This window comes from Myiozetetes cayanensis, unplaced genomic scaffold (genome assembly GCF_022539395.1).
Source record: "Myiozetetes cayanensis isolate MyiCay16 unplaced genomic scaffold, myiCay2020 scf36, whole genome shotgun sequence".
NCBI lineage: Eukaryota > Metazoa > Chordata > Aves > Passeriformes > Tyrannidae > Myiozetetes > Myiozetetes cayanensis.
In genome coordinates, this window is record NW_026087588.1 from 1,438,427 (window position 1) to 1,500,425 (window position 61,999).

The 61,999-nt window shown below is 54.7% G+C and overlaps 6 protein-coding genes across 11 annotated transcripts; 2 read left to right on the forward strand and 4 right to left on the reverse strand.

Moving 5' to 3' along the window:
• Positions 1–3,208: 3,208 nt before the first annotated feature.
• CRYGS (crystallin gamma S) lies at positions 3,209–11,514 on the reverse strand. 2 transcript variants are annotated; one of them, XM_050328057.1, is made up of 4 exons: positions 11,217–11,514; positions 9,958–10,089; positions 5,410–5,652; positions 3,209–3,536 (listed from the first exon to the last, which is right to left on the reverse strand). In XM_050328057.1, exons 2-4 carry the CDS (start codon positions 9,976–9,978, stop codon positions 3,264–3,266), a joined length of 537 nt encoding a protein of 178 aa, XP_050184014.1. In that variant the 5' UTR covers positions 9,979–10,089; positions 11,217–11,514; the 3' UTR covers positions 3,209–3,263. The 2 variants fall into 2 exon arrangements, with proteins under 2 accessions (XP_050184014.1, XP_050184013.1); XM_050328056.1 differs by lacking the exon at positions 9,958–10,089.
• Positions 11,515–11,665: 151 nt separating this feature from the next.
• Positions 11,666–21,800, reverse strand: TBCCD1 (TBCC domain containing 1). Of its 3 annotated transcripts, XM_050328053.1 has the most exons (8): positions 21,454–21,800; positions 21,213–21,362; positions 19,636–20,002; positions 18,585–18,771; positions 17,348–17,845; positions 13,161–13,178; positions 12,721–12,883; positions 11,666–12,185 (listed from the first exon to the last, which is right to left on the reverse strand). In XM_050328053.1, exons 1-7 carry the CDS (start codon positions 21,787–21,789, stop codon positions 12,754–12,756), a joined length of 1,686 nt encoding a protein of 561 aa, XP_050184010.1. In that variant the 5' UTR covers positions 21,790–21,800; the 3' UTR covers positions 11,666–12,185; positions 12,721–12,753. The 3 variants fall into 3 exon arrangements, with proteins under 3 accessions (XP_050184010.1, XP_050184012.1, XP_050184011.1); XM_050328055.1 differs by lacking the exon at positions 17,348–17,845; XM_050328054.1 differs by lacking the exon at positions 13,161–13,178.
• A 309-nt stretch (positions 21,801–22,109) lies between these two features.
• DNAJB11 (DnaJ heat shock protein family (Hsp40) member B11) lies at positions 22,110–33,414 on the forward strand. The gene is made up of 10 exons (XM_050328105.1): positions 22,110–22,222; positions 22,824–22,980; positions 24,196–24,293; positions 25,134–25,266; positions 26,129–26,271; positions 27,463–27,545; positions 28,132–28,189; positions 28,718–28,829; positions 29,319–29,478; positions 32,550–33,414. The coding sequence occupies exons 1-10, from the start codon at positions 22,155–22,157 to the stop codon at positions 32,612–32,614; spliced, it is 1,077 nt and encodes a 358-aa protein (XP_050184062.1). The 5' UTR covers positions 22,110–22,154; the 3' UTR covers positions 32,615–33,414.
• A 4,708-nt stretch (positions 33,415–38,122) lies between these two features.
• Positions 38,123–43,193, reverse strand: PROCR (protein C receptor). 3 transcript variants are annotated; one of them, XM_050328095.1, is made up of 4 exons: positions 43,007–43,193; positions 40,467–40,703; positions 39,335–39,540; positions 38,123–39,258 (listed from the first exon to the last, which is right to left on the reverse strand). In XM_050328095.1, the coding sequence occupies exons 1-4, from the start codon at positions 43,051–43,053 to the stop codon at positions 39,146–39,148; spliced, it is 603 nt and encodes a 200-aa protein (XP_050184052.1). In that variant the 5' UTR covers positions 43,054–43,193; the 3' UTR covers positions 38,123–39,145. The 3 variants fall into 3 exon arrangements, with proteins under 3 accessions (XP_050184052.1, XP_050184053.1, XP_050184051.1); XM_050328096.1 differs by having other exon boundaries at positions 39,335–39,601; XM_050328094.1 differs by lacking the exon at positions 43,007–43,193 and adding an exon at positions 40,830–40,984 and having other exon boundaries at positions 39,335–39,601.
• A 228-nt stretch (positions 43,194–43,421) lies between these two features.
• PFKL (phosphofructokinase, liver type) lies at positions 43,422–49,731 on the forward strand. The gene is made up of 22 exons (XM_050328092.1): positions 43,422–43,572; positions 44,132–44,205; positions 44,299–44,376; positions 44,462–44,651; positions 44,838–45,003; positions 45,089–45,133; positions 45,213–45,321; positions 45,636–45,731; positions 45,812–45,904; positions 46,205–46,330; positions 46,420–46,484; positions 46,636–46,699; positions 46,786–46,932; positions 47,012–47,082; positions 47,173–47,260; positions 47,383–47,535; positions 47,627–47,791; positions 47,957–48,018; positions 48,340–48,451; positions 48,532–48,631; positions 48,740–48,845; positions 48,931–49,731. Exons 1-22 carry the CDS (start codon positions 43,488–43,490, stop codon positions 49,076–49,078), a joined length of 2,343 nt encoding a protein of 780 aa, XP_050184049.1. The 5' UTR covers positions 43,422–43,487; the 3' UTR covers positions 49,079–49,731.
• Positions 49,732–53,166: 3,435 nt separating this feature from the next.
• On the reverse strand, positions 53,167–59,480 carry CFAP410 (cilia and flagella associated protein 410). The gene is made up of 7 exons (XM_050328093.1): positions 59,354–59,480; positions 58,459–58,477; positions 57,781–57,827; positions 56,852–57,081; positions 55,681–55,852; positions 55,209–55,302; positions 53,167–54,128 (listed from the first exon to the last, which is right to left on the reverse strand). Exons 1-7 carry the CDS (start codon positions 59,428–59,430, stop codon positions 54,003–54,005), a joined length of 765 nt encoding a protein of 254 aa, XP_050184050.1. The 5' UTR covers positions 59,431–59,480; the 3' UTR covers positions 53,167–54,002.
• Positions 59,481–61,999: the final 2,519 nt, after the last annotated feature.

Consider the following 61,999-nt stretch of genomic DNA (forward strand, 5'->3'; position numbering starts at 1 on the left):
CCAGAGATAACCGTGTCCCACGCTGGGCCACAGCCAGCCAGCTCAGAAAAAAAGGAACAAACTGGCAGCATTCAGAGGAATATTCCTCATTTCCAAGCATATCATTTCTGCCCTCCAGCACAAAGCCCCCACCTCAGCTTTTTAGCAGCTTTTGCATTTTATCAGGCTCAGTCCAAGGTGGAAAAGGGGAGGGAGGAAATGGAGACCACTTTCCTTTGAGAACTGGTGGGATTTCAGCAGCAGAGATGCTGTGGGAGCAGATTGAGACTCTCCCATCTCTCCCCAGAGCTGGAGGGAAGGGATGGGCCAGAAAAGATGGATCAGAGAGCAGGAGAAAGGGATCCCCTGGGAATTACCAGCTTTGACAGGGCCATTCTTTCCTCCTTCAGCATGAAGCCACCTCCCACCATTCCCCCATCCCACGTGGACCTGCTTCTCCCCAGCACCTGGAGAGAAAGCTTGGAGCAGGGCAGCACAAGAAGGAAAAGAGGAAAAAAATAACAGCAGATCTTTGGGCACCAAGGGGATGGAAATGAAGGTGTCTCCAAGATTTCCAAGCCTGTGTCCCTTGGTCACAGCTGGCACCGGCTGGGCTGAGGAGGGGGGACAGACAGCAGCCCGCCAGTTTCTGCTTTCAGAGGTCCTCACACCCCCACTGGATTACAGACGATGGAGGAGAGGAAAGCCTTATACCAATTAACTCCCAAAGTGTAATTAACATCTGGGGCAGCTCTATGTGATCACCAGCTGCTAATGAAGCACAGCACCGCTTTAATTCCTGCACCATCTCCTTACTAAATCCAGGAGCAGGTTCCGTCACATTCCCCTTAGAGAGAAAAAAGGAAAGAGAGGGAAATGGAGCAGGATTTGTCTCAATGCAATACGATTAGAGTTTGCTGGATAAAGAAAGTAGGGATGGGGGGGAGGGCATGGAATGGGGAATTTTGTAGGAGTGTGCGCGCATGGGCATCTGGATATTCTCCCCCGTCATGACCTCCCTCCGTCCATCAGCCTGGGATTGGCTTATTCCAATGAGCAGTGTCTTTGCTCATGTGTAAGAGGCCCATGGACACAATCTGCATGCCAATTACTGGAGCAGACCCCCTGATACTGGGAAATGGAAATTAGCTGTCAAGGAAAAACCGGTGTCAGCGAGGCTGGGTTTGGATTGCCTGCGCTCCCTGCTCATCTCCACGGGCGCCCTGCTCCGTGTGCTGCCGTGGCAAGGGAGCCCCCGGTGGAAAAAGTCATCTCGAAGAATAATAAAATAAAAAACAATAATCAAAACCCCCTGCCAAGTAGAATATTTTATTGTTATTCGTGTTGGTTGCCAACGTTGTGGGCACAATGCAACGTTCACCCAAGGGCAAGAGCCAGGAGGATGAGGAGGAGCAGGGAAGAGTTGGGATAATTTGGATTTTGAGGTGAGTAGATCAGCAGTGAAAGGGAAGGACATGGGAAAATGTTACCTTAAGGGTAAAGCAGATCCAGGTCTGGCTCCTTCAATGCTCTGGGATGGATGTGCCCCAGACCCACCCACTGCATCTACAGCGCCCACAAACCCCATTGCAGGGGATGTGGGGTGGGGAACACGCTTCCCAACTGAGCATTCCCCAAAATCCGGGGGGAACGTGGCTGGAAATGCACTGGGCGGAGCATACCTGCCTGAAGGAGATTCTCCATCCAAAATGGGGATGGCAACAGGCTCCCTGAAAAAGAAACAGGAGCCAGGCTGTGCTCAAACTGCTGCCCTTGGAGACACTTGGAGAGCTTTGCTGGGAGAAGGGGGGCTGGAGATGGAAGCTGGTTAGTCCTGGAGGAATATTTTGGGGGAAAATACACTGAGAACTGTAATGCCAGATCATCTGCCTCCTGCTGATCCGGGGTGGAGATGGAAGATGAATGGAAGTTAGCGAGGAAGATGCACCACCCTCTGCAGGGAAGGGCTGGAATGGGGCAGGGGGCTGAGGGAGGGGGGTGACAGGAGGGGAGTGACAGGAGGAGGAGGAGGAGAAGGAGGAGGAGGAGGAAGAAAAAGGTTACTCTTCAACCCAGCTTTGTGCTGGGGGAAGTCCAGGGGGCGGGAGCTGCTCCTCTTGGCAGCCCTTTCCTGTTTCCTGCTGGCATTCCTGGGGGGTGGCAGCGCCGAGGTTTGACGAGCATCACTTAACCTGCCTCTTGCTCCGTAATGACCTCATACATCACTCGGAGAGAGACTGCGGAGCGTGGCTGGAAGGGCTCTGCTTCCACGTCCAGCGTCATTATCCCGAGGCCCCTGGGCTCCGTGTGCAAACAGGCTGCAGATCTCCAGGGAGCAGTGCCCAGGCATCCATTATTCCTGCTCGGGAGGCTGTGCGTGGGACCAGCCTGACACCCAGCAGCATTGGGGAAAACGGGATATTCCTGCTGGCAAACTAGGAGCTCAACACTCCCGTCTGCTTCCTGCACATCTCAAATGCCCGAGGAGCTCTTCCTGCCCTTCAAGATCTTCCAGCAGCCACCTCCCATCCCAGGTAGCCCTCAGAGGCACTCCCTGCCTCTATACCACATCCAGCCCCTCCCCTACTTCCAGCTGCCCAGCTTCATGCAGTGCTCAGCCCCAGTTTAAGCAGGGGGACACCTCGGCTCCTGCCCACAAGGGACATCCTGTGCCTGACAGGGCTACCAGGTCCCCAGCATTCCCCATGGGGATTATGGCTGTCCCTCTCCTACTCCACCTGGGATTCTTGTCTCCCATCTCCATCTTTTCCCAGTCCCACAGCCCTCTGCATCAAAAGAGGCACACACTCCCCCAGGACATCTGCTGCTCAGGGTCTCCAGGGGGGCACGTGGCATGGATGAAAACCTCGTCCCTTCTCCCAGGATACTGTGGAGCAGCAGCAGAGCAGGCAGGGACTCCACAGGGACATGACAGACTGAGCCACCCACGGCCAGCACTGAAAACTGGGGATGTGTGAGCCAATCCAGTGGAACAGTGGGACAAATGCTGGGGCATAAGCTTCAGCTTTGGGATGGCTTTTTCCTAGAGAGGAGCAGTGGGATGGAGAGGATTAGGGGCATGGAGGAAGGGGATGGCAGCAGGGACAGCGGCTGGTGGGGGATGCTTGGCTTGGAGCAGGCTCAGCTCCATCACCACCCCCCCACACCCCCCCCCCGAGGCAGGAAAACCCGCACGCAGATCCCGGGAATGAGCAGGACAAGGAGGAGCTGAGCGACTCTGTTGCTTTATTGGGGGTTGTGGCAGCCCAGCCCATGGGCTCAGCTCACTCGGAGATGCTGCGGAAGGACTGGACGGCGGGACTGGCCGCTCCCCACTCCACGGGCTTGCGGTATTCCCCCTTGGGAAGCAGGTACTGCCGGCCTCGGTAGTTGGGGTGCTCGTAGAAAACCCAGACGCCCTCCAGCACCCTGCAGGCATGCACCTCACGCATGTGCCACTCCTCCATGACAGAGGGGCAGTCTTCGGTGGCTTCGAACATCTGCCCACCAAAATCGCCCTTCTCGAACACCTGGATGTGACCCCGGCCTCCACTTGGCTGGAAAAAAGGGAGAGAGTCATGGAATCATGGAATGATTCAGGTGGGAAGGGACAAAAAGATCATAGAGTTCAACTCCCTGCTGTGGGCAGGGACACCTTCCACTAGCCCAGGTTGCTCCAAGCCCCATCCAACCTGGCCTTGGACACTTCCAGGGATGGGGCAGCCACAGCTTCTCTGGGCAACCTGATGGCAAAGTGTTGAGGGGAGGTACTCACAAGTCCTGGCTCTAACAGTCACCAGCACATGGGAGCAGAGCTGGGGCACAGTCAGATTCAAATCAGGTCCAAGCCACACCCCAGCACACCAGGCCAGGGCCGAACAGCTCATGTCAGACCCCGAAAGCGCCGGGGAGAGGCAACTGGGGTAAATTTTGATGTGCACAGAGGATACAGAAGCACCGAGCCAGAGCAGAGCAGCTCCAGCTCAAACCCCATCCCAGCCCTGGCTCTGCAGAGAGAAGGCTGCAGGCAGGGATAGGGATAAGGCCAAGTCAGCAGTGCCAGGATCGCTATCCCGGGGCAGGCTTGAGCCCTTTAGCCACTCCCTGTGAGCATCTGGAGAGACGGACCCCCCCTCCATCCCCAGCTCCTCCAGCAACGAGGAGTTTAATGAGCCGCTGACCCCAGCTGGGCTGTACTGCAGCAGGGCGGGTGTTTCCCACCGGGATTTGAAGCACTGCTCTGCCCGAAGGCACCGCGGCAGCTTTTAATCTGCAGCTGCCTGGATACCCCTGCCCCGCCTCCCTGGCTCTCCCAACCCGCTCCCTCCTCGTCGCGCTCTGCGGGGTCTCAGGGTCTCCTCCAGGGCAGGAGGGAAAGCCAGGTACCAGGTGGATGTGCAGGATAAGGCTCCCGCATTTTATCCTGCTGAGGGAAGCTGTGTTACATCCCCCACGTGTGTTGGTTCCATCTCTTAGGCCAAATCAGTGCTCTGAAGGGGCTGGAAACACTCCCTGCCCTCTGCAAAGGGATTCAGACCCAGCTCAAACCCAGAACAGACTCAGAGGGGTGTTAGACCCCCAGACAGAAAAAGAAAACCCCTTCTCGGCTGTGAGACCTCCTCCATGCGGTGGGAATTCATGGCTGTGCTCCAAGCCAGCTGCGCACGGACCACCAGTGTCTGTCCCACTGTGGGCAAAACCTCAGCAGCAGCACCAATCCACACTCCATCCACACTGCCAGGTCTAAAGGGTGCTCCTCCCCACAGGTTTTCCAGTAGGATCATTCCCTCTGCTCCTTCCTCCCAATCATCATTTTGGAGGGGATGAGCACAGTTCCTGTGCTGCAGCTGGGAGATATACTCCTAACACCAGGAGATAACCAGGCTGCTCCAAGCATGCCCAAGAGGGCTCCAGACATTCCTCCTATTGTTGGGCACTCCAGGGCTGCTCCTGAGGCTGGTCTCTCCATGCCTAGAGGGGTTTGATGACACTGAGAGACAGCTCCCTGAATCAGAAAGGAGCCTTGGTTTGCCAGAGAAGAACAAACTGGTCCTGCAAAATCTGCCTCCCACTGTTACGGGCCTTGTGCCCACCATCAGTTGGATCAGTTGGCAGCACACCAGGGAAAAGGCAAACCTTGGAGCGACCTGCCTGGACACCCAAGTCCCTAAAGAACCATGCAGATGAAACCAGGCTGATGTTCTCATGGAAACCCACCCCCCACTCAAAGGGTTCTGCACTCCAGAGTGGGAAAGATTTACTTTCTCGCCTCTCCAAACACTTTGCCATTCCCAGAGCAGGACTGTGGGAACAAATCCCCCACAGCCCCCCTCTCCACGGGTCCCCAGAAAGATAGGGGCCAGGCCACCCACATGAAACCCTTCCCTGATAAATAAATTGAAACATCCCTTGGGAGGAGGTGACACTCACAATCTGGATGTACTTGCAGGAGCCCAGGCGGTCGTTGAGGCCCATCCAGTGGTGGTAGTCAGGGTACTCGCCGTGCGTCAGCACGTACATGTTCCCGGCATAGTTCGGCCTCTCGTAGGCCACCCAGGTGCCTCCATCCACACGGATCGAGTTGCAGCGGCTCAGGTAGGTGTGGAAGTCAGGGCAGTCGCTGTCACACTCGTAGTAACGGCCGAGAAAGTTCTTGTCTTCATAGAAGGTGACCTGAAACAAGCAGAGGAAGGGAAGTGGGGAGATTCCTTGTCCCAGCACATCTGAATTCCAGCCTCATCACGGTATGAAACATCTGAAAACGGAGCCTTCGAGATGTCAAAAATCATCAAGCCCAACCCCTGAGCAGGACCAACTGCAGCCAGTTCACCAGTCTGGCCCAAACACCTCCAGTCTTGCCTTTCCCAGCCCCTCATTCTGTCCCAGTCACAGAATCACAGAATCAGCCGGGCTGGGAAAGACCTCCGATTTCATCAAGTCCAACCCTGCCGTGGTTCCCAGACCATGGCACTGATGCCACATCCAGTCTCACCTCAAACACCTCTAGGGACGGTGAATCCACCTCCTCCCTGGGCAGCCCATTCCAATGGGTGATCACTCTCTCTGTGAAGAATCCAACCCAATTCTCCTTTGGTGAAGTTTCTGTCCTGTTTCCAGCAAAACTCTATTAAAATAATTCCCTCCCACCTTCTCTAGAGCAGGAGTTACTAAATTATGGCCGTGAGAAGTCAATGGACTGTACAAAGCAGCATTTCTGGGGACACGGGTTAGTGGTGGCTCTGGCAGTGCTGGGTTAACAGCTGGACTTGACCTCTGAGGGCTTTTCCAGCCTTCATGATTCCATGATTTCCTTTATACTGGCTCACCAACTGTTTGCAGTGAGACCTGCACCGACAAGATGAGGTCTCTTTGCTCCCAGGCCATGCCTTCCAGCCCATTCTCTTTGTTCCTGCTCCAACAACCCACAACTTCCCTTCTCAAAACTCACTGCCAAAAACTGGACTTTGCCTGTGCCAAGCGAAACTAAAGGAGCATTCCATGGACATTGAGTACCAGAGATCTTTGGACATCCAAGGATTGCATTGTTCTGCTGCAAGCTCATAATACAGCTGACAAATTCCCAATTCAGCACCACATTTCTTTCCCAGGAACAGCTCTACAGCCAGGCTGACCCCAAAGCACTTTGTCTGGGGACATTTTATCCTGACTTGATCACAGCCTGCTTGGAAATAATCTCGAGAGCTGGTGAGCAAGTTCCATTCCTCTGTCCCAGGGCATCACCCAGCCGGCCCTGGAGAGGCGACCCATTTTTCCTTAAAAACCCCTTCATGGAATATTGCCAAGCCCTCAACCAGAGCAGTCCTTTCTCCAGCCCCATTTTCATATCAGCTCAGCTGACAATTATTCATCAAGAGCTGCTCTTTTCAATAAGGATTCCTGAGCTATCACGTCTCTCCTGACACATCCCTTGCTTGCTCAGGACACCAGGTGCTCTAAAGATCTAAACACCCAACATTCAGTATCCCGCAATCCATTTTCCCCATGGTTTTTCCACAGCTTGGATATTAAGATTCCTCTAGCTCCTGCCTGGCTGTACCTCACCCATGGTCCTTTGGCTCCTGGTAGCATCCCCGCTGTTAAAAACATCATTCATTGTCATGGTTTCAAACCAAACCTGAGACAACTCACTCGCTTTTTATTTTCAATTATTTATTTTGTGTTAAAAATGAAGTCAGCCACAGTTTTCCTGGAGCTGGTTGGTCAGTGCGTCGCACCAGCCTGACCAGGTATCTGGGGACTTGGACTGATCCTGCCAGAGGATTCATGTCAGTGGACATTTCTTGGGATAATGTTATTTCACTCACATTTCCCTCTTAATTTCAAGGACTGATCTCCCATTGCGAAGCAGTCAGTGAGTACAAAACAATCTGTCCCCACATCTCTCCCTCCCAAGAGAGCTCTTCCCACCTTCCTGCAGTGGAGAGCTGGGAATCGCTACCACCTTTCCTGCAGGGAATAAAGGCTGTGAAAGGTGTGCACTGAAATGCCCAGTTCCTGTTTTCCCACACTGCCACTCCTGGGCAGTTGACCACGGCCAGGCCTTCCCGACCACAACCCGCTGCCATTGTCCAGATCCTGCTTCTGGATCTTTGTCCCCAGAGGCACCACCTGGAAAATCTGCCAGCATGACCTGGAGGCAACACCAAAAGCCCTGTTCACGGAGGTTTGGCGTCAGCCTCTTCCTGAGGCCAGGGGTCAAGGAAGCCACCATATCCCTTAACACCCTCCACAGGGATCCCTCTCTTCCCAGCTCAGCCATTATGTGCTGTTGGGATGGCTGAGGAGTTCTCCCCCTCTCCAGACTCATTCCCCATGCTCTGATCCACAGTCCCACCCTTGTCCATGCAGAGTGTCCAGCACTGTTGGTGAGCTCTGCCCAACATCTGTAAGACCATGGGTCTGGTCTCTGGGCAGAAGGATTCCTGGAAGTGTCTTTCTCCAGGCTGGATGAGCCTCAGAGCAACTTGGGATAATGGAAGGTGTCCCTGCCCATGGCAGGGGGTGGAACTGAATGGGACCCAAACCATTCCAGGATTTAATGATGTTCCTTCCCCACCCAGCCCAACATAGCCAAACTGGACCTTGGCAAAGCTCCCTGGTGTTCCCAGGAGGGCATTTTCCAAGAACACTCCAGGTTATGGCTTTTCCCACAGAACTATGACCAACCAAAGTGCTGCTCCTTGGTTTATTCTGGGAAGACTTAAGGAGAGGAGGAATTCTGCCCACCCATTCTCTACCATAGTCCTTTGCACACACTCTCAACTCATTTCAGACCTTCTCTTCCCAGTTTTCCTCAGGAATTCAGGTACAAACAGAGCAGGTTGATATTTTCACCCGTAGAATAATGACAGAACTAGAGACTTCAATTCCAGACTCTCACCCTCAGGCAAATCACCTTCCTTCAGTAAAACCCTCAAGGTGCTCTGCTTATATTTAACCTCTCCCTACCCCAAATCTTCCCTTTTTGGGGCTTACCTGGCAAGTGCCACATTTACCAAAGCAGATGTTCCTTATGGGAGTAAAACTCTTACTCCTTTGGTCACCTCACCTCAGTTATCACACATTTCTTCCCAACAGAAGCTCAGCTGGAAGGAAACTCTTAAAAACAAATCTAGCAGTGCCCATTGCCTTCTGTGTCAGCAGTGACCCCTTTCCAGGGGAGATCATCTGCTGAGGTTGTGAGAAATGGTGTTTAATTGTCTCCTTTGTGATTTTCTTCTCCCTGGAATGTGCTAAACAAGAGCACAGGATAGAGAAAAGATGAGATAACTCCTCCTGGGCATCTTGCACCTCAGCAGCACATAATCCATGGATTCCCTGTGGCACACTCGGAGGGGACACAGCTTTGGACAGGCTGTGCTTAAGGCTCTCCAAGGGACAGAAGACTCGAGGATGGATCAGTTACAATCCCCTGGCACTCATTTTAGGTGCAGGCACGGAAAAACTGTACCCCTGAGACCCCAGAGCCACCAGCACACCCTTCTCGGATCTCCAGACTAACAGCCAAGCCTTGTGCCAAGATCAGAACCGAGAGGAGCGCGGAGAAGCCGAGATCGAATCTGGATCATCCACAGCATCGCCTGGTGCCTGCAAACCCGCTGTGCTTCCCATATCCCCTTGGTTCTTACAGCCTCCACAGCTTAGAAGGAATCCAACTCAAAAGCAAAGCTGAGAACCTCTGCCCACAGCTACTTAGCAGGTGTTTGACATTCCATGGGGGAAACTGGCCACCACTTCGAGGCTCTCACCCTCCTTCCCTGTCCCAGCTGCTTCTCCGTGCCCGGTCCCAACCCTGCCACAAGGCCACCAACCAGCTCTGCTCAACTCAAGGCTGAGGAACACAGCACCAGAGCTGGATTCCCACCTGACACAGCACTCCAGCTGAAGCTGAGCTCCCTGGTCTACCTCCTTGTCCAGTTTAAATTCACCCCTGCCGATTCCACTGAATCCCAAGGCTGGTTCACATCCCGCAGGGAATACTATTCCCTTCAGTGCTACGGCTGATGTTCAGGAGTCTTTCTGTTGCTCCACCATGGAAAAGGGATGTGGCAGCTGCCACTGGTGTTGGGAGTCAGGTTCTCCCAAGGAAACCTTCCAGGAGACTCCGCTCTGCAAACCCAGCTCGTCACATTCCCTGCTGGCACAGCACCCTCTGCCCCCAATTTACAAGGCATCAGCTCCTGCTGATTTAAAATCATTTAAGATGTCCCCTCGCCAGTCACTACACTCAACTCCATCCTCTGGCAGAGCCACACCCAGAGTAACCAGCCAAAACCTGGGAAAAGACTTGGGAGGGGCTCCCCTTACATGAGGAGGGATTTGAGGCTTCTCCTCTTGCCCACCCGCTGGCAGAGGGGGAAGCTGTCAGCAGAGCAAAAACAAAGTTTCTCCACAACTTATCCCTGATAAATTCTGAGCTTTTGTCCAAAATCATGAATATACTGCAAATCAACTTACCTTGGTTCCAGCTCTGGACATTTTCCGTTCCAGCCAAACTCCCCTGTGCCGGAGGAATGTCAGGAGCTGTTACGAACAGCCAGGAGCCGAGGCGCCCTTTTTATAACGGGTTTGTTTTAAACCAGACAGTCGCTTTGTCATGAGAATAGGATCCAAAAATTGAGTCAGTGATTCTGAGGCTATAGCCGATTTCCAGAAAAGCAAACAGGATTATGGAATAAAGGAAGGTTTCGCCATCCTCCCTTTGTTCCCATTTGCTGAGTCAGAACACCAAAACTCTGCCAAACGCACTCAAAACACGCAGCCCCCTGCCAAGCCCGGGAGCACAAGGGGCAGTTTGGCTGCTCCCCCCCTTCCCAGCTTGTTAAAGCAGAAGGAATCCTCACTGGACCGCAGGGACCACCCCCCTTCGTAAGGAGGGGACCCAGCATTTATCAGGCAATGTTCCACGTAGCAAAGGATGCAGTTAAGGAATAGCAAACATGTGCTCGGGGCACACGCCACAGGCTTGCAAAGCACAGCCCTGCACTGAAAGCTCTCAGTGGCAACATCTGTGCAGCTTTTCCCAGGACACCCTCAGCTTGATCCACAGTGCTCCAAACAGCACCTGACACAGGAGGAATGAAGGATGCGTGGCGAGTGGTTCCACACATCCCATAGTAAAGAATGCTGTCCAAACTCCTGATTGTCTCTGCAGGTGCCACAAATCCAACTCCAAACTCTCCCCCCACCACCTGAGGTTGGAGCAAAGGCGTTTTCCCCTCCAGCCACACTTTGGGTGCAGGGCAGGGAGGCCGAGGCTGGCTGGCTGACACACACCCACCCCCCCCACCACGGCATTATGAAAAACCAGCTCTGCAGCTATTCAGTGCCCCAGCCCAAAGGCTTAGGGAGACAAAGGGACACGAATTTGGCACAGCAGCACCCGAAACACGCAGCCCCTCTTTCAAATCTGTCAGGCCAAGCACTCTCGCAACAGCAGCTCCGCTCAATGCAGGCAGATCCGAGAGCCTGGGGCACACATGCCCAGCAGCAGCTCCTCTTCCCATTTTAGGTGCCTCTAATCACCCACTGCTGTTGCTCTCGGTTGAATTTATTCATTTTTGAACCCAAATGCTGTTTTATGGAGATCACAGTTCAAGCATGAGCCAGGTACTATCAGTAGGTGTGGTCTCTTCACACATTCCTCCTTTAAAAGTTGGCTAAATCTTATAAGTTAATCTCACATGAATAAAATAAATATAATAAACTCACCCCACCTGCCAGCCCAGGAGCCAAGGGAGACCCTCAGAAGGATTCTGAAGCTGTGCACACAGAGCACTGTGCCTTCCTCTGGCTCTCAGCTTGGAGAGGTCTTCCAAAGGCATTGCATGGATGAGTGGAAGCAGCAGCTGGTGGTGCCTTTCTCTGTTTTCTGAGTTTATTTAGGTGCTCAGGCACAAGTACATCTCCTCTAACAGCTCCCACCAGCACAGGAGAATGGTGCTTAGTCAAGCTGATATTCTTCATGAGAAATATGGAGCGCAGCAACAGTGTTTGTATCAAAACCCTGTGCCAGGACAGCCTTCAAACCCTTCAGCTCCATGGCTGGCAAGAAATGAGGATTTTTCTCTCACTGACTTGTTCCCATTTCATTAAGATTAAAGGTGTTGTGTCCCTCTAACACCCTCTGTACAGGTAACAGCCCTTCTCTAGGACAGGTGCCACGTTTATCCAAGAACTCTGGTTTATTGACAGTTGTCAACCATGTACAAAAGTTCATTCCATAAAATCCTAGCGCTTACAAAAGTTCGTCCCATAAAAACCCCATCATTTAAGTGCCATTTTCATATTAAAAAAACCTACTGGATTGAATTCATAAAATAGTCAAACACTTCTTTTTCACATTTATAAAACCACTGCAGCTGGTTTGTACCATGAAATGCAGGTGATGCCCAGGGCCCTGCATCCAGCTTTGTCCCAGGATCCTGGTGTGCTGGATACCTGCACACATGGACACCCACCATGACGTCACCTCTGCAACAAGGTACAATTTCATCATCCTCCAGTGCCATCTCAGTCACCAACAGGATAAGTACAGCACATTCCTGGGAAGGCAGCAGTGATCAAGAATCCTAGAGCAGCCAGACAGTCCAAGGCTGGGTGTTGGATCCAGTGAGTCCAGGCAGGATGGCCACAAAGTCTTAATGGGAACTGAGTTGGGGGTATTGCTACCTGTTCCCTGAGCTCTGGAACAAAATAAAAGGAGCAGATTTTACTCCCAACACTAGCAAAGAAAAAGGCATTCCATGACCAAACCAAAAATAATCCAGCTTTCTGATGGTCTGAAACATGCCATGGCAGAGAAAAAGGATAAGGGTAGATCTCCAGCTCCTAAACCACTTCTGCTTGGGAAGAGACACTACGAAGGAAGAATCACCCACAGTCTCACCCAGTTCTCTTCAGCAAAGGTGAGATGGGTAAATAGACATCAATCCACACAGTTCCTCTAAAGGAACATCTCTTCCAACCAGTTGGACACCCCATTATGTGCAACATGTCCATGTTGTGCCTTTACAGATGTCTCCAACAAACCAAACTTGACAACAAGGTAGGTGCTGAGGACACAGATTTCCACTGAAAATAAGAACTAAAACAAAATGCAAGGCTTTGGGGAGAACATTCACTGAACAGCTTGTTCTACCTCTGCCTTGGCTCTGCACGCAAACATGGCACAATTCTTGTAGGTAGAGAAGAACCAGGAGGAACAGGCCTTTCACTTACCCTTCCTTTCCTTCTGTGCTGAGGAAGGGGATGTTATCCTGCTGCCTGCTTGGATCCCATGGCAAGGGGGACCAGGCTGTCCAGCTGCTGCCGGTTCCCCGTCTGGACTAGCCACTCATAGAACTTGTTTTCTACCAACATCTGGAGCCGTTTCCTCTGATCCCTGAAACCAAAAGATCAATGGGAAGTATGGAAAAATCACATTTGTTTACAATGTTATGCCTCTACCTTACCTGTACTACCCAAACAAGCCTCCAGATATACCAGGAAGAGCCAGCCCTGGCTCCTGAACGCTCTGGACCAGGAAGAGAAGGCTTTTACCAAGGGAATATGATGACAATGAACCCCAAAGGCAGAACTTGGTGGAGTCAGAGAAGCCATACAAACTTCCCAATCCCACAAGCACAACCACCCTGTTCCACAGGGCTGCTTCCACTTACCTCCTGATTAAAAACTGTCTGAAAAGGGAGAAAAATCAGTATTAGTAACCAATGTTTAAGCACTAAGGACTCAAAATTCTGTTCTGACAGTACCTGGAAGAGAAAGGATGGAGATGAGGGAAAAAAAATGCACCTATGAACACTCCTTAAATAATTCTTGCTGTTGGTAATTAACTTTTGGGGTGGTTTTGATAAGACCAGCAGTCACAGGGTGTCCCACAGCTCAGGCTCCCTGGCACTGCTCAGATGCCCAAGAGCAGCTCCAGAACAGCATCCCAGCCCTCTGGGATCAGCTCACCTCCGGAATTTGTTAAGCCAAAAGTGGCACAGGTGTTGAGCAGTCCCTGCCGGACTTTTTCCATAAGTTTACACAATTAATTTCTGAACACCAATAAAACATGAACATTTGTCAGTATTCTGCAGATTTGACGTGGGTTTGCTTTGAAGCCATTCCTAATTTGATGTGCTGATCCCATTCTGTACTGGGAAAAGCAGGAAACCAGCTCCAGAGGAGGTCACTAAGATAATCAAAAGGATGGAGCAGCTCTGCTGAGAGGAAAGGCTGAGAGAATTGGGATTGTTGAGCCTGGAGAAGAGAAGCTTTGAGGTGACCTAATTGTGGCCTTTCTATACTTGAAGGAGCCAACAAGAAAGACAGAGAGAGACTATTTCCAAGGGCCTGGAGTGACAGAACGAGAGGGAATGGTTTTAAACTGACAGTAAGTTTAAATTGGATTTGGGGAAGAATTTCTTCCCTGTGAGAGTGGGGAGGCCCTGGCACAGATTGCCTAGAGAAGCTGTGGCTGCCCCAGCCCTGGAAGTGTCCAAGGCCAGGTTGGATGGGGCTTGGAGCAACCTGGACCAGTGGAAGGTGTCCCTGTCCATGGCAGGGGGTGGAACCTGGCTGGATTTTTAAGGTCCCTTCCAACCCAGGCCATTCATAGAATCATAGAATTAACTGGGTTGGAAGAGACCTCCGAGATCATCAACCCCACTGTGATTACCAGATCATGGCACTCAGTGCCACATCCAGCCTCATCTTAAAAACCTCCAGGGACAGTGAATCCACGACCTCTCTGGGCAGGCCATTCCAATGCCTGATCACTCTCTCTGTAAAGAACTTCCTTCTAATATCCAACCTAAACCTCCCTTGACGCAGCTTAAGCCCGTGCCCTCTTGTCCTACTGATTGCCTGAGAGGAGAGACCAACCCCCACCTGGCTACAACCCCCTCTCAGGTAGTTGTAGAGAGTGATGAGGTCACCCCTGAGCCTCCTTTTCTCAAGACTAAACAACCCCAGCTCCCTCAGCCTCTCCTCATAGGACTTGTGCTCAAGTCCCTTCACCGGCCTGGTTGCTCTTCTCTGTACCTGCTCCAGCACCTCAATATCCTTCCTGAACTGAGGGGCCCAGAGCTGAACACAGCACTCCAGGGGTGGCCTCACCAGTGCTGAGTACAGGGGAAGGATCACTTCCCTCATCCTGCTGTCACACTCTTCCTGATACAGGCCAGGATGCCATTGGCCCTCTTGGCCACCTGGGCACACTCTGGCTCATGTTCAGCTTCCTGTCGATCAGCATCCCCAGATCCCTTTCTGCCTGGCTGCTCTCCAGCCACTCCATGCCCAGCCTCTAGCGCTGCATGGGGTTGTTGTGGTCAAAGTGCAGGATCCGGCACTTGGCCTTGTTGAACTTCATCCCATTGGAATCAGGATTCTATGATTCTATTCCTTTTTGTCCCCCTCAGCTCCATGTACCCACCCCCTTTTTCCAAGTTAAAGGCTGCTTTTTGCAGAAATTCCATTCCCCAAAAAGCAGGGTTCTGGGACAGGGAACTAACCCAAATTCCTCCCCAGTGAACACAAAGGCAGTCACTTCTTTCTTCTCTTATGGATTTATCTTCTCCCAGTGCTTTTTCTCTACCTTGATCTGCTACTGACCCTGAAAGACTTTCTGTCTGATACGCTTGGAAAATGAATAAACAGGATTTTATGCTTTTGCAAGTTGCTCCTCAAGCTGTCTTACTGCTCCTGTCTTACTGGGGTTTTACTTTCAGCCTGGTAGGATTTACATTCTTTTTCTGCCCCACTTTCCTCATTCAGACAACTTCAACTTCTTGAAAGAAGTCTTCTTATTTCTAACACTCCCTTTCACCTCCCCACTCAAGCACGGCGGCTTTTTCCTTTCTACAAGCCCGACATCCTGTTTGCTCTAAGCTTCCTACTTGTCTCCTCAGTTGTTTCCCTGCCTGCAGGAGACAAGAGAGACATTTTCCACTGTCAGCTGCCCAGTTTCTTTTCAACAAGCTTCTAAACTTGCCACAGTTTTCCCCCTTTTATGGAATAAGCCACTCCAGGAGTGAGCTCCTGTCTCCTCTGACTGTAGGATGGCAGATCTAAGCACATCATCCCTGTTTCCTCACACTTCTTTAACAGGAAGGTTCTGACAGGCCAAACACCTTCCCAAAACTCTGGGGGGAAGAAGTACCACAGCTAGAGGGGGAAGCATCTTGGATGAGCTGATGGACACAAGGGATGACTCCAGTCTCCTCTCTACTGCTCTTGACGACTCAGGGTTGGGAGTTTGAAGGTTTTCACACCTCTGTCCCCACCTCTGGGTCAGGACTGCTCTGCCATCCTCCTCCTGTAGCAAAATCCTGCCCCAGAATCCTTTCTCTCTCCCAGTCTAGAGCTCTTTCAAAGTGCTCATTCCTCCTTGCTCAGCATGGAGGCACCTGGATTTCAGAAAGGAGCACAGGAAGCAGAGGGAGCTCCTCCAAAAGCAGGAATCATCAAATGGGCCAGGACTCCTCAGCCTGGTACAAGGGGAAGCATTGACAGTTTGCCTCCTATTCTGTGTTTCCCAGAGGATAAACCCCTCCTGGATCACTGTTATCAGCACTCAGTTACACCCTGGTACCAGTCAGTGACTAAGCAGAGAACAGAAAAAAATCTACACAGCTTAAGCTCAGCTTAAGGAACAAAACTTTTTCTTATCAAGTCTTCACAAATGAATGTTTGAAATGGGGTTTCTATCCCCAAAATGTGCTTGCAAAGGAAGCTGGGCAGGGGATTCAATGGGATCAGCTCAAGAGGAATTTCAGAGTTCCTGTCCCGGGGTGACCTGCTGCAATGATCCATAGGCACATTCCCAGCTCACCTCAACAAGGGAAGGGACAGTCATCTTAAAGCTTCAATCCCAAGGTAAATGCGGGGCTGAGAGGGACCCCAGGCAGTAGCAGGACAGTGATGTGGTTCAGGACACACACCCAGCCCTGCCCACAGCACTGGCAGCAGAACAGACACTGGGCAGGACCCAGAGTCCTGCCAGGGTGGATCCCTCCCCTCAGCCCTCAAGCAGTGTCCAGGAATGCTTTCCCTGGAGTCTCATGAGCTGGGAAAATGCAACCATGAGAAAGCACCTCCTCCAGAGCAGCATGGGCAGCAGGTGAGGGAGGAGATTCTCCCCCTTTACTCCACTTGGTGAGACCCCCCCCTTGCTGTGCTGCCTCCAGCTCTAGGGTCTCAACACGGATGTGGAGCTGCTAGAGTCCACAGGAGGCCATGGCGATGCTCCAAGGGCTGGAGCCCCTCTGCTCTGGAGCCAGGCTGGGAGAGCTGGAGGGGCTCACCTGGAGAAGAATCCAGGGAGACCTTATAGCACCTTCCAGTGCCTGAAGGGGCTCCAGGAGAGCTGGAGAGGGACTGGTGACACGGGATGGAGGGACAGGACACAGGGAGTGGCTTCCCACTGCCAGAGGGCAGGGAGAGATGGGATATTAGGAAGAAATTCTTGGCTGTGAGGGTGGGGAAGCCCTTGCACAGGTTGCCCAGAGAAGCTGTGGCTGCCCCTGGATGCCTGGAAGTGTCCAAGGCCAGGTTGGACGGGGCTTGGAGCAACCTGGGGTAGCGAAAGGTGTCCCTACCCATGGAATCAGGTAGAACGACACAACCTTTAAGGTCCCTTCCAACCCAAACCATTCTGGAATTCCATAACTCAGAGCTACAAGTGTGAGCGTTCCCTGCTCACCTTACCAACCAGGATTGCTAATGACTAATGCCCCAGAATTGACCCATAGGACACAGCTCACCCCACCCAACCCATTCTCAAAGCATTTTTATGGAACCACATCAAATGAATCTCTGGGAATGGCTGAACTCAGCCACTCCTGCCGGGCCCAGCACTCACTTGGTCAGACCCGCCTCCTTCACCGTGCGCTGCCACACCTGGACCCGCTGCTCCCGCTGCCTCAGAGCCTCCTGGTATTCCTGGGGGAGCCCCCCCGGCGTCTCCATGGTGTCTCCTTCCATCTCAAAGGGAATCACAAAGGTGTAGAAGTCCGAGGGGGGCAGGAGGCGGAACACACTCGAGTCACTGCTCTCCCTGCACACCAACATGGGGCTGTCCCAGTAGTTGGGCAGAGTGGCCAAGCCCACCTGAGCCATGTGGTCCTCCAGCATGGGATAGTGGGTGTGGAAAGGGGCAAAGCTGACTGCCTGATTCCCCGAGAGGATGAGGGGCTGGGTGGGTGTCAGAGTGTAGAAAGTGCAGCCAGTGGTGGATGCCAGGGACAGGCGGTGGCAAACCACCATGACCCTGACGTTGTCACAGCTCTGCACGTGCACCGACATCTCCACGGGGCCCAGGACAAACGTGCTGCTCCGGCACTTCTCGATGGTCACAGAGCTGCCAAAGAACCACAGGCAGTCAGGGCTGGAAGGGACCTCTGGAATCACCCAGTCCAACCCCCTTGCCAGGGCAGGGTCACTCAGAGCAAGTGCCACAGGAACCAGGCGAGTTTGGGATGTCTGCAAAGAGGGAGATTCCACGCCCGCCCTGGGCAGTTCCAGGGCTCTGCCACCCTCCATGAAAAAAAGTTCTTCCTCATGTTGAGGTGGAACTTCTTGTGGTTCAGTTTATGGCCATTGCTACTCATCCTATCAGTGGGCACTCCTGGGAAGAGCCTGGCACCATCCTGACACCTGCCCTGGAGATATTTATATGGACTGATAGGAACCCCTCTCAGATATTTGTATGGATCAATGAGATATTTGTATGGATTGATTGGATTCTCTGTCAGGTGAGGTATTTTTATGGATAGTTGTATAGATTGATATTTGTATGGATTGGTAAGATGCCCTCTCAACCTTCTCTTCTCCAGACTAACCAGGCCCAGCTCCCTCAGTCTCTCCTAATTAGAGATGCTCCAGTCCCTTCCTCATCTTTGTGGCCTCCACTGGACCCTCTCCTTGTCTCTCCTGTCCTGAGGAGCCCAGAGCTGAACCCAGCACTCAACGTGCCTCACAGGGCTGAGCAGAGGGGCAGGGTCCCCTCCCTGACGTGCTGGCTCTGCTCTCCCTGATGTCCCCAGGACCCCATCAGCCCTCGAAGACTGCAGGTGCCTCCCAGGAGAACCAGAGCTCACCGGAGGGGGGACAGGAGGTAGATGAAGGACTCATTGCAGCGATGGATCCTCACATGAGCCCCCACCAGGGTGTCTGAGCTCTTGGCCAGGGTCTGCCTGTACACCTGGCTCATGATCACCATGGGGGACACCTCGGGCACCACCCGGGCACTGCAGGCAATCTTGGCTCTCCTGGTTGCTCCTTCAACTGCAGCACAAAGCGCACAGAAGTTCATGGTCCAGAAATCCCTCGGGAAAACAATCAGCCCCACACTTGGACAGCACTTCCTACACCTCCCACACCATCCCCAATCCCCACTGGGCAGGCAGCTCACAGCACTGAGAAACTCCAGAAACTGGGAGACGTTGGAAGATCCCAACCACTTCAAGATTATTTAGGAGCAGCCAGAGGCCCCCATGGGATTTCCACTTCCACAAGTCTCTTCCCAAACCCAAGGCTCGGCCTGGCAGGAAGATCCTGAGGGCACATTTAAAATGAGGGAAATGCCCCTCCTAGAGCACAGTCCTTGAGCTCTTCCCTGGGCTCCCTAATCCACTGCCCCTCCCAGGATCCTGCAGCCAGGGAAACAACACTGAGCCAGTTTCCTTTTTCTGAGGCGGCTCCATGTCCCTGCAGGAGAGGGGCTGGACTGGAGACTAGGAAAGCCAGACCAGTTCCCACCCCACTGCCAGATCCCTGCTCAGCAGGATGAGCTGAGTTCCTATTTCTCGGGGTATTTTCCTAAATTTCTATTTATTTTCCAGTATTTCTACATTTCTTTGTATATTTCTAAATTTGTATGTTTGTATTTTAATATTTTTCAATATTTCTGTATAATTCTATCTTTTTTTATATGTTCTATATTTTTATTTTTCTATATTTTTATTTTTTCTAGATTTTTATAATTTTCATATATTCCTATTTTCCCCACACATTCCCGTCTTTTTCTGCATACTCCCATTTTCCCACACATTCCCATCTTTTCCTGCATACTCCTATTTCCCCATTTTCCCACATTTCTCCCACGTGCTTCCCCATTCCCAAATCCAGCCGTGTCTCCCAGGCACCCACCTTGCTGTGCCCATGCCAGCTTCCTGCCTGCCCTGATGCAGGCGGTCATTCCCAAGGGATTGGCAGTGAGGCAGGAGCGGATCCAGCTCTCCAGGCGGGGCAGGGAGAAGGCTCTGGTGCCCTCAGAGAAGCCATTGTGGGGCCGGCAGGGCGGGCACAGGGCCAGCTCGTGGAGCGGTCGCACCGCCCGGGAAGCGCCCACGGAGCCCTCGAGCAGGAGGCTCAGGGCACTCAGGGCCTCCAGGGACACCAGGCTGCTGGAGCTGGAATGGGACGAGGCTGAGAGCTGCTCCGGCTCCAGCAGCAGCTCCAGCATGTCCAGGAGGTGGCTCTGCACGAAGGCGCAGTGCTCCTGGTCATTCCAGTTCTGGAGGGGGCAGGAAAACACAGGTGAGGTGAATGTTCCAGGCTGGGAAACTCCAAGGGCATCACACACTGGATCCTTGCTAAGAATTCCTCTAGAATGTCAAACATGTGGTTGGGACAAGCTGGAATCATGAAAAACTTCATGCTCATTCCTGCTCTTCCAAGGCACACAAAGCCACCACCCCCCAAAAATTAAACCCCATTTTATTTTAAGTCAAGCAGCAAATATTTAATCCTAGAAAGCAGTAACAGATTGTCCCACCCAAATCCAGGGAACTGCTGCTGGCACTGGAAGGGACAGAACAAATCAATAACTGGCAGGCAAGGTCTTGGAGCTGCTCCATTGGAAAAGCCTAGCTGGGCCAGGATTCCAGGACAGAAGTGCCACCTTCCAGGGTAAAAAGCTGAGGGTCATTTCTCCAATACACCAAACAGCCTCTGAAAGAATCCTTAGTTCAAATCCTAAAGCACTCATGCCCAGAAAAAAAGCAGGAGACTGGAATTACAGCAGAGCTTAATAAAGCCAAGCTTTGCTGAAGGAACACACCTTGTGCTCACCACCATCTGTTCAAAGATAAAGCTTTCCAGCTCCTATTTTTAATGATTCCAGCTTGTCCCAACTACATTCCACCAGCTCATCCAGCTCCCAGCAGCACATCCATGTCAGAATTCCAGAGGTTTGCAGCTGGGGTGGCCAATTTGTAACTCAGCCTCCCACCCAGAGCTGCCCACGGGACACATCTCACTCACTCCTTCCTAAATATTTGGCGGTGATTTAAAAGGAAACAGCACTTCCACGTGGCTGATCTGCAGCTGAACAACCAGCTCCCCTCCCTGACGCAGAACCTGAGGCCAGGGAACACCCTGGGATCCAACAGTCCCACTAGAGCACGGGAAAGGAACTATAAAGACAAGAAAAGCGTCCTGTTTGAATAATGGAAAAAGGCAAAGGGGCCGTTACTCCTTAAAAGGAGAATTGCCAGGACTCGTGGGGAATTTTCAGTTGCCTTCCGACTCCAGGAAAGCCTCATGGAAAACTTTTTAAAAGCTTTTCATTAACTGCAGAGAGAACACACCAACTCTGCCTCATTTACCATGGAACATGGATTTTGCACTTGGAGGGAACAACCCAGCCCCTTCCCGATGCCCTCGGGGCAGATCCCAAGAAGGGAGAAGCTCCTGTACGTGGAAGATCTCACAGGCACAGATACCTTATTCCCGTTGGCAGACTTCCCAGGAAAACCGGGAGGTTCGGTCCTGGGGCTGGGCCACTCATCGCCGAGCAGGGACCTGCGCAGGGACAACCTGTGGAGCTGCTGCAAGTACAGGAACAGCAGGAACTGCAGCGTGTCCACGGACAGCTGGAGAACGGGGAGAGAGGGAGAAGAGTCAGGATCCCCTCTTAGGCCGGGCCTGGGCTCCCCCAGCCTTGGGCCGGCTCTGGGCTCTTGCCTTGCTCCTCTCCCGCTCCAGCTCCTCGGCAGTGGCACAGGAGGCCTCCGCCTCGGCCCAGCGGAGACGGCGGGGCGGGTCGGGCCCGAGGAGGCCGTGGAACAGCTCGAAGTAGAGCCAGGCGAGGTCGCGGCCGAGCTGCAGCTTCCCGCAGGCGATGTGGCGCCAGCGGGGCCAGCGCAGCCGCGGGAAGCACCCCTGGTCGGCCCTGGCGCGGGCGTAGGCTGCGGCCTTGCGCAGGTAGTGCGGGGCGAGGCGGGGGGGCGGTGGCGCCGGCAAAGCGCCCGCCAGGAACGGCTCCGTGCGCGCCCAGAGGCGCACCGGGCCCGCCGCCATGGCCGCCGCCACTTCCGGGTTTCGCCCCGGGCACCACCGAGATGGGCCCTTCCCTCCCTCTCCGGAGCCGCCGTTCATTGGTCCCGTCCGCCGGCGCAGGGGCGGGGCTAAGCGACGTGCACGTCGATTGGCTGCGCGGAGGGAAGTCGGGGTGAGGTGTGCCCGGCGCGCTGGGCGGCGACGCTGCGGCCGGCGATTGGCCGGCGGCGCTGAAGTGTGCGCAGCCCATTGGCCGGCGGCGCTCAGCGCGGCGCTCCCATTGGCTGTCTGCGGGCACCCCGCGCCCCCATTGGCCGGGGTCGGCCGAGGGGCGGGTTCGGAGCCGTCGCCGCCGCCGCTCCCTCAGGGCCCGGCCCGGCCCCGCCATGGCCCCTGCCTGGATCGGGCGCCTCTGCCTCCTCCTGCTCTGCCTCTGCGGGGAGACCGCCGCGGGGTGAGTGCGCTGGGACGCGCCCTCGGCACTGGGGAGTGTGGGGGTTCAGCCTCGGCGCCGCGCCGCGCCCCCCGAGCTCGGAGTCGGCGGCTGCGGTGCTGACGAGACCCGCTCCTTTTCCCCTCATCACTTCCCCTCATCCCATCCCCTCATCTTTTCTCCTCATCCCTTCCCCTCATCCCTTCCCCTCATCCCTTCCCCTCATCCCATCCCCTCATCCCATCGCCTCGTCCCTTCCCCCCATCCCATGCCCTCATCCCATTCCCTCATCTCTTCCCCTCATCCGTTCCCCTCATCCCTTCGCCCTCACCCCATTCCCTCATTCCTTTCCCCTCTCCCATTTCTTTCTCCCTCCCTGTCTCTCGTGCCCTCTCTCTTCTGTCCCTTTTCCCTCCTCATCGCCTCTCCCTTCCCCTCCCGTTCTCCCCATCCCCTGCTCCTTTTTCTCTCTCCCTTCCCATTCCTTTGCCTTCCCCTTCCCCCTCCCTCCCCATCTCCCATCTCCTCTCTCTCCCTTTCCCTTCCATTTCTCTCCCCTTCTCACCCCTTCTCTCCATCCGCTTCTCCTCTCCCTTCCTCTCCCTCCCCTCTCCCCCTGCAGGAGGGATTTCTACAAGATCCTGGGGGTTTCCCGCGGCGCCTCCATCAAAGACATTAAGAAGGCCTATCGCAAGCTGGCGCTGCAGCTCCATCCCGACAGGAATCCCGACGACCCGCGGGCGCAGGAGAAGTTCCAGGACCTGGGAGCTGCCTACGAGGTGAGACCTGGAGCCGAGAGTGTCCTTCTGGAGTCAGGAAGGGTGGAGAGGGCTCATGGAGCCAGGGAGATTTGAGAGGATCCGTCCTGTAGCATTCTATAGGGGAATGAGAAAGGTAATGTGGGGAATGGGAAGGCTCTTCATAAGGTCCAGGTGCAATCCATCCTCCCCCTGTTACCATGGCAAATTCCATGCTCTCCCTGTCAGTTTGTTGAATTCTGTCCTACATCTTTTATTATCATGAAATGCTCTGAGTTGGAAGGGACCTTATGGATCATCTCATTCCACCTCCTGCCATGGACAGGGACCTTCCACTATTATATCAAATTCCCTCCTTTCTTTCTTCTACTTCCATCAAATTCCATCCTTCCCCTGTTACTGTATTGGATTTTATCCTATACCTTTTATTCTCATGGAATCTCAGGCTGGTTTGGGTTGGAAGGGACCTTAAGGAGCACGCCTCGCCCACTGGGTGAAACTCGTGAAGGCACCTGTGGTTTTGTCCCTGTTGCTGGCATTTATAACTGGCATTTATAGAATTCCAGAATGGTGTGGATTGGGAAGGACCTCAAAATCCATCTCATTCCACCCCCTGCCATGGGCAGAGACACCTCCACTAGCCCAGGTTGCTCCAAGCCCCATCCAGCCTGGCCTTGGACGTTTCCAGGGCTGGGGCAGCCACAGCTTCTCTGGGCACCCCAAATTTCAGGCTGGTTTTCATGGTTTAGCTGCTTTTCCTCCTGTTCCCACTCCTCTCCAGCCTTCTGGGAGCTCACCTGGCAACTCTGACCTTCCCAAATAGATCAACAGGAAAAGGAAGAGTAAATGTGATCAGAACTTTAGAATTAAAACTGATGCTTCACAGTCTTAGAAGTCCCAACTGAGCCACAGGGGTGGTGGTGTATGATTTTTTTTTTTCAGTGTGTCCTTGTAGGATTTGAGTTATTCCTTCTAATTTGTGTTTAATATTTAAGATAAAGTCAGTGTGTATATTTTCCATGTTGTTTTAATAATCTGAGTGTAATTTTTTATGGGTTTAAGTGATAAATGCTTAACTCTTTTGGACCAGCACAGCAAGCAAGCCCTAGACAAGGCATCTGTGACATAAAGCCTGGCTAGTTGTCCCCAAGTGCAGAGTGCTGTACCTTCAGAGCCTTGTTAAACAACTCCCTTAAGCTGCAGGTGATGTCTTTCCTGCTTCCATGTGTTTTCCAGGTGCTGTCAGATGAGGAGAAGAGGAAGCAGTATGACGCCTACGGTGAGGAGGGACTGAAGGATGGGCACCAGAGCTCCCATGGAGACATCTTCTCCCAGTAAGGAGGTTTTCCCACTTTAGGCTGGTCTCCAGCTGCTGCTCTGATTTTGTGATGCTCAAGCACATGTCCAGAGACACTGCTGTGAGAGTTGAGAACCCGAGGAAATATATTTACAGTGGTATCCCACATGAAATTCTCAGTTTGGTTGTGCATCACTTCCTGCTACAAGAGCTTCCCACATGGACACCCCTGTGGGTGATTTTTCATGTGCAGCACCTTTATCAAACACATGGGGATTTTCCCAAGTTCCCTGTGTGTGACTGAGGTTTAATCTGTTGGCACACCACGTGTGCCCTTTGGGGACACTTCTTCTGCAAAGTGTTGCTGGGGTGACTTTCACAGCAACTGTGGAATTTGGAGCATTACAATCCGAAGGCAGCTGCACCTGATTTTCTGCCCCTTTGGATCAGCCAGGCACAAACTTCCTAAAGTCATTCCTGAAGTTGCTCATCTCATGTGATCTTGGGTGAGAACTCACACTGCCTCTGGAGGACAATATACAGATCTTCTAGGAATTTTTCCTCACCCCTTTTGTCCTCAAACCATTGAAAACCAACCTACTTAGACATGACACCTTGTAGTGGCAGCTGAGCAGCAGTGCACATCAGAGGGGACTTCCCTTGGGCAGATTTTGAGATGTTCCTATTCCAAAATGTGGTTCCTTTAATACAGAAAACTGTTCCAAAGCAGCTGCTTTGTCTGGAGTGTCCTGGAGGAGCAAAATGAGGTTTCTGGGTTTCCTCTAGAGCTTTAGGACTGTGAGGAGGCTGTTCTTTAGCAGGATTGAAGCATTTGCCCAGGATTCCTTCCTGAACTAACCCATGTGCTTTGCTCCAGCTTCTTTGGGGACTTTGGATTCATGTTTGGAGGGAACCCTCGCCAGCAGGACAGGAACATTCCCCGGGGGAGTGACATCATCGTGGACTTGGAGGTCACGCTGGAGGAGGTTTATTCAGGGAACTTCGTAGAAGTAAGTTCACTTTCCAGAGTGCTGCCAGGTTTGAGGTGCCTGACCAGTGCTCAGAATATCTCCCCCCAAAAAACAGCTCCAAGAGATGCTCCTTTTCACAGTGTCTGCCCGTGAGGGATGTTGTGGTGCTCTTTGCTGTAGCTTACTGAAGAAACCACACATTCATCCACCTTTTCCATCTGGCTGTCTCTGGAAAGTGGGATAATACTTATTTATTGGCTGTCAGTCACTAGCTGAGCTGTTTTAGAACAGGTGTAGAATTTAATGATGTTTGAGGGCCTGTTCATAAGCCTCCAATTCACTTTACAATCCCTTCAAAACCATACTGAGGATTTTTCATGGTCTCTCTAGGTGGCCAAACATGTCACTGCAAGTTTTTGGATTATATAATTGGGAGAAGTATGTGAAAATTGCTATTTCTTTTAAGCAAACTCCATTTCTGGTGCTGACAATCCCTCCTGTTCTGCACATTGATGTTTGCATTGACTGATTTTGTGCTGTCGGTGTTTGGGGAACCTGAAATAATTTCCCCGTTCTGTGGGACAAGGAAGTATCACAACCAAAGTGTGAGGTGTTCCATCCTGGTGTTCCCTTTCCTGTGTAGAAAGGTGTGCAGGAAAAGGAAAGGAAACGGCAACTGTGGTGTCAGAGAGAGTTTTCCTGGTGTTTAATGTGTGATCACAAGGTGAAAATTTGGGATGTTTTGCTGAGGTCACACACAAAAACGGGGCACTGGGTTGGAATTAGATGATCCTCAAGGTCCCTTCCCAGCCAAACCGTTCGGTGTTCAGGCTGTTTGAGAAATCCAGACCCTTGTGGAGACCCAGGAGTGCTGGCACCAAGCTCTTCCTCTTCCCTGCAGGTTGTCAGGAACAAGCCAGTGGCCAGACAGGCGCCGGGCAAACGGAAATGCAACTGCCGGCAGGAGATGAGGACAACCCAGCTGGGGCCTGGGCGCTTCCAGATGACCCAGGAGGTCGTTTGTGATGAGTGTCCCAATGTCAAGTGAGTTGGATACTCTTCACTGCTTCTCAGAATCCTAAATCCTGTGATTTTACCGAGCAATATGGGGATGTTTATTCCCAAACCGACCGCTAGGTGGGGGAAAGTGCCTGTATTCCCAGTAAGTACTGGGGAATGTGGGAAGTCCTAACACAGGTTTCTCATTTTCGATGGGCCAGTCTATTCTTGCAGCAGAGCTCTGTTAGATGGAAAGGTCCCCACTTTCCTCTTCCAGCCTTTTATTCCTTGCACAGTCACACTACAGTGGAGTGCTGCAACTAAATCTGGTTCAATGCATTTGGGGAAGCACACAGCTTCCAGCTGGGAACAGCTGGACATGGAATGCCGTGTTGTGGTCACACATCCAGGTGCTGCCTGCGCGTTTAGGAGCTTTTAACTTTGCCTTCCCTACTAGCTGAGCACCTAGAAAAGGCAGCACTGACCCTCCAGTTATAGGTGTGAGCAAGGCAAGAGTACATATGAGCTTCTGGGGATGTTCCCATTACCCCTTAACACACATAAAAAGCTGGAATGTGATGGTTTGGACCTGGCTTCCTGCCAAATGTCCAAACTCACAGTAGCAGCCCCCCCTTTCCCCTCCCTTCTTCTCTTAGGGCAAAATAAAAAAACTATGCAAATTGAAGAACCTGAAATCAAGTTAGTTATATAAAAATATATATATTTTATGTATATTACAGTTATTCACAATTAAAATACTATGTACACAGCAAAGGGAATTCAAACACCCCCCAGAGGGAAAGGGAAAGGGGAAAAAAGGGACACAAAAAGGGACACCAAACAGATATACGCAATCAAACTCAAGAACTATACTAGTAACTAGCAAAACAGATCTCACCACGTCCCCTAGAAAAGCAGGATTGGCAGACACGGCCAGCACTCTCCAAACCTCCACATATCAGGCCAGCAGTCACTGCAGGCCTCAGCCTTAGATAAGCGAGACCAACGCAAGGACCGACTGCTCCCAAACCTCGCCAGAACAGAAGAGAGCAAAGGCCTCTCCTCCTTTCTTATTTATATCCTGATTTACGTAAAAATCATATGGAATACTGGGTACGTGGGCACTTCCTTGATCACAAACTGGTCACCAGGGAAGGCCTAGATTAAAACTACCACATGGAATAAAGCTGAAATAGAGTTAAAAACTGAGTGCTGGGTTGCTCTTCCCATTTTCAGGCTTGTGAATGAGGAGCGGACGCTGGAAGTAGAGATCGAGCCGGGGGTGAGGGATGGTATGGAGTATCCCTTCATTGGGGAAGGTAGGTGTGCTCAGCTCTGGCCTGCTCCTTTTCTATGATTCGAGGCTGTTCATGGCACTGGGGTGTCCAAGCCCCATTTTCTGGGGGTTGGAAGTGCTGTGTCCTCTGCATGTGCTGAAATCCAGGAGCATCTCTTCAGTGGGAGTGGCGACATGCCCTAAACCAGCACCAGGTCTGATGTTTCAGGTAACACTTCAGCAGGAACATCTGCTCCAGGCTTGTTGTGTGAGGGAGTCCCCTCTGCCCAGGGAGATGAAGGACACCACTGACATGCAGGTCTTCCAGAATAGCAGAGAGGTGAAACCTCACTGAGGCAACACCCAGAGAGGCCTAAACTCTTCTAGATATATTTAAGCAGAGTTTTACCCATCTAAAGATCAACTAGTTGGTTTCTTTTTCCTTTAACATGTGAACTGGAAGTCTGTGTTTCATATCCTACTTGTTTCTCTACTTGTTCCTAAAAATAACTATCTCCTATAATATAATAATTATATATATAGTATATAAATAATATATATAATATATATATATTTATGTTATATATATATAATATAATAATATAATAACTATTCCTTCTCCCTCCCAGGTGAGCCCCACGTGGATGGGGAGCCCGGTGATTTGCGCTTCCGAATAAAAGTTCTTAAGTAAGTCCCTGGCTTAGTTAGGCTCTTCCTGCTGACTATAAAGGCAGCTTGCAAGGCATTTTCTGGCCAGTGTTGCCCACTCTGGCATGGAGCTTGCCCTGCAGCGTGTAGGTGCAGCCCTGGCACTCAGGGCTATGCAGGATGTTCAACCCTAATGGTGCTGGAGTAGCTGGATTCGTTAGAAGTGGGGTTATCAAAGCATCTTAATTTTTTTGGCTTGAATTCTCCATGTGTGATTCACATGAAATACCTCCTTTTACCATCTCCTCATTTTAAGGACATTCACTACTGAGAAAATTGTTGTGTGAGTCACAACTTCTTGTCACACCTCAGCACTCGCTGCTCCAGAAATAGAAAGGGCACTGAGCAGTACTTATCTTGCACAGGAAAATGAGGCTAAATTTGATTCATTCCTCACTTCCCCTCCTATTTGTGAATTCACCAAACTCCCAAAGAGAAGGGAAGAAGCTGAAGGACCTTTTTCCCCACTGGAGAAGGAGGAGAGTTCAGTGTCTCTTGTTTCCACAGGCACCCAGTGTTCGAAAGGAGGGGAGACGACTTGTACACAAACGTGACGATCTCGCTGGTCGAGGCACTGACAGGCTTTGAGATGGATATTGCCCACTTGGATGGGCACAAGGTGAGGCCCAAGGTGCTGTGGAACCCAGATCTACCTGCAGGTCTCCTGTGCTTGCTCAGGGTCTGGTTATATCCAGTATTCCCTCTGCTGGAGCCTTCCAGCCCAATTCCCATGGAACCAAAACAAGCTCTGAAGTGTGGGTCTCACTTCCGCTCTGTCCCAGCTAATGTTAGTTCTGGCACATGTCCTGCCTGGCCCCATTGATACCACAGGTTTTGGCAAAGGCTCAACATCAGCTGGAGCTTTCCAGAGGGTTGGAAAAGGCATTGGAGTATTGGGGTGCGCACACACACAACACAGAACGCCCAGGGAAGGGTGGAATCACCATCCCTGGAGGTGTCCAAGAACAACTGGATGTGGCACTCAGTGCTCTGGGCTGGGTAGTCACAGGCTGGGCTCGATGATCTTGGAGGTCTTTTCCAATCTTGCTGATTCTGGGATTCTGATTCTGAAACACTAATAATGTCCTAAAATTCCTTTTCCCTTCAGGTTCACATTGCTCGGGATAAAATCATAAAACCCGGCGCCAAACTGTGGAAGAAGGGAGAGGGTCTTCCAAACTTTGATAACAACAACATCAAAGGCTCCCTAATAATCACCTTTGATGTGGAGTTCCCCAAGGAGCAGCTGACCCCAGACCAGCGGGAAGGTGGGTGTTCAGAGCCCACCAGAGCTAATAAGAACCTGGCACAGCTGATCCTGGAGCTGGAGTGCTCAGGGAGGGCTCTCCTGTCCCTGTGCCCCTTGTACAACATAACGCAGTTGGCTGATGCCCTGTGATGAACTCCCATTTCCCTGGGAAGCAGGGAAGTTTGGCTGCTGCAGCTGTAGGGAGCCAGATGAGGTTGGGATGTGCTGCTGCTGGAATGTAGCACTTGGCAAGTTTGCAGGTGCTGTGTTTTGGAGCTGGCCATCTGGCTGAGCTTAGCCTCTGCCTTTCCTCACTGGAATGGGATCACAGAAGGGTTTTCCAGCCCCTGCTGCTACTTTCTTGGAGGCAAGACTTGTGGGAATCCCTCTGCTGTCGAGGGTAAGGAATGACACGCTGTGTCAGGAGAAGGGTTGTTCCCCTCCACACCTCCTTCTACCCTACTCCCTCTAGGAGAGATCTGCTGCTTAGCTTCAGTGCTCAAATGGAAGTTTGATGAACCATGTAGAAATCCTAAAATTGGCAGGATTCCTTCTGCTCCTCGCTGGGAATTCTTTGTCCAGCAGCCTCTATGGTCAGTTCTGCCTGCATCAGAGCGGGCATCAAGGGCCTTGTCCTCTGCCACGGGGCAAAGATGTTCCTGGCATGTACCAGTGCAGCTCGTCAGGAAATCCCTATGCCCAGAACTTCTTCCAGGGCTTCCTCTGAAGGTGCTTTTCTAGTGGATTTGCTGAGCTCCTCAAGTTTATGGAGGGAAGCCAAGCCCTGGGTGGGCTGAGCCCCGGGGCACTTGCTGCTGCCTTGGCCACACTGTGCCAGCTGCCACGGGCAGCCCCGTTGGTGGCTGCAGCTCCGGGTGTTCTGTGGCTCCTCCAGCTGTCTGGGCTGGGAGGTCTGTGCCCCTGGGCTGTGCTTTGGGTGATCCTGCTTTGGTTTTATCCCTGTGCTTTCCTGCTTGTTCCAAGGGTGTCTCACGGGGCACAGGGGCCATGTCACTGTGGAGTTTCATTCCAGACTCTGCTGCCCTTCTAGAAGTTTCATCAGGCAACAGCACCTCTGAAACACAGGAGGTTATTCTAGCTGTTGCTCTTGGCACTTTGGAAGACACTGGGCAAGGAGCAGTGACAGAAGCCTCCATGTTTGGGACAATTCCTCCCACACCTTTACGGATATCTGGGAGCAGAGAGATAGATGATAGTGCTGCCATGAGTGTGTTCGGGCACAGGGTGTTTCTCTCCCTCCTAAAGCAATTCCACATTTCCCAGGGGAAGGTGACTGGGTAGGCAGTCAGATGCCTTCCTGTGTGCTGGATATCTCTGAATATCCAGTGATTGAAGGAGTTTTATGAGGGAATAGGTCAATTCCTGCTGTGTGGCAGTGGTTCAGTGTACACATCCAAAGGAAAACTGGGCTGAAGAATTCAAAACATTCCTTTTTTCCTTATTGTTGGCTGTGGTCCTGTTTTCTTATCTCCTAACCATATGTCCAGCTCCTGGGGCTGTCAGAAGATACTCTGGCTCCAAGAGCACCATTCTGAGCTTTGAAATAAGATAAATAATCCTTTCTTTCCTGCCAGTGGAATTGAGCAGAGCTGACTCTGTATTAAACCTGTCACTTCTTGGTGGTATCAGCAACATTTCAAAGTAAAAATTGCCTTCAGCCTCCAGTAAAAGATGCCTGAAGTGCAGTAGCACCAAATGCCAGGATTCCTGGTTGGAATTCCTGATTGAACCTCCAATATGTCTTGAAATACCCTGTTCACTACTGAGGGTAGCAGGAAACAAGGTGCACAAATGTTGCTAAACCCACTGTTTTTTGTATTCCTGGAGTACCTCTTTCTCCAGCCACGTCCTTCCTTTCTAAGAACCACACATCCAGGAGCCACATCCTCTCACCCACCAGCCAGGAAGCAACTTGGAGCCTCCTTTGGATGCAGAGGGGAAGTGAACTTACCTTGCACCCCCTGCAAAATGACCTGTCCCTAGTGATCAGCATCTCCTGGAGAGGGGTTTGCTTTGTCCTTCTGTTTCTGGAAAAAGATCAGGAGCCTCTGCCCATCAGCATGAATAGTTCTCACCTGGCAGAGAGCCCTCTTCATTCCAGTTACTACTTCCAGGCCAGTTTTCCCGTATTTTAACAGAGCTACTGTGACAATTATACTGGTTTTAAAGGATGGTATGACGTGTAGCCTAAAAGAGTTAAGGACAGACAAGGAGGACAAGGTTTGCAGGGAGACAAACTGTCTTAGCAGGATTTCCGGAAGGATTTCCATGCCTGAAAGGTTGGAATTTTCTTCTGTACAAGTAAATTGATTGGTTTAATTACTAATATCCAACCTGACCCGCCCCTGGCACAGCCTGAGGCCATTCCTTCTCCTCCTGTCCTTTGTTCCCTGGGAGCAGAGCCCAACCCCACTCCCAGCTCCCCCCTCCTGTCAGGGAGTTGCAGAGCCAGAAGGTCCCCCCTGAGCCTCCTTTTCTCCAGGCTGAGCCCCCCCAGCTCCCTCAGCTGCTCCTGCTGCTCCAGCCCCTTCCCAGCTCCATTCCCTTCCCTGCACACACTCCAGCCCCTCAGTGTCCTTCCTTAGTGAATGTTACTTGGAAGTTACCCCTGGTGTGGGGAGCTTCTCCCTGTTTTGGGACCTGGCAGCCTCTCCTGGGGCTCTGAGGGTTTTGCTGATGGTGTGAGCTGTGCCCTGAGGGGCCCCAGGGCACTGAATGACCAAACTGACTTAATCAGAGGGGCTCCCTCCTTAATCCCTGGAAAAACAATGTGACACATCCATTCTTCCCACTCTGCTTCCTCTGCTCTGGGTGGACTTGCCCTTTCAGCAGCAGTGGAGACCTGCCAGTCTTTCCCTATCCTGCCAACCCCAGGAGAGGGGCTTTTATGGATTTAAAGGGCTGACTCACCCTTTTTGGCTGTTCTGGTAAGAATTTGATCCTGCCAGGCCCTGGGACTTGTCAGTTCCTTGAAATGCTTGATGAGTGGGATTTCAGGAGTGAGGAAGGTGTTATCTGAGGAGTCATCACCCTCTGTGCCCTGCTCAGTCACTGTCCTTTCCCTTGCAGGTCTCAAGCACTTGTTGAAGCAAGGACCTGTGCAGAAGGTGTACAACGGATTGCAGGGGTATTGATGGGTGGGAAAATTTGACTTCCGTGGAAACGCCAAGTCAGATTTGTTTGTGGTCTTTTCTCCTGCCCACTGGAGAATAGAAAAGGGGGAGGGGGGGAGGGCAATGGTTGAGGTTTAGCTGATTTTTAATTTGTAAATGATGGAAGTGGTCAGAGTTGGGGGAAATACTTTTTCAGGACACAACTGGTGCTGCCTATCATGTTCCATGTCCTGGAACAACAGAGATTCCTTGAGCAGGAAAATAGATGTGGGGAAGGGAGTTTTAAATTCCACACAGGTTGGAATTTCTGGTTTTTAAATATATTTTGATGTGACTTTTCTCGACCATCTCAACATATTTTCAGAGCTGCTCCTGCTTTTTACATCCTTGGTATCCATCTCTTCCAAAATATTGTTGCTTTGGGGTGGTGTTTTTAACCCTAGCCCTTCCCCTCTGAGTCTGGGGTGTAGTATTGGTTCAGAGTCTGTGGTTTTGGGGCAGGAGTACTGGTGCTGTTGGGAATGGATTGGGAATGGTTGGAAAAGGAGCGAATAGTCTTTTAAGGCCCTGTGGACTCTCTTAACTACCAAGTAGTCCTGTTGTCCCAAAAATCATCACTTGGTTTGAAATTGGAGGTTGCTCCAGCTTAGCAAAGACTCCTGGGTCATGGTGGGATTTGGGAATGGCTTCATGGCCTTGGTTCTCCCTCTTTTCCCCCACATGTAACCAGCATTTACTGGAAAAGCTCTCCCCTCCTGCGCTCTGTCCTCTGTGAGGACGGGACAGGCTGATGGAAAATAAAGTGTGTGTTTGAGTTGGAATGGCAAAACCTCCCTGGTGATGTGTTTCCACAGCCCTTTCCCTGGGACAGCCAGGCCTGTGCTTCCCTCTTGGAAGCAGCAAGAGAAATCCTGGAGTCACTGAGGTTGGAAAAGCCCCTCAAGCCCATCGAGTTCAACCGTCCCCCCAGCACTGCCCCATGTCCCCAAGTGCCACATTCTTCAAATCCCTCCAGAGGTGGGGACTCCACCACTGCCCTGGGCAGCCTGTTCCAATGTCTGGCCACTCTTTTAGGGAAGGAATTTCCCCCTCATATCCACTCTGAACTCCCCTGGAGCAACTTGCGGCCATTTCCTCTTCTCCTGTTGCGTGTTATGCAGAAGAGCCTGACCCCCACCTGGCTCCACCCTCCTTCCCGTTCCCTCAGCGCTCTTGGGGGCTGTAAAGTGAGATCCTCCCAGCTGCTGCCTTACACCTTATTCCCTTTTTCGGGAAGTGGATGGGATCTGGTTTGCCTCCAGATAGAACTGTTTGGTGGGGAGCAGCAGGTGGAGCCTCCAGGTTGTTTTAGTTTCTGTTTGTTGTTTATTTTCCTTACTGGGAGCTGGCAGAGCGCGGTGAGGTGGGAACAGCCCCGCCCAGCCCCTGTGTCCCTGGATCCAGCCCCGTCCCACCCAGCCATCGGCTCCAGCGGGAGCTGACGCAGCGGAAGCAGCGGCACTGGGAAGTTTTCCTGTTGGATCCTTTGTCCATTTGCCTTGGCAGAGCCCAGCGGGGTCTGGGGAGCTGAGAGGAGCCCGGGATGCCAAACCCCTGGACTCCCTGCCAGTCTTCCTCAAAATCCCTGAGGATAAGATGTTATTCCCAGCTGAGGCTGCTCCCTCTGCCCACTGCTGCCCAGCCTTTTTCCAGGTGCTGCAGGGCAGCTCTGCCTCTACTCCCCTTCAATTCAGATTTCTAGGAAGCCTCCGATTTCAAATATATTCCTTCCTATATCCCTGTGCACGGGGCTGATTCCCGTTATCCCAGCCCTTGCAACCCTGCTACCGGTGCTCACCTGTAGCAACAAACCCAAAAAAGCTGGGATTTCACTACAAAGTCCCAAATTCCCCCAGGAGAAGGTGTAACCTTTCCTACCTGCACCTCCAGCAGCAGCCAGTGGGTTTATTTTGGGTCTGGCTCCTTGTTCCTGCTGCTGCTTTTCCTTTCCCTGCTAATCCCTTTCCTTCCTGTGGTTTGTTTTTATGGCACTGTGGGGCTGGACTCCTCGGGGAACACAACAATGGCTGCAGAGCCCTGAATTGTACAGCAGCACGTAGGAAAACAGGAATAAAAGCCCCAAATTCCAAGCAGGCAACCCTGCTTCCTTCCATCCTTTCCCTCCCACTGTGGGGGTTGTCCTCTGCCTTTCCCGCCTCCAAAGCTTCCAGGGCTTCCATGCTTTTTCCCAGCAGCAACAGCAGTGCTTGCTCAAACATTTCCACAGGTTTCTGGATCTTTTATCCATATAAATGCTTCCCAGGGGTTTTATGTGTTCCCATCTTGGTCAGGGACCAAACGAGAATCTGGACAGTGCAAATTTCCAAGCTGGGAATTCTGTCATGCACAGCCAGGGTTTCCAGCCCTTTCTATGTAATGCTGTTCCCAAATTGGACCAAATAAACTCTAATTTCCTGGTCCTCTTTTACCCTAGATCTCACCTTAAATGTGAGGATTGTGGGGGTTCAGATAGAGGCGTGTTTTTCAGTTCTCCTAGGAAAACACTTGTCCCTTGCTGCTTTGGGGAGGCCTGGCTGAAATGGGATCCTGGTTTATTCCTGAAGGGAATGGTTTTCCTCACCTCCAGGGCCTCACTGCCGGCTGGATTTTAGATGTCATCACCTCCATCGGCGCTGGGTTCCCACCCTTTGGATGGATCCCTCCCATCCCAGGGGAGGAGAAGGAGTAGATGGGATGAGGATTCCATACCAGGTTGATGATAGGGCGAAAACAGGGCTCGGATCCACTTTTCCATCATTCCCTGCAGCCTTATCCACAGCCTGGCTGGCTTCACCTAAAGCCACACTCCCCATCCAAGATGAGGTGCTGAGGTTTTGGGGCCGCTCCAAGGAGCTCCAGCCCTCGGTGTGGGGATCCTGAGGGGTGGGAGTTTGCTCCCCTTTGGCTTCAGCCATGCAGGGGCTTCCTGAGTCTGGGAAGGGGTTGATAGGGTTCCCAAACAGCCATTTCCCTACAGGAATTCCTCTGGAAGTACAACCCAGGCTTGGGTTCTTCCAAAGAAAAGTCTTGTTATTTTTGAGTCCTTATTTTTATGTGAGCCTTTCTGCTCCGGAGCCGGGCAGGGAGGGAAGGAGGGGGAGGGGGTTAATGCCAGGAGAACATTGCTCTGAGGGCACATGGCTTTGCCATGGGAGCCTCCAGCTGGGAAGGGAAGGTGAGGCCATGATTCCTCACTGGAACCTAAGCCAGCAGCCCTCATTGCCAGCTCCCCTGCTACTGGATTGCCCAGGGAGAGGGCAGCCTGTGGGGGCTTCATCCCCTCCCAAAAAAGCAGATCCCCTCACCCCAGTGGAGCCCCTGGGGTTAACAAGGATGTCCCAAAGCCAGGAATTCAAACATGTGGGGCTATGACACTGTAACCTCTGGAAATCTGGAAGGACATGATTTGTTTAGGCCAGAAAAGCCACAATGACACCAGAGCAGGCTCCAAGTACGTAAGAGGTGTTTACAGGGATAATCCCTTCCTCCTTCCAGATGGATCCCATCAGCCTCACTTTTCTCCCCCTCCCCACGCCAGCAGGCACAGGAGGTTTGGGCAGCTCCTGGAGTCATCCAGCCTTTGTCCCAGGGGCATGGAGGCTCCTGAAGGACATGGATGGAGGTGCCGACCTTGCAGAGGGAGCTGATGTCCAAAAAGGAATGTGGGGGTGGGGGGAGACCTTCCCACCCCATCCAAGTCTCCCATGGGATAGGGACGAAGGGAAAAGCTCCTTCCTGGCACATGGGCATGGCCTCACTGGTCTGACTGGAGCAGGGATCAAGGATCAAGGTCTTATCTGAGCCCTTATCCAAGGCACAATAGCGGAGTGATGGAAACCATGCATGGAAAACAAAGCCTTGCCCGGCAATCCCAGTGGAAAAGCAGGATGCTTCGCTCTGGAGGCTGATGAAAGCTGCCAGAGGTTTGTGTGCAGAACAAATCAGGACCCGAAAAACCCCTGAGGAGCAAATGGAAACCCCCCTTGGCTGACAGGATCAGTGGTGACATGCTGGTGGCAATCCCGAGCTGGGATCCGGGGTGGAAGAACAGCCAAATCTGGGAAAGGATGGGCCATGCATGTGACTACCAGCTGCCAGGGAGCTGATCCCCTGTTGGAAAAGTGACGGAACAGGAGCCCAGCTCCCAGTTCTGGAGTAGCCAGGCCACATGTCCCCAGCTTGTCACAACTTTGGTGGCCCCTCCATGAGGCAATTGCGGGTTTGGGGATGAGGAAGAGAAATTTTGGGAGGTTTGGGATGAGAAGGAGAAAGTTTGGGGTTACAAATTGGGAGTTACAATGTGCTGGGAGTGGGTGCTGCCACCACAACCCCTCTGCTGTTGATCACCACGTCCCTGTGGGACACCAGTGCTGGTAGAAGGGATGGGGGTGGAAGGTTTGGATGCATTGCCCATGGACAGGGATCGAGGTGAGGCTGTTCCCTGGGGTCCTGAAGGTTTGGGGGTTTCCCCCTGCCAGGTGCTGCCCCATCTCCCTGTGAGAACTCCAGACCAGCAGTGGAGTTGGCTCCTGGAGTGCTCTCCTGCTGCGACCAACATGCACAGGGGGGCCCTGGAGCAGGAAAGAGGCTTTTCCAGAGCTGCTCCAAGTGGAGACTTCCTCATCTGTCCAAAAGATGATGCACTTCAGAAGCAAAAAGCAAAACAAGACCTGCTGTTCCAGACCTCCCTGGTTTCTCCAGCCTGGGTGTGTCCTGGGTGCCAGCCTGGCTGTCCAACCGCTCCATTGCAGCCAGAGCAAGGAGCTGAAGCCCAGGGTGGAGGGACTGGGAATGAGAATCCCTCCAGCTCTTGGGGACCACAGTGCAACACATGCAGGCAGCAGAGATGCCCCTAGTCCAAAACCTGAAGCAGAGTTGGGAATGTGGCCGTTTCTCTCGGCTGGAAGGGATTTTATCCCTCCACGGGGAGCAAACCCAGTGTGTGACCTCCAGCATCCGTGGATGCCCATGGCAGGGACAGGCAGTGCTTGTCCCTCAGCACAGTTCCTGCCAAGGGCGATGATGCTCACGTACCTCAGCACTGTTGTTTTGGATTCTCCGGCCTCTTGGAGCCTCCGGAGGGTGGGGAACACACCAGTCCCTGTCCCCGGAGCCTGGGGAGGCGGGGGCTAATTCAGGGATGGCCGTGGGCCAGGGTGATGAGATGAGGGCCTGGGGCACCTCCTCCTCCATCCCTGCTAGAGGACAATCCCCAGGGTCATCTCCCCATCTCTTCTGTCCCACATCTCTTTTCCCATCTTCCCCCATCCCACCCTTTCTTGCTCAGAGGGTGTTTAGAAAAGAAAGAGCTGGAAGTTAATCCAGGAAAGCTCGTCTCTCCTGCACTATCCCCTCTTACAGTGTCCCCAGCCAGCTCCTGGCTCGTCTCCAGCCCTTCCTGTCCTTGCAGAGGTGGAGATGAGCAGGAGAGCTCAAAATCTTCCTCCGGGTGAAAGAATTTATTGATACAAACAAAGTTTAAACAGTCAAAGAGGAGTTTTTAGCTGGGATTTGGACTGTGGAAAACTGCCCTCACAGCTGTCTGTGCTTGGCCTTGGAATGAAAAACAGTGGGCAAATGACTTAGTTGAGTCAAACCAAAGCTGGGAAAAGGTTGAAATGAGCTCAGGAGCTGCAAAACCCTCCAGCAAACACCAACAGCTTCTTTCCAGAGGCTTGGAAAACTCAGTGCACGGCTCAGGGTCAGACACTGGGACTGGCACCAGCAGCCACAGCCTGTGAGGGACCCATGATGGATCCACAGCCTATGATGGATCCACAGCCCATGATGGACCTGTGATGGATCCACAGCCCCCGTTGGTGCTGCTGGGGGGAATGAGAGCAGCCAAAGCTGTGGTGAGATCGGATGGGTGCTTTTATTACATGAGGTGTGACATTCTCCCTCCATCCCCTCTGGAACAGGGATAGATGAGGATTTAACTCCACCCTTTTAACTGTTCCTTGGCTGTTTCTCTTGCTGTTTTCCCCACCACCCCCCTTTTCTCAGTTTTTCCATCTGTGCCAAGTGTGTTTCTGTGGAGTTTCAATACCTTGTGCCAACCCAGCATGGGGACCATCCCCGGGGCAAGGGCTGCTGGGGGGGTCAGTCCAGCTGGGACGGGTCAGGGAAGCCACTGGTGTCCCTTGGGAGCAAAGCCTGTGGCACTGGGGACGTGCATCCCTTGTAGGGGAGCAGCTTGGTCAATGGATTCACAGAGTGATGATGGTCTCTCTGGTGGGATGATGGATCCATCCCCTGCCTCCCCAGGGTGATGATGGGTCTGTCCCCTGCCTCCCCAGGGTGATGCTGGATCCATGGGAAGATGATGGATCTATCCCTTGCCTTGTCCATGGGGAGGTGATGGGTCTGTCCCCTGCCTCCACAGGGAGATGATGGATCAACAGGGAGATGATGAGTCCATCCTCTGCCTCCAAACAGAGATGGTGGATCCACAGGGAGATGATGGGTCCATCCCCTGTGTCCATGGGGTGATGCAGGACAGCTCCAGCTCCGTTAGCAGCTCCCTCCCGTGCACCAGAAGATCCCCACAGCCACGCCCAGCAAACAGAGGGTCCCCAGGATCAGCCCCAGCACCAGCGGAGCACGCGACCGCCCGCTGAGTTTTCCTGCAAGAGCCGAGAAGGACAGAGGTGACAACCAGGGTCACCCCACCACGTCCCCAGCCCCAGCCCCAGCACAGACCTGTCCCAGCGCTCTGAGCCTGCAGGATGCTGACACAGGTGGTGTTGAGGAAGTGCTGGAGGTCATGGGTGGTTATGGGGTATTTCATCAGCTCCGTCTCAGCAAAGGCAGCCACCTGGTGCCGGCCGGGCCAGTGCCGCTGCCATGTGGCGTTGGGGACGTGGAAGCTCAGGAAGGCCGTCCCATTGAGGGTTACCTCGTAGAAGCTGTGAGATGTGCCATTGGGGAAGAGGTGGCAACCGAGGCGGCAGCAGAGCCTCTGGGTGTCTATAGGTACAGAGAGACAGACGGGGTCACCAGGCCCCACCCAAACCATGCCCTGCACTCACACAGCCTCAGCTCTGCAACAGCCACCCACCCGTGGCTTTGCTCCCCCTCCGTGACTTCTCCAGCAGTTGGGATTATTTTCCCTCCCTTATCTCCCAACAGCACAGCTCCGGCTTTATGGAGACGGGAGTGTTTTGGCACATTCATTGCTCTCCGGGATGGATGCACCCAGGGAGCAGGGGGACACCAGAGTGTGTGGGTGTCACACCAGAGACTCTGCAGGGACACAGGGCTCCCCAAGGGGCAGGTGCAGAAATGTGGAGCTGGGGAGCAACAGATTTGGGGGTAAGGAAGAAAAGGAAGGTGAAGCACAGCCTGGGCAGGAGCAGCAAACCGGGCTCGTGGAGAGGTGCAGGAGCACAAAACCGTCACTGGCAGCATCCCATGGCTCCTGGAAAGCTGTGGGATGCTGGCAGGGAGCAGGCAGGCAGTAGGCAGAAAGCAAGCAGGATTCAGGCAGGGTGCAGGTGAGATGAAGGCAGTAAGAAGGCAGGATGCAGGCAGGGTGCAGGTGGGTTACAGCTGGGATGCAGGCAGGGTGCCTGCACCTCACCATCTCCCCCAGCTGCAGTCCCAGCCCTTTTCCCGAGGAGCAGCAGCAGGTTGAGCATCACCCCATTCCCTGGGCAGGCTCTGGATAAGAAATTCCCGGCTCCACAGAAGGGCTCCCTTTGCCCACAGAGAGGTTTTAGACATGGCCGTGTCTCCATCCCTCTGCCCACCTGTCCCCGCAGAGCCATCCCCATGCCCTGGCAGCGCGGGGGGGGGTGTTCCCCTGCCCCAGTGCCCCCCGGGCAGCACTCACAGTCCATGGGTCTCTCCTTGTTGAACAGCTTCACCAGGTCGCTGAAGTAGCTGAGGTAGGTGCTCACGTCCTTCTGCCGCCGTGCCCAGGCGTCCGGAGGCTCCAGCGGCAGCACCTGGGTGACATTGTGCCCCTCCAGCACGTGGCTGAGCCGCCCGTCCAGGCTGGCGTTCCCCCAGAAGAGGGAATTGCCTTCGAAGACGCGGGTGTAGTGCACCATGGTGAAGGTGAGCGGGGCTGCGGGAGACGTGGGACATCACCTACCACCCCGTCAGCCCCGCGAGCCCCGTGTCCACCCTCCGCCAGCCCCGCGTCCCCCCCACGCCAAGCCCGAGCTGTCCGGTCCCCGTGTCCCTGCCTTACCCGCCTGCTCCGCCCCGCAGCCCAGGGCCCCCCAGAGCAGCAGTAGCCGCAGCATCGCGGGGACGGGCACGGGAATGGGGAAAGGACGGTGGCCCCGCGGCTGGCCCGGCCGGGAGTTCGGCGTGGGGGCAGCGGTGGGCACGGAATGGTGGCCCCAGGCTGGCCCATGGGATGTTAAGCCGGCCGGGGAGGTGGGGCTGTGGGAGGAGAGCGGGACTCCAGCCAGGTCTCTCCCATTTCCTCACCCGAGCCACCCGCACCCCTTCCCTGCCGGACATGCCGGGCCCTGCAGCGCCTCGGCATGCGGGATGAGGCTCCAAGATCACCTCGGGACAGAGGGAATTGGGCGAGCAGCCAGTGCCTTCCTCAGTTTCCCCATCCCTTGGCTCGACAGGGTCCGTCCCACTCCCCTGGGAGACCAGTGGGGACACAGTGATGGCGACCATTCCCATGGAATGGGGGAGGGATGGAGGGAGCAGCCTCACAGCACCAGGCTGCACCCACCAGGCCTGGACTGGGCATCCAACAGCAAGACCCCCATCCGTGGAAGGGGGTGACACTTGAGAGACCTAAGCTCAAGGCGTGGGAAGAGAAATCCCTGGCAGGGCTTGTTCCATTCATTTCTTTTCTAATTACACCTAAAACAGCTATTGATTAAAATTCCTAAAATATGAACTTCATAGAAAAACTCCAGCTGGTCCCACTGGCAGAGCAGGGCACAGCCTGGGGCAGCACGGAACAGCATCACATAGTCTGCTACAGCATGGCATGCAGTGATGGAATCAGGGATTGGTTTGGGTTGGAAGGGACCTTGAGGATCATCTCACTCCACCCCCTGCCATGGGTAGGGACACCTTTCACTGTACCTGGTTGCTTCAAGCCCCGTCCAACCTGGCCATGAACTATTCCAGGGATGGGGCAGCCACAGCTTCTCTGGGCAACCTGTGCCAGGGCCTCCCCACCCTCACAGCCAAGGATTCCTTCCTGATATCCCATCTAACCCTGCCCTCTGGCAGTGGGAAACCATTCTCCCTTGTCCTCTCACTCCAGGTCCTTGGAAATAGTCTCTCTCCATCTTTCTTGTAGCTCCTTCAGGCCCTGCAAGGCTACAATCAGGTCAACTCAAAACTTCTCCTCTCCCAGCTGATCAATCCCAACTCTCCAGCCTTTCCTCCCAGCAGAGCTGCTCCATCCCTCTGATCCTCTTGGGGCCTCCTCTGGACTCTCTCCAGCAGCTCCATGTCCTTGCTGTGCTGTTCCCCAGGGCTGGAGGCAGCTCTGCAGGGGGGTCTCCCCTGAGGGGGCAGAGGGGCACAATCCCCCCCTGCCCTGCTGCCCACGCTGGGGGATCAGCCCAGGGCACGGGGGGTTCTGGGCTGGGCCATGTCCAGCCTCTGCCCCACCAGCACCCGCAGGGCCTTCTCCCAGGGCTGCTCCATCTGTTCATCCCCAGCCTGGACTGATGGCAGGGATGCCCCGACCCAGGTGCAGCACCAGCCCTTGGCCTTGTTGAACCTCAGGAGATTCCCAAGGGAATTCTGGAGCCTGTCCAGCTCCCTCTAGGTGGCCCCGTCCTCCAGGTGCGTCACTGCAGCCTCGGCTCGGGGTCACCTGCAAAGCTGCTGAGGGTGTCCCCGACCCTCTGTCTGTGTCATTAATGCAGATACTAAATAACACTGGTCCCAGTACAGACCCTGAGGGCACCACTGGCCACTGGTGTCCACTGGGATGCTGAGCCATTGACTACAACTCTTGGATGTGACCATCCAACCACTTCCTTATCCATCTGACAGTCCACCCACTGAATCCTTTCCTTTCCAATTCAGAGAGGATGTTGTGGAGGGCCATGTCTGAGGCTTTACAGGAATCCAGATACATGACTTTACAGCAATCCATATAAATGTCATCCGTAGCCCCTCCCTTGTCCACTGATGGAGTCACTCCATCACAGAAGGCCACTGGGTTGGTCAGGCAAGACCTACCCTGGTGAAGCTATGCTGGCTGTCCCGAATCCCCTCCCTGTCCTCCCTGTGCCTCAGCAGAGCTTCCAGAAGAGTCTGTTTCATGACCTTCCAAGGCACAGAGGTTGACGGGGCGGAAGCTCCCAGGCTCCTCCTTTCCACCCCTTTTAAAGACGGGAACAATGTCTCCCTTTTCGAAGTCACCTGGGACTTCACCTGCCACGGCTTTTCCAGCAACCTGGAGTGAGGCTTGGCAGCTCCATCCGCCGATTCCCTCAGGACTCTGGGACGCATCTCACATAGGATGGGGTGGCGCGGGATATCCCCACGGTCCGGCACGACATGGCGCACTATGTCGCGATACGGCGCGACGTGTCACCCTGTCTGCTGCTCCAGGCGGCGGGGCGTGTCCCGGAGCGTGTCCTCCCGGTCGAGGCGTGTCCCTGGGCGTGTCCCGTGGGCCATAGGTGTCCCGGGGCGGAGCGTATCCCGCATCGAGGCGTGTCCCTGGGCGTGTCCCCGCTCCGTGCGTGTCCCGGGGCGTGTTCCTGGGCGTGTCCCCTTTCCCTGCGTGTCCCCCAATTGGGGCGTGTCCCCCCTCCTTGCGTGTCCCGGGGCGTGTCCCGGGGCGTGTCCCCGGTCCCTGCGTGTCCCGGGGCGGGGCGGCGGCGGCGTTGCCAGTGTTGGGAGCGCAGCGATGGCGGCGGCGGAGCTGGAGCGGCTGCGAATGGCGGGGGCCGGGATGTCCATCGCCGTCCTCACCAGCGGCGGCGACGCGCAAGGTGCGCCCGGCGGGGCGGGGGGCTCGGCCCGAAGGGCTCGGCCCGGGGGCCGCGGCCTCCCCGCGTGTCCGTGCCCGTGTCCGTGTCCGTGCCCGTGTCCCTGTCCGTGCCCGCCCGGGGCCCGAGTCCGCGGGGCGACGGCCCGCGCTGTGCCCCGGGGCGCGGGGATGGGGCACTCCCGTCCCGTGTGCCCCCCACGGGGATGGTCCCGCCCGCGGCGCTTCCCCATCCCCATCGCCCCCGGGACATCACGCGGGCCCTCGGGGGGAGCCTCACGGAGGGCGGATGTGTCTCCCCCCAGATAAGCAACTCAGTCCCGGCCAGTTGCTCATCCACAGCTCCCACCCGTGCGTCGAGTTTCCCCGGTCCTCAGCCCATGTGGGTCCCACTCTCTCGAGGGGACACCTCAGGGTCACCTACAGGATCCAATCTGTGGGGCTCAGGGTCCCACGAGGTTCACCCTAGTCTAGGGGACACCTCAGGGTCACCTACAGGATCCCATTCCCCATGAGGCATGGGATCCCACAGGAATGCCCCTGCTCACATGTCGTTTTTCCAGGGATGAACGCTGCTGTCCGTGCTGTCACCCGCATGGGGATATACGTGGGAGCCAAGGTGTTTCTCATCTATGAGGTTGGAATACCCCCCTGCTCCCTGCCACATGTGGGGGGCACCCACCCCCCTGTGCCAGGGTACCCCTCACCTCCACCACGCTCTTCTCCACAGGGCTACGAGGGGCTGGTGGAGGGGGGCGACAACATCAAACAAGCCAACTGGCTCAGCGTCTCCAACATCATCCAGCTGGTGAGGGTCACTGGTGGGGCCGTGGGACCCCCAGATCCCACCTCCCCAAGTTCGGGTGACGAGCCATGTTCTGTTGTGCACCCAGGGCGGGACGGTGATCGGCAGTGCTCGCTGCAAGGCCTTCACAACACGTGCAGGGCGGCTCCGCGCCGCTCGCAACCTGGTGGAGCACGGCATCACCAACCTGTGCGTCATCGGCGGCGACGGCAGCCTCACCGGCGCAGACATCTTCCGCTCCGAGTGGGCTGGGCTGCTGGACGAGCTGGTTCGAGATGGTGGGTGAGCTCCCTCCTAAACCCCCTGGGTGGGCACAGAAGGCATCGGAGGGGTGTTGAGGTCCAGAGGTTCACCCCGTTGCTGTGACCCCGAGGAGGGCTGGGCTCCCCCGCTACTCCACTGGTGATGGGGGGGATGTGAGAGCCCCAAAATAACTGGTGTGGTGGCTGTGACTCCCCCCCCAGGGCAGATCAGCGAAGAGGTGGCGCGGCAGAACTGCCGCCTGAACATCGTGGGGCTGGTGGGCTCCATTGACAACGACTTCTGTGGCACCGACATGACCATCGGCACTGACTCAGCGCTGCACCGCATCATGGAGGTCATTGACGCCATCACCACCACGGCACAGAGGTGAGCAGGGCGGGCGCTGGGGCGGGTGCTGGGCCACCCCAGGGCATCACGCTGACTCCTTGTCCTCCCACCCGTGTCCTTGCAGCCACCAGCGGACGTTCGTGCTGGAGGTGATGGGTCGCCACTGCGGGTAAGGCCCCGTGGGCAGGGAAGCCCCTCGGTGGGAAGGGAGGTCGTGTCTCAGGGCTGCCACCACCGTGTCCCCCCAGGTACCTGGCGCTGGTGTCTGGCCTGGCCTCAGGAGCTGACTGGCTCTTCATCCCTGAATCCCCTCCGGAGGACGGCTGGGAGGACCTCATGTGCGAGAGGCTGGGGGAGGTGAGGGGGATCTCCTACAGTCCCGTCCCCTGTTTCCCCATGGAGATTCCCCTCAGGAGCCCAGGCTGAGCCCTGCTCTGGTGCCCGGCCCCCGCGAAGCTTCGGGAACTGCCGGCATTGTCCTGTGAACCGGGGCACTCAGCCGAGCGCAAATCCAGCTCTCGCGTGCCAGGGGCAGTGCTGGCGGGGGCTCAGCTGCCCGTGACCTGAGCCACCCCCAGGGCAGCAGCCGCCGGCGGGGCGGGAGGGTACTGGGACACGGCCACCAGGAGCTTCGGCTAAGCCGTGGCGGGTGTTCCCTCCCCTCGTGCCAGACACGCAGCCGAGGGTCACGACTCAACATCATCATCATTGCCGAGGGCGCCATCGACCGCAGTGGGAAGCCCATCTCCTCCAACTACGTGAAGGACGTAAGTGCCTCCTCTACCACCTGCTCCGGCGCCCACGGGTACTGACGGGTCCCCGGTGTGACGTCCCCTCTCCCCTGCAGCTGGTGGTGCAGCGCTTGGGCTTCGACACGCGCGTCACTGTCCTCGGCCACGTGCAGCGCGGAGGGACCCCCTCAGCCTTCGACCGCGTGCTGGTAGGTCCGGGGGGAGGACAGGCAGAGGGGGAACCCTGTTCCTGCCATTCCTCTGGCCATGAAAAAGGACTTGCCACCCGGGATGAGGCTTGGTGGGCTCAACCCTGCTGTGCCAGGTAGAGCCATGTGCCCGTTCCCCATCATTTCCTGCAGATTTCATGGATTTTTAAGTAAAACTTTCAGCTCTCCGACTGTGAATCAGCAGCCACATGGTTTCCAAGCCTGTGGGAGCATCTCTGAGCATCCCACCTGGCTGGCTCCAGTGGCCTCGGTGTGACGGGTGCCCCTGTCCCTTTGCAGAGCAGCAAGATGGGGATGGAGGCGGTGATGGCACTGCTGGAGGCCACGCCAGACACACCAGCATGTGTGGTGAGCCTCTCCGGGAACCAGTCGGTACGGCTGCCACTCATGGAGTGTGTCCAGGTGGTGAGTACCAGGGGCATCAGTGTGGGGGTCCCACTCCCCACCCCACAGGTGTGGGTGTCACAGTGCTGTGTCTCTGCCTTGCCCCCAAGACAAAGGATGTGCAGAAGGCCATGGATGAGAAGAGGTTTGAGGAGGCCATCCAGCTCCGTGGGAGGTGAGCAGCAGGGATTGGGGATGGAGGCAGACATCCCTATGGGATGGGGGCGTTTCCTTGTCAGAAGTGGCTCCCGCAGCCAGAAGGGTGTTCCCCCCCCACACCCCCAGGTCCAAACATGCCTTGGGGACACCTCACCATGTGCTTGCAGGAGCTTCGAGAACAACTGGAACATCTACAAGCTGCTGGCACACCAGAAGCCAGCTCAGGAGAAGGTGAGGGGAGATAGGGAGCACTGGGGGACACCACCCCCAACCTTGGGGACACGCATGGATGTGCTGTGCCCCTCCCTGTCCCCCAGAGCCCCTTCAGCATGGCCATCCTGAACGTGGGAGCCCCCGCCGCCGGCATGAATGCGGCCGTGCGCTCGGCCGTGCGCATCGGCATCTGCCAGGGACACACCGTCTACGTGGTGAGCGACGGCTTCGAGGGCCTGGCCAAGGGGCAGGTAAGGGGTGGCCCAGGGGGTGGGTTTGGGCTTGGACAGGGGTGGAAGAGCACCCTTCCACCCCTTATCCCACCCGCAGATCCGCGAGGTGGGCTGGCACGATGTGGCGGGATGGCTGGGACGCGGTGGGTCCATGCTGGGCACCAAACGGTGAGTGCAGTCCTAGGGGACAGGGCGGTGTAGGGGAGGTGACAGCCCCATCCTCACCCTCACAGTCTCTCCTCCCCCTCCCCAACACAGGACGCTACCCAAAACCTGCATGGAAAAGATTGTGGAGAACGTGCGGAAGTTCAACATCCAGGGCCTGCTGGTCATCGGCGGCTTTGAGGTGTGGGGGGACCTCCAGCCCTGGCTCGGTGGGGGCTGGGGTGGGCTGCAGGCATCCCAAAAGAATGCCTTTGGGATGTGGATCTGGCTGTGGGGCTGGCATTTCCGCCTCTCTGCTCGCAGGCGTACGAGGGGGTGCTGCAGCTGGTGGAGGCGCGCGGGCAGTACGAGGAGCTCTGTATCGTCATGTGTGTCATCCCCGCCACCATCAGCAACAATGTGCCTGGCACCGACTTCAGCCTGGGCTCTGACACGGCCGTCAACGCGGCCATGGAGGTGAGGGCCAGGCTGGGGGCAGCTCACCTCCCAGCCCTGGGAGGCAGAGGTGGGTTTTTCCGGTGTGACACCCCCCCTTCTCCTGCTGCAGAGCTGTGACCGCATCAAGCAGTCGGCCTCAGGCACCAAGCGCCGCGTGTTCATCGTGGAGACCATGGGTGGCTACTGCGGGTACCTGTCGACTGTCACTGGCATCGCCGTGGGCGCTGACGCCGCCTATGTCTACGAAGACCCCTTCACCATCCATGACTTGAAGGTGAGCGGCTTTCTGGCTAAAAGAAGAAGGAAAATGGAGGAAGGGAGAGCTACAGGGCAGGGCAGGAGCTGGAGGAGCATGGCCAAGGGTTGATCATAGTGGTGCCTCTGTCCAGTGGAGGGGACCGGAGGGACTTGGGAGAGCATCCTGGTGTTCATCTTGCAGGCCAATGTGGAGCACCTGACTGACAAAATGAAGACAGATATCCAAAGAGGGCTGGTATTGCGGTGAGTTGGGGACCTTTGGGGACAGTCACTGCAAAGCCCAGCCCCATGGCAGGCAGCGAGGCCACAGCTGAGCCCTTCCCATGGCTGGAGAGGGTCCCTGGGCACTGTGAGGTTTGACATGGTGGGCACGCTTGGCCATGGGGACAGTCCTGCACTGGATGCCTCCACAGCTGTCCCCACCCTGGTCCCAGGGTCCCCCTGGGGACACAAGCCAGGGCTCTGGGCCTCAGGGAGAATAAAGCAGCATGAGAAAGGTGTTGTGGGGAGCACAGGGAATGCCAGAGTAAGGAGCAGCCCCCTAACCATTTCCTGTGCCCCCAGCAATGAGAAGTGCCACGAGCACTACACCACCGAGTTCCTCTACAACCTCTACTCCTCTGAGGGCAAAGGCATCTTTGACTGCAGGATTAACGTCCTGGGCCACCTCCAGCAGGTACAGGGGACAGGGTAATGCAGGCCACCGCTGTCCCTGAGGGCTGGACAGCTGTGACAGCCCCATTTCTCTGTCCCCAGGGGGGAGCTCCAACCCCCTTTGACCGCAACTATGGGACCAAGCTGGGAGTGAAGGCGGTGCTGTGGATGTCGGAGAAGCTGCAGCAAGTCTACAGCAAGGGTGAGCCAAGAGCTGGGGGTCTCGTGGTGGGCATGGGGGAGGCTGGTGGATGCTGCTCTGGGCTCAGCCCCCGGCAAGGTGGCCAAGGTCGGCCGTGTCCCCCCCCAGGGCGTGTGTTTGCCAACTCGGGGGACTCTGCCTGCGTGATTGGGCTCCGGAAGAAGGTGGTGGCCTTCAGCCCTGTGACAGAGCTCAAGAAAGTCACGGATTTTGAGTAAGTGGCAGCACCCCAGTGGTTGGTCAGCTCCCAGGGGGACATTCCCGGGCTGTCCCCTCTAGAGCCATGATCTCCTGTGCAGGCACAGGCTACCCCAGGAGCAGTGGTGGCTGAACCTGCGGCTGATGCTGAAGATGCTCGCCAACTACCAGATCAGCCTCACTGAGTACATCTCGGGGCAGATGGAGCACGTCACCCGCCGCACTCTCAGTATCGAGAAGGGCTTCTAGTGCCACCAGCCCAAACCACAGCCTCCACCACGTCCTCTGCACCCCCACATGCTGCTCGGGGAACGCTGCATCCCCCCTGTTCTCAGTAGCCCTGTAGCTTTGCCACCGACCCCTTAAAGCAGGCAGAGCCTGATGCCAGCTCCCAGGACAGCACAATCCTGCCCCAAATCACTGGTGCAGTGTCTGGTCCCTGTGCAGGTGCAGAAGGGAGGTGTTGCTTGAGCCCAGCTGCACAGCCCAGACCCTTGATTTCCCTTAATAGTTTATTATTATTTAATGATGGAGTATTTTAAGTCCTTATTTAGCAGCCTGACTGCCTGAGCCAACTGCTGCTGCTTTGTAGTTGCCTGCCCCGCGTGCGGGAGGGGGGTGAGGAGGAGGCGGTGCCATCCCAGAGTGGGTTGGAGCTGCCCCTGGGGACTTGGGACTGCCCCTGATCCCTGGAAAAGCTCCATCCCTGTGGGGTGTCTGGAGAGCTGAGCGTGGGGTCCTGGCGAGCCCCTCTCCCCCTTGCATGATGCTTGGCTGCGACTGTCACCGTGCGGCCCTGGGTGCCGTGTCCGTCATCTCACCACTGCTCCGTGAGCCCCAGTCCTACACTGCTCGTGGTGCTGCTCCTCCTCCTCTAGAGATAAAAGCTGCTGGAGCCAAAACCTGCCTCAAGTGTTCATTGAGCACCAAGGGGCAGGGAGGGGTGACAGGGCTGGGGGTGGGATGGGGGGACAGTCCCTGCCAGGAAAGCCAGATGGTTTTCCCAAGCCGGATTAATGCCAGGCCAGGAAGTTTCCTGGCTTTGCGCATCCTGAGAGCCTGGGAGAGTGGGACTGCAGGTGGCTTCTTGCTGTCAGGGCCATGGTGGGGGCACGGTCAGCATCCTCTGTGGGCAGACATCACAATTCCAGAGGAAAATCGCTCCATTCCCACCTTCAAAGGATGTGCCTGAGTGATTTATGGAAGCGCTGAGTGTGTTTGCTGAGGCACTTTCTCAGGGCTTCTGCCAAACGTGCTGATCTGGCCACACTCCACATGCTCGGCCCATTCCAGACAGCTCCATGGAGTCCCTTTCCCAGGACTCTTTCCTCTTGGGGCTTCCAGCTGACGGCTCTGGCCTCCAGGACAGCACCAGCACCAGGATGCATCACGGACTTTTGAGTCAAACATGCCATTGTTTTGTCCTCCCCATGGAGACCCCCCCAAGTGAAAGTTCCCCTTGATTTGCCCCCTGGCCTTCTGTGATGGAGTGACTCCATCAGTGGACAAGGGAGGGGCTACGGATGACATTTATATGGATTGCTGTAAAGTCATGTATCTGGATTCCTGTAAAGCCTCAGACATGGCCCTCCACAACATCCTCTCTGAATTGGAAAGGAAAGGATTCAGTGGGTGGACTGTCAGATGGATAAGGAAGTGGTTGGATGGTCACATCCAAGAGTTGTAGTCAATGGCTCAGCATCCCAGTGGACACCAGTGGCCAGTGGTGCCCTCAGGGTCTGTACTGGGACCAGTGTTATTTAGTATCTGCATTAATGACACAGACAGAGGGTCGGGGACACCCTCAGCAGCTTTGCAGGTGACCCCGAGCCGAGGCTGCAGTGACGCACCTGGAGGACGGGGCCACCCAGAGGGAGCTGGACAGGCTCCAGAATTCCCTTGGGAATCTCCTGAGGTTCAACAAGGCCAAGGGCTGGTGCTGCACCTGGGTCGGGGCATCCCTGCCATCAGTCCAGGCTGGGGATGAACAGATGGAGCAGCCCTGGGAGAAGGCCCTGCGGGTGCTGGTGGGGCAGAGGCTGGACATGGCCCAGCCCAGAACCCCCCGTGCCCTGGGCTGATCCCCCAGCGTGGGCAGCAGGGCAGGGGGGGATTGTGCCCCTCTGCCCCCTCAGGGGAGACCCCCCTGCAGAGCTGCCTCCAGCCCTGGGGAACAGCACAGCAAGGACATGGAGCTGCTGGAGAGAGTCCAGAGGAGGCCCCAAGAGGATCAGAGGGATGGAGCAGCTCTGCTGGGAGGAAAGGCTGGAGAGTTGGGATTGATCAGCTGGGAGAGGAGAAGTTTTGAGTTGACCTGATTGTAGCCTTGCAGGGCCTGAAGGAGCTACAAGAAAGATGGAGAGAGACTATTTCCAAGGACCTGGAGTGAGAGGACAAGGGAGAATGGTTTCCCACTGCCAGAGGGCAGGGTTAGATGGGATATCAGGAAGGAATCCTTGGCTGTGAGGGTGGGGAGGCCCTGGCACAGGTTGCCCAGAGAAGCTGTGGCTGCCCCATCCCTGGAATAGTTCATGGCCAGGTTGGACGGGGCTTGAAGCAACCAGGTACAGTGAAAGGTGTCCCTGCCCATGGCAGGGGGTGGAGTGAGATGATCCTCAAGGTCCCTTCCCACTCAAACCATTCCATGAGTGTATGATCCCATAATTTTGGTGCTTTCCCCTAACTGGCCACATTTTAGGCTCTGGAGGAAGATGATAACAATTGTCTCTCCCCTGCCAGAGCTGGAGCTTCGGAGAAATATCAGACCTTGCTGATGGAGGCAGCATTGCTGCTATTCCTGGGCAAGTATCTGCTCTGGGGACCCCAGGCAGGGATCTGGATGCTCCTGGAGCTCTGTTTCCTGGGTGGGCCAATTCAGTTTGGAAGAGCCCCAACTCACTCCCAAGCCACAGATTCCACATCTGCCTCACCATTGGCCTCCCAGAGTCCCTGAGGATGGTTTGAAGGGAAGTGGTGCTGGATCCACACAGCCACTGGCATTTTCCACAACTGGGAATCATGTGCATTTATCACTCGATATTCCCTGCTGAGGCAGGGCAGGGTGAGAGCAGGTCACATGGAAAATCTGTTGGCAGCACAGCCCTGCAGCAGCCAGGTTTAGGGTGGGAATGGGGACAGGGTGTCAGACCAGCTGCATGTTGGGAGATGTTGTCACTGCAGCCCTAACACCTCATTTCCACCTCAAAAAAAACCCTGGAGGGCCAAATTCCAGGGGGGAGATATGCAGGCATAGGCTGAGCAGGAGGGGACATGGCTGTGCTCCCAGGCTCTCCAGCACATCCAGCCCACCCTGAATTGAGGGCAGAGCAGAAATCCAGGAGCCTCCCACAGCGGAGGGCAGGCTGCCAGGGAGGCAGGGAAGGGCAAGAGCCTCCCCCGGGGGCTTGCAGGGACACTGCAAGGAGCAGTTGGGAGCAGCGAGGGCAGCAGGAGCACCCGCACCAGCCAAGGATGACAAGCACGGCACGTAGGCAGAGCTGTGCTCCTGCCATGGGATTCACAGCCCAGCTTCCCAGGAATTGTGTCAGAGTGTCCTCAAGGCCATGGTGATTGCTCCACCAGCCACGCAGGCAACGAGCCCTGATGACAAACAAGGATGATTCCTTTCATCACTCTCATCCCAGAAAAGCTTGGGGGTCCAGCAGCTCCCTTGCTCCCTGACATGGACAGGCCAGGAGCCTGGGAGAGAACTTGCCCTCAGAACAGCATGCACATGGGATGATGGATAAGCCTCCTGGGCCCTGGCTGTCGAGAGAAGTCTGGGACATCACAAATCACACAACTGCAGCTGGATTTAACGCAGAAGGAAACAACTAAGGTCACTGGAGGAGTTAAAGTCATTGGCAAATACCCTCCAAGTGACGAGAGTCAAACTATGTCCCTTCTCACCAGGGTCAGGAAAACAGGCTTGTTGGACACAGGGCTGTCACCACCCCTGAGGAGCATTCCTTCCTGGCAGCACGGCCTGGACACTGGACAAACAGGGACAGTGGGGACAAGGGAAGGCCACGTGGCCCTGTGCAGCACCAGGGCCTGGCTCATGTCCCCTCGCAGGGCCACTGTTCCACGCCGGGTGGCTCTGCATTGAGCTTTCCTCACCCTCTCCTTTGCTTCCTGCCCTCGCTGTGGCTGCAGAAAGGTTCCCCAACAGCCCCGTGCCCTTGGGAAGCACTGCTGGGAGCAGGATCACCATTTCTGAGGCCCAGTGGAGCAGGAATGTGAGGGATCCCAGCCCTCCTCCTGCTCTGCAGGGCTCACAATGTGCCCCATGAACCAGAGGCAATGGAGCAGTGCCCCCAGCCACCACTTACACGGCCTCGAGGGATAATTGGGTTTATTTGGTATGCCACAACAGTTTAACCTGTATTTAACAGCTCTATATAACCTTGGTAAATGCAGTTTTATCAGTTAGAGAGCAACACCCACCCCAATGTCTGTGTAAAGCAGCAGCAGCGCCCAGGGCCATTTCACCTGGATGTTTCCTTAAACTGCTCTAATGCCTGAAGGGAATGTAGGGGTGAGAGGACAGCTGAGCATTCAGGATTTGGGAGTCATCTGTGTTTCACTGAGGCTGCTCCAAGGTTTTCTTTGGTCTGCCTGACCCCCACAGCAGTGCTAAAGGAAGCATTGGCCATGACCAGAGGAAGCCAGTCAGGGCTTGGAAAAGAAATTAAGAATTTGACATTGATCTTCACAACCTGCACCAGATAGTTCTTGGTGATCATCTCAGGCAACATCTCCTTGACAGACTTCACAAAACCAAATATTTGTGGTAGAAACTGCCTCCAGAGGCTGCTACACACCACAGGCTGGTCGAGGGTTGGTCTGAGGGGGAGCCACCCACGAGCAATGACTTTTCCAGCTGCCATCCCTTGGATCACCTCTGGCTGCAGCCCTGCTCCTTTCTGCTTTGCTGATTTGCCTGCAGTTCCCATCCAACAGCCGCAGAGACACAGGATACAAACATCAACAGAGCCTGCTACCCAGGCAGGAAAGCCCTGGAGAAGGAGCCAGCAGCAGCATCCCAGTTCAGCCCCTCCACACGGGAAGCACAGCAGGAGCACCGAGGCTTCAGCTGCAGCCAGGGTTGTGTGGGCAGGACAGCACCATGGGGCTGGGGCTCCAGGGAGGGTTGGAATGGCCATGGGCACACTCACTCCTCCTGCAGCTCCTTCTTCTGGAAGGCCTGGAGCCTCCTCACCACTGTCTGCTGGATGATCTCCAGCCCCTCCATGTCCAGCTCCTTCATGAGAAGTAGGATGGCATTCAGGACGTTGTTCTGTGGGGATAAGGCAGACACTGCTTCATACAAGCCAGCCAGGAAGAGGACACTGGATTTTCCCTGCTCTTTCTAGCAACTCCCTCACCACCAGCACCACTGGCAGCGGTTTGGAGCAGCCACCTGCAGCCACAGGAGGGAACAACCGAGCCCCGGGGGGCAGACACAGACAGAGGCTGTGGCATGTGAGAAGCCTGGAATGCAGGACAAACTCATCCACCCAGTCCTGCTGAGCTGCCCACATGCCTCTGGCTCCCGGTCAGCCTGGCTTCTGTAGGGAAAGGCACATTCAGGAGCAGCCACCCTCCCTCTCCAGGGTGTGTAAGATGGGGAAGGACAGGAGCCCTGTGCTCTGAGGAGTGAGGAGAGCTGGTGGAATCACTGGAAGGGACCCTTAGAGGTCCCCAGCCCAGCCCTGCGCCCGCTGCAGGAATGTTGCCAACACCAGGCCGTGGCTCTGTCAAACCACGGCTTGAAAAACTCCAGGGAGAGATTCCGCAGCCTAAATAACTGTCCTTCTAGGGAGAATCTTTTCCCTCACATCCAACCTGAACCTCTCCAGCTGCAACCTGAGGCCATTTCCCCCTTCTTTAATGGTCAGAGCTTGTGGTGCTGCTCTAAGCAACCAATATGAGAGTGGACCAGAGTGTGTTTTAGATCGATGCAATGGCACTGAGCCCAGTAGACAGCAATTCCCAGTGGAACCACCAAGATCCATGGAATTCATCCAAGGCCACACCACAGAGGGGGCTGAGGAACCACATAAACTTTGTGTTCAGCAGTCCCTTCCCAAGGTTTGAGCCCCCTTCTTGCTAAAGAAATGCTTCCTAATATCCAGTCTGAACCTCCCTGGCACAGCTTTGGACCATTCCCATGTGTCCTATTTCTGGACCCCAGGGAGAAGAGCACAGCACCTCCCTCTCCACATTCCCTCTTCAGGAAGCTGCAGAGGGTCGCCCCTCGGCCTCCTCTCCAAACCAGACAAAGACAGCCCTGACACCAGTTGTTCCCCTCTGGACACATCCAAGGGCCTTCATGACCTCCACGGGAAAAGCAATTTGGTCTTTAAAAGACACTCACTCTCTTCTTGCGGTTGCAGTCTGTCTCTCGAGAGGAAAAGGAGGAATATTTATCCCTGGGAACAGGCTTCATATCAAGCTCCTCTTGAATTTTGCTGAAAAAAAAGGGTAGAAAAGCAAATGTTATTATAATCGGGTGGGAGAATCTTTCTCTGCTGGCCAATCCATTATGGGCAACCATGCAAGGAGTATTCAGCTGGAGGACTCTGGGCATGGATGGAGCTCCCACATCAGAGAGGATCCATCCCTGTCTCCACATGCAGCTGGTACACTTGAGTCATCCACCACAGCAGAGCCTGTCTGGTAGACACAGAACCAGCCCCATCAGTGCCATTAAACAGTACAGCTCCACCATGGCAACTGGAACAACGGGAACCCGCATCAGCTGCGGGCCCAGCCCTTGAACCATTGGGGTTCTTTCATGCTACACAGTTCAGCCCAGGAATCCCAGCAGCTCCCAAGTGAGCCCTCACTTTGTCTCCTCCAGGCTGGAGCTGAGCAGTTCACTCTCGGGCTCCACCGTGGATCCGGCAGCGCTGGATTCCGTGGACTCGGCCCAGCCATTCTCCATGCTCCTCCGGGCTGGGGGGGCCGTGATCTCCACACCATCCACCAAGGCTTGGGACAGCTCCTCCTCTGTCACTGCTGCAAAAGCCCAAACAAAAGTCTGTTGCTATGAACTGCAGCAGCCCAGGGAGGTGTAATCCAAGGGGTTTGGTCTAGAAATTGCCTGGCATTTTGCTGTCACCCTCCTCCTGCAGTGAAACCCGTGCAGTAGAACACTGGGAGCCATCCCCAGCCTTCAGAGGAGGGTAACAGGGAGGAAAGCAAACATGCTTTCCTACTTCTTGTCTCTGGAGAAGGCTCCAAAAGCCACCAAATTGCTGCTACTGGATAGAAAAAAAAAAAAACAGAGAAGGTTTTCTACAATAGCAGATCCAGTTACAGAACCTTTGTCTGGCCACAGCAAAGCAGAGAGCCCTAAAAACCCACTAATTAGTGGTACTGCCTGAGCTATAATGAGGTGTTCCCGGTCCTGCTGGTGTGGGGAAGGGATAGGGAGGTAGAGGAAGGGAAAGGAAAAGAAAAAAGGGGGGAAAGGGGAAGAGGGAAAGGGGGAAAAGGGAAAGGCGAAAAAGGGGAAAGGGAAAAAAGGGGAAAAGGAAAGGGAGAGGAAGGAGAGGGGGAAAGGGGAAGAAGGGAAAGAGGAAAGGGAAAAGGGGAAAGGGAGAAAAAGGAGAGAAGGGGAAGAAGGAAATGAAAAGGGGAAAGAGGAAGGGGGAAGTGGGAAAGGGAAATGAAGGAGAGGGGGAAGTAGAAGAAGGGAAAAGGGAAAGGAAAAAGGGCAAAGGGGAAAGGGAGAGGAAGGAGGGGGAAGGGGAAGAAGAGAAAAGGGAAAGGAAAGGGGAAGGGCATAGGGATGGAGGAGGGAGAGGGGGAATGGAAGGAGGAGAGGGAGGGGAGAAAGGGAAAGGAGAATGGGGAAAACAGCTTAGAAACATTGGATCTCCCTGATGGAACACTCAACCCCTGCCACATCCTGACTCAAGGAGAAATCAAAGGATGCCTTAAAGACAGGAACCAACACACCACTGTCTCCAGCTGCCCTGGCTCAGGGCTGTTGGTGCCCCTGCCAACACCCACCTTGGTTGTCCAGCTTCTGCAGGCCGGGCAGGTTGCGCAGCACTGTCATGCGGTAGCGGTGGGGGTCCTGCCCACAGCACGGGTTCTCTGCCAGCCACAGCACCCGCAGCCGGGGCAGCCCTTTGAGGTAGAACAGCTCACTGAGGCTCATGATGTTGTTCTTCCTCAGGTAGAGCTCGCTCAGGTTCTGGCACTGCGTCAGCGGCTCAAGGTCCGAGATGCCGTTCACGCTGCAGAGACACTGTCAGAGCCCATCCCTCCCTGCCTGCACCTTCCCAGTCCCTTTTCCTGCTACAGCCTCAACAGCCCCTTTTCCTGCAACAGCCTCGCCCTGCCACAGCAAGGTGAGGTGGCATTTAGCCCACGGCTTGTGGCATTTTATCTCTGTAAACAGAGGGCAAAATTAAAACAGCCGGCACTCCTCTGCTGAGGATGGCAAAGAGCCTCTGCTTCCCCCAACCCTGCCTCCTTTTCTGTGGCACTTCCTCAGACCCACCAAAGGAGAAGCCATATAAGATTCCTAAGCTCCAGTTTGGAGTGTTGGCTCCACGATATTCCCAGGATGGGTGAAAAGTTGGGTGTATTATGGAAAGGAAAAAGCTCTGAGAGATCCATGAAGCATTTCAACAAGCACACTACAAACAGGCCACATACAGAGGTCACCATGATCCCCATATAAACTATGGAATGGGACTTTAACAATGGAGTTTTAAAACTTGCTGAAACAGGGATTATTTTCTCGAGGAGTAAAGGGAAAGGTGCAGAGGAGCTAGTGAGTAATAACCATTTCTACATCCCTGCTGCATGAAAAATGGAGCATGAAGAGCCAGGCAGCTCAGAAACACAACCACAGCAAGGTGGGAAGAAAATAAGTTCCAGGAAAAAGGTGATTTCCCTGCCCTCTCCAAAGCTGGCAGCCTGGAATTCACCTGAATGTGATCACTTCGATGTTGGGCAAATCCCGGCATATCGAGATCTGGGCAGGGAGAGACAGAAACAGCAAGTTGGCACAGGTGGGAAAAAATATTAATAAACCCAAATGCAATCACGATAAACCCAACTGATATCACAAAAAGCATGATCAGGAATTCAGGTTTGCTTCAGTCTAACTCGAGTTTAACACCACCAGAGAGATTTGCTGCCACAGTGAATGCGGAGTTAGCAGCTCCTCCGGCCTCTCTCCCCGGGAGTGGAAGCAGAGACTCCAAACAGCATCATGCTGTTCTTCTGCTGCAGCAACTCTGCAGCCTCCACAGGCAGGAAAGGCCTCTCTCACCCCTGCCAGCCCCCTCCTACCAAGAGAACCTCATCCAGAGTCCCAAACAGATGAGGTAGGACTCAGGGTTCTGCTCTCCAGGGCTCCACGCAAGCCCTTGGAGAGAAATTTTCCAATTTGGAAACAACAGCAGTCCCTTTTGGTTTATTTTTAATTTTTTATGGTGTGAGATGCTAATCAACCCTGAAAAGGCCTGCAGCTCACTGGCACGGGGCCAGCTCAATCCCAGGCCTGAACGCTGCCACTCCCATGCCCTGCATCCCATCCCTGCTCCTGCTGCTGGCCCAGGCTCTGGAGGCTGGGGCTCCTCGCCGGCTCCTCTGGGACTTACATCTGTCAGGTGGCTGCCCCTGTGGGAGGAGATGGGGGTCAGGGGGGCACGGCAGGGTGAGCCACCCCTGCTCCCCCCACACCTCATGCACAGCCTGAGCCCCCGCCTGGCCCCACTGAGACTCTGCTGCAGCAGAGTCTGTCACGGGCCTGGTTGTGCCTCCCTAGCCCCATCCCTGCCTGTCCCTCCAGCCCCATCCCTGCCTGTCCCCTCTCACCCATCCCTGCCTGACCTCCCAGCCCCATACCTGCCTGCTCCCCAGCCCCATCCCTGCCTGTCCCCCCAACCCCATCCCTGCCAGACCCCCCAGCCCCATCCCTGCCTGACCCCCCAGCCCCATCCCTGTGCCCCGTCCCCATTCCTGTCTCTCCCCTTTCCCATCCCTCCCTGTCCCCACTCCCCATCCCTGCTGTTCCCACTTACCAATCCTTGTCTGTCCCCTCTGTATCCCTGTCCTCGATTGCCATCCCTCACCCTCACCCATCCCTGCCTCTCTCACATCTGTCCCCATCCCCCTTGTCCATCTCTGCCTGTCCCTCTTCCCCCTCCCTGTCCCCTCAGCCTCACCCAGGCTGTCCTCCTTCCCCATCCTTATCTGTCTCCCCCACCATCCTTATCCCCTTTCCCCATCCCTGCCTGTCCCCTCAGTCTCTCTCCCCCCTCGATCCTAGTCCTCCTCCTCCATCCCTGCCTGTCCCCCCAAACCCTGTCTTCCCTCCCCTCCCTGCCTATCTCCCCCTACCCTCGATTCTTGTATTCCTTCTCCATCCCTGCCTGCCCCCAAAATCTCTGTCCATCCTCCATCCTCGTCCTCCTTCCCCAGCCCCGCCCGTGCCCTCCCCATCCTGTCCCTTCCCCAGCCCTGCCCGGGCCCTCTCTGTCCCCCCCGGCCCACCAGCAGTTGAGGCGGCGGACACTGTCGAGCGCAGCGGCCTTGGCCTGCCGGAGCACGGCCACCCGGCTCAGCCTCATGCCGGGCCGGACAGAGCCGGGCCGACTTCCAGGGGCGGCTCCGGCCGCCCTCAGGCTCCGCCCGGCCGGGGCGGGCTCCGGAGCGCCGGGGATGGAGTTACCGCCTCCTCCAGGCCTGGCGCGGCGTCCCCGGGCCCTACTCGGGCCTGGCTGGGCCCGGCCCAGCCGCGCCAACGGCAGCAGTTTGAGTTATTTAGTCATGTTTACGTGTAAATCCGATTAGTCGTTTAATTATATCTTGTTCAGAGCATGGTTTGTATGCACAGCTGCGTCTTTATGGGTGTATATTTGTGTTATGGAGTCGTCATGGAGCGGTCTGGGTTGGAAGGGACCTTAAAGATCGTCTCACTTCGACCTCATTCCAACACTTTCCACTAGCCCAGGTTGCTCCCTGTCCAATCTGGCCTGGAATGCTTCCAGGGATGGGGCAGCCATGGCTTCTCTGAGCAGCCTGTGCCAGGGCCTCACCATTCTCACAAGGAAGAATTTTTTCATAATATCCCATCTAAACCTGCTCTTTTTCAATTTAAACCTGTTCCCCCTTGGAATAACACATATGAGTGCGTAAATTTATATCTGACTTTACACATACATCCCCATATCTCCCTATATATCTATACATGTATGAAGTGTATCCCTACATTTCTATATGGATGAAGTGTATTCCCATGTATGAAGTGTATCCCTACATCTATATATGAATGAGGTGTGCATAAATAAAATACATCCACATTTTCTGAAATAAATATTTCTCACTGGGTTCTCCTCAGTCAACTCCTAAACATTCCAAAGGGTGATAGTTCAGCCCTTGAAAATACGTTTTTACAAATAAGAGTTAAAGACCCTTTCAGGAATGACTAATGCAGCGCAGCAGTTTCTTACTGCTCTTATCCTGTGGGGCAATAAGAAAACTAAGGCTCACCTTTGAACCGAAGTCGGGAGTCAAGCGGCTCAGGACTTGTTCTTACAGAGCCAAAGTCCTTCGGGAATCCAATCCTGGACTGCTAGGATACTACACCACCTTATGATACAGTTTGTATCTTCAGGGGTGTAACAGCAGCTTCAGTGATTGATTGGGAGAGCTGGAATAAAAAGGCCTGGAGAAATAGTGTGGTTAGCAAAGAGAGTAAAAGAAAAAGGCATTAATGCAGTGTTTCCCAATGTTTTTCTGTGTGTTTCCACCTTATCCAGCACCAGGAACAACTGTGGGATGGGGGCTGGTGGGTGATTGTTTGGTTGTGCTGGTGTTCGGGTGCAGCAGTACAAATGGAAGGGATCAGGAGTGTGGATCTGGCACTTGGGGACATGGTTTACAAAATCACAGAATCCCAGAATCACTGAGGTTGGAAAAGACTTCCAAGATCATCAAGTCCAGCCTATGCCCAAGCCCCACTTTGTCCCCCAGCCCACAGCACTGAGTACCACGGCCAGGCCTTCCTTGGACACCCCCAAGGATGGGGACTCCACCACCCCCCTGGGCAGCCCCTGCCAATGCTTAAAAACTCTTCCAGTGAAGACATTTTCCCCAGTATCCAATCTGAACCTCCCTTGACACAGCCTGAGGCCATTTCCCCTTGTCCCATCCCCTTGTTCCCTGGGAGCAGAGCCCAACCCCCTCCCTGGCTCCCCCCTCCTGTCAGGAAGAAGCAGAGCCAGAAGGTCCCCCCCTGAGCCTCCTTTTCTACAGGCTGAGCCTCAGCTGCTCCTGCTGCTCCCTCAGCTGCTCCTGCTGCTCCAGCCCCTTCCCCAGCTCCATTCCCTTCCCTGCACACGCTCCAGCCCCTCAGTGTCCTTCCTGAACTGGACACAGCACTCGAGGGGCCTCAGCTGTGCCCAGTGCAGAGGGACAGTCACTGCCCTGGTTCTGCTGCCATACTATTCCTGATATGGGAAATGCGTTGGCACTGAGCTCCCTTCTCTCCTGATTGCCACACTCCTGGATAAGGGAAGGGCTGAGCAAGGTGTCTGTTGGGATCAATGGGCATGAACTTTTCAGGGAAAATGTGGATAAGTGGGTTAGGCAGATCATCCCACTGCATTTCCCTCCTCTCTCAGCACTGGGCTGCTGTCGCCCCCATGGACAGCTGGGACCCCGGGCTGGGGGCCAGAGCACAGGGGGTGCATGAGATTTTAGAGCTGGATACACACACTTGGAGACAAAGGGAGCAAATTTTGGGAATTCCTGGCATTTGTGTACACAGCTGTCCACAGCCCAGCTGGCAGGAGGTGCCTCTGAGACTCAGGATCTGGGCACCTGGCTGTGTCTCAGTGAGGGCACAGGATCCGAGGGACTCCGCTGTCCATGGCATTGCAATACTTTTGTTCTCCAAATCCCAGGTTGTTTTCACTTCCAGTGGAACAGGGAAACACCTGAGCATGTTTTCAACCACAAAGCTGTGCAATCCCAACCCCAGCCGTGCTTTGCTGCCCCGTCGGCAGTGAAGCCTGTCCCTGAGACAGGTTAAGGAGATTAAGGAATCTTCTCTAGATGCCACGGAGAGATTTTTGTGCTCATCCTGCTGGCAATAGCCCAGGTCAGTCAGTTTAACTGTTTGCTCTGACACTCTCC

What these genes read in the sequence shown, in the direction of transcription:
- CRYGS (XM_050328056.1), bottom strand. Translation starts at nt 11,324, where the DNA reads ATGCCTTTGGAAGACCTCTCCAAGCTGAGAGCCAGAGGAAGGCACAGT. An exon ending in CTTGGCTCCTGGGCTGGCAG is followed by an intron (nt 5,653 to 11,216) that starts GTGGGGTGAGTT and finishes TGCTTGTTTCAG; the next exon opens with GTCACCTTCTATGAAGACAA. An exon ending in CCTGCAAGTACATCCAGATT is followed by an intron (nt 3,537 to 5,409) that starts GTGAGTGTCACC and finishes CCTTTTTTCCAG; the next exon opens with CCAAGTGGAGGCCGGGGTCA.
- TBCCD1 (XM_050328053.1), bottom strand. Translation starts at nt 21,789, where the DNA reads ATGGCGGCGGGCCCGGTGCGCCTCTGGGCGCGCACGGAGCCGTTCCTG. An exon ending in TGGAGCGGGAGAGGAGCAAG is followed by an intron (nt 21,363 to 21,453) that starts GCAAGAGCCCAG and finishes CCCGTTCTCCAG; the next exon opens with CTGTCCGTGGACACGCTGCA. An exon ending in GCTGGCATGGGCACAGCAAG is followed by an intron (nt 18,772 to 19,635) that starts GTGGGTGCCTGG and finishes TTTGTGCTGCAG; the next exon opens with TTGAAGGAGCAACCAGGAGA.
- DNAJB11 (XM_050328105.1), top strand. Translation starts at nt 22,155, where the DNA reads ATGGCCCCTGCCTGGATCGGGCGCCTCTGCCTCCTCCTGCTCTGCCTC. An exon ending in ATTCAGGGAACTTCGTAGAA is followed by an intron (nt 25,267 to 26,128) that starts GTAAGTTCACTT and finishes TCTTCCCTGCAG; the next exon opens with GTTGTCAGGAACAAGCCAGT. An exon ending in GTATCCCTTCATTGGGGAAG is followed by an intron (nt 27,546 to 28,131) that starts GTAGGTGTGCTC and finishes TCTCCCTCCCAG; the next exon opens with GTGAGCCCCACGTGGATGGG.
- PROCR (XM_050328094.1), bottom strand. Translation starts at nt 40,884, where the DNA reads ATGCTGCGGCTACTGCTGCTCTGGGGGGCCCTGGGCTGCGGGGCGGAG. An exon ending in CAAGGAGAGACCCATGGACT is followed by an intron (nt 39,602 to 40,466) that starts GTGAGTGCTGCC and finishes CTGTACCTATAG; the next exon opens with ACACCCAGAGGCTCTGCTGC. An exon ending in GGCTCAGAGCGCTGGGACAG is followed by an intron (nt 39,259 to 39,334) that starts GTCTGTGCTGGG and finishes CGGCTCTTGCAG; the next exon opens with GAAAACTCAGCGGGCGGTCG.
- PFKL (XM_050328092.1), top strand. Translation starts at nt 43,488, where the DNA reads ATGGCGGCGGCGGAGCTGGAGCGGCTGCGAATGGCGGGGGCCGGGATG. An exon ending in CAGCGGCGGCGACGCGCAAG is followed by an intron (nt 43,573 to 44,131) that starts GTGCGCCCGGCG and finishes TCGTTTTTCCAG; the next exon opens with GGATGAACGCTGCTGTCCGT. An exon ending in CAGCCTTCGACCGCGTGCTG is followed by an intron (nt 45,905 to 46,204) that starts GTAGGTCCGGGG and finishes GTCCCTTTGCAG; the next exon opens with AGCAGCAAGATGGGGATGGA.
- CFAP410 (XM_050328093.1), bottom strand. Translation starts at nt 59,430, where the DNA reads ATGAGGCTGAGCCGGGTGGCCGTGCTCCGGCAGGCCAAGGCCGCTGCG. An exon ending in ATCGAAGTGATCACATTCAG is followed by an intron (nt 57,082 to 57,780) that starts GTGAATTCCAGG and finishes GTGTCTCTGCAG; the next exon opens with CGTGAACGGCATCTCGGACC. An exon ending in TCCAGCCTGGAGGAGACAAA is followed by an intron (nt 55,303 to 55,680) that starts GTGAGGGCTCAC and finishes CTTTTTTTTCAG; the next exon opens with CAAAATTCAAGAGGAGCTTG.